Source organism: Chlorocebus sabaeus, chromosome 8, assembly GCF_047675955.1.
Source record: "Chlorocebus sabaeus isolate Y175 chromosome 8, mChlSab1.0.hap1, whole genome shotgun sequence".
In the NCBI taxonomy this organism is placed as follows: domain Eukaryota; kingdom Metazoa; phylum Chordata; class Mammalia; order Primates; family Cercopithecidae; genus Chlorocebus; species Chlorocebus sabaeus.
In genome coordinates this window covers 112119988-112192076 of record NC_132911.1, presented here as the reverse complement: position 1 = coordinate 112192076, position 72089 = coordinate 112119988, and the positions used below count along the sequence as shown (strand labels likewise).

The following is a 72089-nucleotide window of genomic DNA, read 5'->3' as shown; positions in this document are numbered from 1 at the left end:
GCATGTCACCACACCTAGCCATTATTTAGCTTTCCTGATCTGAAGACTAATGTTTTTCAACAATTTAGGGGATTCTTTCTGAATTCTACTCCCTATTCCCTATTGGTTCTATAGTTTCCTTTTAGAACTCTAACTAAAAGTATTTTAGACCTTCTCCCACCATTCTCCACAACTATTAACTTCTGTATCATAGTCTTCATTTGTTTCTCTGGACTGTGTTTTACATTTTCTTCAGAAATTACTTCACCAGTTCTGTCTTCTGCCCCATCTAGTCTTCTGGTTAATCTTCCCATAGAGTTTTGAATTTTAATTATTAAATTAACAGTTTCTATAAGTTCTATTTATAATAGTTATTTTTAAAATTACCTGTGTTTTCAAGGTTCTCTTTTATTTCTTTAATCACATTAAATATGGTTGTATATTCTGTCTGATAATCCCAATGTTTATGGTTTTGGGGTCTACTGCTTTCTTACTTATGACATCTTTGGGTGTTCTTTGATTTTTGATTGCAAATGTTCATCTTCCTTGGAATTATATCTGTAGATAGAATGTGGTTGAGGCCTAGATGGAAACTAAATTCCTTGTTTCTGCCAGTTGCCGGGGTGCACAATTAGCCAGGAACATTCTAGGCTAAATTCTCAAGTGTTTTTCAGACCCATTGAGGGCCAACTTCTGCTTATATATTTTCAAGGAAGTTTTTACTTTTTTCTGCCACTTATCTAGCATTACTGTTACATTTTCAAGGAAGTTTTTACTTTCTTCCACCACTTATCTAGCATTGCTGTTATTTTTTTATTTATTTAGAGACAGGCTGTCTGTCACCCAGGCTGGAGTGCAGTGGCACAATTACAGCAGCCTTGACCTCCCTGGCTCAAGCCATCCTCTCGCCTCAGCAGTCCTCCCTCCAAGTAGCTGGGACTACAGGTGCATACCACCATGCCCAGCTAATTTTTGCATTTTTTGTAGAGGTAAGGTTACACCATATTGCCCAGGCTGGTCTAACACTCCTGAGTTTAATTGATCAGCTCACCTTGGCCTCCCAAAGTGCTGGAATTACAGACATGAGCCACTGCACCCAGCCTTATCTAGCATTATTGCTAATGCAGGTAAATTTCCCTGTTGTTTCCTTCTTTGTTTCACCCTTATACATCCTCAGCTTTGCGTGGGGGTATCCTGTTAGGCTTCCTACCATGGATGGACCCTGAGTTTTCATTAGTATTCTCCACGTCCCAAGAAGCTGTCAAAATGCAAACCCAGTATTTCAGGATTCAGCAGAAATTCTCAGAACAAAAAGTACATATGACATTAACTTTTATGGTTCCTGCTTTCTTTTTAGACATGGCTCCTTTTTTTTTTTCCAACTCATCAATGCCATTTAAAAATATGTAAATATTTTATTTTATGTAGCATATTTAAAATCCATTTTAAATGGTAACTTTGAGTACCTAATCTCCAAAAATATACATCCTGATGTCCATCTATCTTTAGTTGTCAACTCAATTTTCTTTCTTCCCATATTGTACAATACCTTCTTGTTTTAACTCTGTTCTACTGCTCATGGGTCTCTGATGTAGAGTCTCCAGTTCTCTACTGTGCTTCTTTTCTACAGTGAAAGGAAAAACTTATTTCATTAAATACATATAGCTAAACTAGACCTACATGGCTAATCTGACTTTTCATGTGTACAGCAGTGTTGTTTTAGGTTTCTGGAAAAAGAATTCAGTAAAAATACAGTAAAAAACCTCTAAGAAACCAAGCATTGCTATATCTAGTGTGGAACAAAAGAACTTTCAGGAACCTTTGAAGTATACAATGAGACAGTGTTTATTCAGATGCTCGATGTTGTTAGAAGGCTGGTTTGGGATTAAAAAAAAAAACATTGCACATAAATAATTTCAAAAACTGGGGTTCTGTATATAGTTATCCTAAAATAGCTTCTTTATTTGAAAGCAGTTGCATCAGTTTAATAATAACTGATGTTCATCAGTAAATACACCTATATATGTCCAAAGGGATGTGTCAATTTCTGACGACTGTTATTTCACTAAAGGAACTAAGTTCAGTCAACAAACATATTTTTAATTCTTATAATTAAGGCAAGGTTACAGATTAGGAGGGATACACATCTGGAAGGGAAATAAAAATTGAAAAGAGGAAAAGTAAGGAGACACCTGCCACTTGAGAAGGGAAATAGGATGTGGTTCTTCACACCAAAAGCAGCAGTAATTCACCTACAGTGTGGTAATAACTCTATCAACATGGGTATGGAGAAGCTTTATTTTTCACACAGAGTAAGATGGGATGATTTTCCCAGATATGGAGTAAAGAATTACTTTAAAAATCCAGCTAGCTAATAGATAGGTCTCCTCACTCATACTGTGAGATAAATAAAATAGTAGTGTGGAATTAGGGAATAACTTTTTTTTTATGTTCAATCTACAGAAACATGAGCTAACAGCTCTGATCAACTGCCTGAGAAGTAAAAGAATACACTTTTGTTGAGTAGCTCAGGCTTTACAAAGGAAAACTTACTACTACTTATATACTGCATTCAAAGTAAAATTAGATTTGATACAAGCTAGTAAATTCACGGGTGCTAAAGAAATGAAGTAGCAACGCAATTGAAGCAAGAACTCAGCCTCTACTGAAAATATTGGAGAGATTGATGGATTTACTACACTCAAATTTCTCTACTTTCTGAACACAATAAGATACTGTTATTTTGCTCATCTTAGAGCTACACAAACACAGACTTGTGCACCCTAGTACCACTAAGCTTTATCTTCTGCAAAAACTTTGGATTAGGCCGTAACTTTCTTCCCCCTGAATAAATTTTTCTCCCTGAGTTAATATTAAAAAGAAAATGTAGAGCTAGCTAGATGCTTCAATAATGAAGAAAATTGTTTTGGTGTTATCCAAAGAGGAAAAAAGCCAGGAGATTTGGAAACCTCAGGTCATTTTAGACCACACCCAGTCTGCTGCACATAGGCTGTGTGACTCCTTTTTGGTAACTTCCCAATCAGCTACATGCACTACGCAGGTTCAGCACTTCAGTCTTAAATATGTGCGGCCTGAGTTGGCTTCCACCAGCTGACTATCTTATTTCATGCAATCCAAATCATCCCTAACGTTAAACATCCTTCTAACTAAATCATACTCAGTACTAAACTGCCAGGCAAGCAAATGGCAGAAGAACAGGATTTTTAGCTTCACAGATGCAAGAACTAGTTACTGACTCATTTCAAAGAAAAAACTGACTGGATTTGTAACAAGGCTCCACTTGATTAAAGGGAAGCTGAATAATGCTAAGAATTCAGTAAACACCATAGCTAATCGGAGATGTACTTAGTGATTTAGGAAGAGGAAATGATCAGTAACACTGAAAACACTTGGTAAGCTAAGGAGGTCATCTTTCACCATAGGTACAAATCAGATTCTACTTCATATTTCAGGTTCAAAGAATTTTGGAACCCTAAAGAATTTTAGGAGGAAAAGAATTTTGGAATTCCTTTTCTACTAATATCTTTGTTCACTGGGAATTAACATTATTAAAATTATAATGCTTTGTGGTATAGAATATTTTCTATAAGCACTACCATTTCTGTTACAGAACAATATATTTTATTTTGCCATATGGGAAAGTGAGGTTGTGCATAATTTCAGTGTTTTACTTTACTTCATTTACTCTGCCGTTCTAACTTACAAAAGTTTTCTGCCCTGTTGCTTATGAAAAACATGAGGCTCTTGGTTTACATAAAAGTGGAAGGCAAGTATTTTGGAACATGTAATATGTAACTCGGGTCCTAAAAGACATTTATCTGTTCCAGATTCCCTTAGATGTAATTTGTTCCTTTAGTCTACCTGTATTTTAATGCGAAAAGAATCAGTCTGGATTAAAGTATTAAGAGAAGGCACATGCAAACGGGGCACTAGCTCCTACTCCCACTCTATAAAAATACAGATCTTATGTTATCCTTTGTTCTTTAGAAATGACGGTCTCATAATATTTTATATAGTAATATATTGACTCATTTTATTCATTTTCAAAAGCAAGGCTCTGATTGAACAAAGTGTTTCTAATTTTTTTCCTTACCCTGCATATAATCAGCTTTGTATTTTCCAAATTATATTTCGTTTCAGAGCTTTGTTGCAATGCTAATAATCTTATTCATTTCCTTGTTACCAGGATTCAATAATTTACTTTGAGCCATATTAAGTATTGCATCTAAAAGCTAAAATGAAATGAAACTGTTTATTAAGCTTGTAATAGAATGTCATCATTTACAGATGTGACACTGGTATTGCACATCGGTGTTGTTGCCTACCTTTTATTCAGTCTAATCTATTTGATAGTATTCTAAATGAAGTTAAATGTGAATATTCACAGATAGAATTTCTATCAATTACCTTTCTATCGACTCTGAGTAAGCGGCAGTGCCAAAGTAGAAGACATCAATCATTTTCAGCATATATTTTCATGTTATTAAATGGATTTTTCAAAATGTTTTATAGTTTTCTGAAAGAGCATTTCCATATGCCACAAAAACTAAATGTTAGAACGTTTTCACATAGGATAACATTTACATATCTGAAATGAGCTTCTTTATTAGAATCTCTAAATTTAAAACTGTGTTTACTAATACAAAATGGAAATGTTCAATGGGATATGTACCTCTTCTAAGTTCTCTAAGTAAAATATAAATAAATATTTTTCTTATTTTAGACACCAACTGGAACTTAATATAATGGCTAGACCCTTACAATAATTGTATTTTTTAACCACATTTAAGGAAAATATTTTACCATGTCTATTATTACTATAGATAATTAATCAACATTTACTCTTGAGCTATTTTTTAAATTGTCTCCAAATTTTATTTTGTGATTTCAGTTTGGAGGATGGATGGCATTCCATATAGAACTAATTGACTAATACAAAAGTTCTTAACTCCACGTAGCACCAATTTGAAAAACAAATACATTTTCACTTTTTTTTTTTTTAATCAAGTGCAGTGGCTCAACACCTGTAATCCCAGCACTTTAGGAGTCCGACGTAGATGGCCCACTTGAGCTCAGGAGTTGAGACCAAGACTAGTCCGGGCAACATGGCAAAACTGCGCGCGCGCACACACACACACACACACACACACACACACACACACACACACACACACGCCAGGCATGGTGGCGCTGTGCTACTCAGGAGGCCAAGGTGTGAGGACTGCTTGAGCCTGGGAGGACGAGGCTGCAGCGAACTATGACTGTGCCCCTGCACTCCAGCCTGTGTGACAGAAAGAGACATGATCATAGCTCACTGCAGCCTCAACCTCCAAAGTCAAGTGATCCTCCTATCTGAGCCGCCACACCTGGCTCATTTTTTATTTCTATTTTTTGTAGAGACGGAGGTCTCACTGTGTTGCACAGGCTGTTATCAAACTCCTAGACTCAAGTTCTCCCACCTTGGCCTTGCAAAGTGCTGGGATTACAGGCATAAGCCACCACACCTGGCCCAGAATTTATTTTTTAAAGTAGCTTTTGAAGCTCAATTTCAAAAACTTGTAGCAGATCCATGTGCTATCTCATGTTTATTTCCTAGCCAGCTTTGTGTCATCGAGGCAGTCACATGAGAGAAAAAAACAGAATTTTTACTAGACTCCATGCTCTTATCTAACACATCTAGTTCATCATCAAGTCTTAGTCCTAATATTTCTTAAATCTGCTCCTTTTCTCTTCTCTCTTTATCCTCACCATAGTTTCATTTTTTTCTCACTTGGACAAGTCTGCCTACCTACTTTCTCTACTGGCTCAAGTCTGTTTTAGGTATATCAACTACAATGCTAGTAAGATAATGGGTTCAATGTAGATAGCACTTTAGCAGACTTCCCTCATCTATGGAATAAAGTCCTAGCTCTATAGTGTAATATACAAAGCTGTTGGTAACCTGGCTATGTTCTGTTTCTCTATTTCAATTCTTACCACAGGCTAATTTTTATTTTAAAAAATATTTATTGAACTGCATTTGCCAGATATTTTCTTCTATGGATTATGCATTCATAAACTTTGCCCATTTTTATTGATCTTTTGAAATTCATAAATGTACACTGAATTACACTAAAAGACTTTTTCTTCACTGAAAAAAATGCCAGAATAAGCACATTTTATACAATAAATTCTTTAGATTAATAAGATGTCATCAATTTAAGATAGACCAAAATTTCTGTGACTCCACTTAGTCTAAAATTGTGTTTTTCAATGGCATTACTGACCCACGTGGCTATAATAGGAAGAGCCAGAGTAAGGGAGAGGTAGAAGGAATAATATTCTTCTTGGACTCCAGAGGCCAATCCAAATGGTTTATTTTCCATCCAACTTTATTTTTCATCATTTAACATCCATGTTGTCTTTAGTTACTAACATCTTCAAATCATCTGTCCTTCTGTGGATCACTCCCAGAGTTCCAGCATCCTTTGAATCTTCAATACCCATCAAGACCTTAAACTGGTCATTTCAAGTCTTTTTTGATCTGTAATCATCAATAGTCATGTACTACCAAGACCACAGTCTGGTGCCTGCTATAGGAAAAACTCTGTGCTTAGCAATACAAGGAAAAGTAATACACAACATTCACCCCATAATGCACCAGTACAGTGAGAAAGAGGTAAACACATCTACTTACCTTCAAAGAATGTGGCTTTACCTCTCCTGTAGGCTAGACTCTGCCCTTCAAGGCCTTTGCCAGTTCCAGTGATCTTCTCTGAAATATCTTTTTGCTTGTTCTCCCTGTCACATCTAATGCAGAGTTCTCAATTATTATATTTATTTAGTTAGTTCTCATTCCTTTACCATGTTTTTTACTTCTGCTTCCAACTTTTTTTTTTTTTTTTGAGACAGAATCTTGCTCTGTCACCCAGACTGGAGTGCAGTGGCGTGATCTTGGCTCGCTGCAACCTCCACCTCCTGGGTTCAAGAGATTCTCCTGCCTCAGCCTACCGAGTAGCTGGGATTACAGGTGCCAGGCACCATGTCTGGCTAATTTTTGTAGTTTTAGCAGAGATGAGGTTTCACCATGTTGGTCAGGCTGGTCTTGAACTCCTGACCTTAGGTGATCCAACAGCCTCGGCCTCCCAAAATCCTGGGATAAGAAGCCTGATACTTTAGCCCCTTAACCTGCTCTTCTCTCTCTACATTCCCTCTTTTCCTTAAGAATTACATGGAAACCGATGCCTTCATCAGCTTCTATTTAGACATTTTCCAAATAGTAATCCTTAAGGGCTCACAAAGTTCTCCTAGAGGATCACGATGTTAAAGTTAATAATAGTATCTGTTTCAGTACTTACTTTTTAATGTAAATAAAAATTATTTTTAAAATACTCATCTCAAATGGAGCATTTGGAGAGCCTGGGAGTGGAAGCACAGTGAAAATAACAGTAATCATCAGAAATCAAAGGAAGGTGCTCCAGGTGCAGTCACTGCCAGACTCAACAGAGCACTGCTGGTCACGACGATGGCATTCATCATTACTTCGTTAAATCATCTATTTCTGGTCCCTTAAGATATAATTTATATCCATAAGCAGTCAATGACTGAGGAAAGATAATATGAGAAAATGTTGAAATATATGATAATGAGGGGTAGAAATAGGATAAATGTGCAAATTTGCCTCAAAATGATCTTCCTTGGACCCATTAGCTTAATCTGTCTGATTATAATTCTTTAAAAGTGTATCAATATTTCCTGTACTCCCCCCGGAAAACAATATTAATAAGATAAACTATAGTGACAATAATACCCAATATGATCTAATTTTAACTGAGAGTAAAAGCTACTAATATCTACTCTGTGTTATTAGTGAAGATATACTAATAAGTAGCAACCTTCTCTCATATGTCATCATATGAGAGTAAAGTATAATAAGTATAAAAACTTTTTTTCCTAAATCACTTTATTACATGCCATATAAAAATTGGAAAATAATTTTTATTTGGCAGGGTCATACATTATTGAGAAAGAGATCATTCATCCAAAAAGGTTGGAAAATAATGATAAATAACAGTGGTCCCCAAAGTATATTCCTCAGAACATCAGTTGCATGAAGTTCTTATTTTAAGAATAATGCCTTTATTATTTTAGGAAAAACTGATGCACATTCAGGTTAGAAAGTACACTAAAAAGTGCCAAGAAAAAAACTCCAACAATCTACAAATATCCCATCACCTAAATATAGCCATTGCCAACTTTTATTAAGCATCTTTACAAATACATAGTTTGTAAAAGAAAACCTCAGATGAGCAGATATAATTTAAGAAAAATTGAATAATCATGATTATTGTAAAACTAAAATTTAAAAATAAATGGAAAATAATATGGAATTCAGATAAAGTTTCACCTCCACAGGAGATATGGTTGCTAAATAAAGCATCTCTCTAAGGCTAAGAAAAAAATGTTAAGAGTCTTTGATGTCACTTTTGAAACCATGTATTTTAACTTTAATCAGTGTCTTTGTAATGAAAGATTAAATTATCACATTCTACCTTGTACCTACCCTCTACCCCACCCTAATTTTTGTTATATTTTTCTCTTTAGCTCATCAAAGGTTAAATTTATGTTTTGCTCATTTATATTTTATAACAATAGTTCCCAATTGCTTCAGCGCTTTATTTATTTATTTATTTATTTATTTATTTATTTATTTATTTATTTATTTTGAGACGGAGTCTTGCTCTGTCGCCCAGGCTGGAGTGCAGTGGCCGGATCTCAGCTCACTGCAAGCTCCGCCTCCCGGGTTTACGCCATTCTCCAGCCTCAGCCTGCCGAGTAGCTGGGACTACAGGCGCCCGCCACCTCGCCCGGCTAGTTTTTTGTACTTTTTTTAGTAGAGACGGGGTTTCACCGTGTTAGCCAGGATGGTCTCGATCTCCTGACCTCGTGATCCGCCCATCTCGGCCTCCCAAAGTGCTGGGATTACAGGCTTGAGCCACCGCACCCGGCCTATATATTTATTTTTTACATAGGAGTAATAAAAATACTAGATCACAGGTATTTCGATTAAATGGGAATTATATAGAAATCTCTTATAAATTGTAAGTGCTAGATAAAAATTTGTTCTAATATAGTAATACCTCCCACCCTTCTTTCTCTCTACTTGCTTTTTAAAATTCTCCATTCTAATAAGAAAAATCTACTCGTGTGCCTCTAAAAATTATTGTTTTCTCATCTTTAAGACTGATGCATAAGTTGCTCCCTCCACTGAGAATGCCAACACTCTATCTAAAACTATCTGACTTTTGGTCGGGTGCAGTGGCTCATGCCTGTAATCCTAGCACTCTGTGAGGCTGAGAAGGGAAGACTGTTTGAGCTCAGGAGTTCGAGACCAGCCAGGGCAACATGGTGAAACTCCCGTCTCTACTAAAATACAAAAAATTAGCCTGGCGTGGTGGCGCGTGCCTGTAGTCCCAGCTACTTGGGAGGCTGAGACAGGAGAATTGCTTGGACCCAGGAGGCGGAGGTTGCAGTGAAGGGAGATCGGGCCACTGCACTCTAGCCTGGGTGACAGGGCGAGACCCTGTCTCAATAAATAAATAAATACTATCCAACTTTCAATATCAAGACCAAGCCCCTTCTCTTCCCTTGTCTTTACAGAATCCTCCAATCTTTAGTGGCATCTTCACCTGAGGATAAATATCACAAACATATTAATTCACTAGGCAATTAAAAGTCACTATTCCAGGCTGGGTGACATGGCAAAATCCCGTTTCTACAAAAAATACAAAAATTAGCTGGGCATGGTGGCACACACCTGTAGTTCCAGCTACTCAGGAGGCTGAGATGGGAGGATCGTGTGAGCCCAGGAGGCAGAGGTTGCAGTAAGTTGAGACTGCGCCACTTCACTCCAGCCTGGCTGGACCCCATCTCAAAAAAAAAAAAAAAGAGTAAGACCCTATCTCAAAAAAAAAAAAAAAAAAAAAAAAAAAAAAAAAAAAAAAAAAAAATCACTTTTATACTGATTTACTTACTGGAAAGCTATAGGCTGATTATACTGAAATAATTTTCATTCTTATGCCTTGTCTACAAACTAAATTACAAGGTCCTTGAAGGCAAGCTCTAAGTATTAGATTTTTGTCTCCATGCAGCCTTCTGTTTTATACATACCAGGACCACTGGTATATTCATTTTAGAAGCTTCCAGAAGCCAGGGAATATAATTGTGTACCATAGTTAGAGCATATACAGTGCTCTACATTAAGTTAGTAGATATTTAACTAAACTTTGCTTCTGAGACTGCCATTGTTCAAAGGATAAAAAGAAATACACAAATTACAATGAACATAATCTGCAAATCTACAAATTACGGAGAATATAATTTAATATGTGAGCATTTGGGAGTTCATTCCTCATATTTAGAACCAATACTAAGAAGGTGCTTCTATGTCCTTAATATTAAAAAGGCACTTCTTAGGATGACTGAAGATAATCTTTATGAACATCATCAAGCATTATAGGTCAATATAGTAGATGCAGATTAATTTACAAGACAGGCTTGAGCTAAATGTGTAGTAAAACGAAATCTAAAACATATACTGAAAAAATTTTTAAGAAGAAATACCAGATACTTATGAGTTTACTTTTTATTCTGTTTCTCTCATAAAAGTTGAAGGGAAACAATTTTTAAATTAGTTCATTTAGATTTTCACTTGTTCTAATAAAACTTACATGATGGCATAGATGATGATAGTTTTTCTTTAAAAAGAAAACAAAAATCATCATTCTACATAGTTTAATTTCTCATATTAAAATTCCACTTGAAAAAATGCCATGTAAACTGACAAAGCATAATACTCTTTTTAATTTTTGGGTTTTAATATTATTATAAAATTTTATTATACTGCAAATGTAGTCAGTTATATGTAGAGTAAGTATGGCACACAACTGCAGTTGCATTTGGTGTTCTTGGAATATAATGATGCAAGTAACAAGAAGCTACTGCTTCGTTACCAAGAAGTCAAGTTTAATTTGCTTTCTTTTCCCCTCTCTCTTCAACTGGCCAAAATACAAGTTCCACTGCAAATGCAACAACCAGAAAACACAGATGCCATCATAAATATATACTGCTGCCAAGTAGGAAACCCTACATTGACAAATAACAGAACTCCCCATAGTAACTGGAAGACATTCTAGGCAGCATATTCAGTCGAGACTATACTACAAATAAAATTTATGCATCCCTTATAACTGAAAAAAACATTTTTTGTTTTTTGTTTAACACCGACATTTACTATTACCCAATGGGTAATTTTTCTGTCTGGTTCATATTCTTAATGGATTGAGAAATTTCCTACGTCTTTCATTCTGAACTGCTGCAATAGATAACTGCTATCACAAAGTTCCTGCTGAGCCTTAAATAAAATTGGCCACATTCAATTTAAAAAATACACCACAAACAACTTTCCAACTTTACTAACCAAATTCATAGTTTGATAACCTAATTTGAGTGTTAAAGTTTAGCAATTGAATGACACTCCTCACCATTAGCTGGCTTGGAGACAAAATATGAAATCAACAAATATTCATAAGCATTCACTGTGGGCTCAATATATGTTAGATGTTGTAGGGGAAAGGAAATTGAAGACAAGTTCCCTTCGTGTACAGGAATTTTTCCTCTAGCTTTTAGAAATTATTAACTCAGGACACTAATAAATCAAAGCAGTACTTCCTTAGAGAATCTGATCTCTTGTGGCCCATCTTGCAGGAAATAACATTTGCCTGTAACTGTTCTAAAGTCTGAACATCTAAAAGTACAAATTTCAAGCATTACATATCAACAGATATAAAAACCAGAAGAGAACAGAATCTTTTAAAGCAGGAACAAGATAAAGGCTGTTTACCTCTGCAAATAGCTTTGGTTTTAAATCCAAACAAAGTTTCACAATTTTTTAAATATCTTTCTCCATCATAATCACTATAACATCTCAATACTTTTTGACACTGCCTAGTTGAAGAAGCCTATAGGCTTCAACATCTTATGCATTATCTTCTCAATAAAGATATTTAGGTCTATGGATAAATTATAAAACCAGTTCTTTCTAGATTTTTTCCTAAGAAATACGCATGTATCATGTCCACTTGAAAACCATAAGAAGCCGAATAAAAAGTTATTTTCATCCACAATTTATTAGCATTTGAAAAACATTACTGGTATGTTCAGATCTCCACTATTAAAGCTTACTCAATGGCTATGTCATCTGCAATTAAACTTTTTAAAAATCCATCAAAAACAACAAGGTTAATATACACCGTGATTGTATTTATATATATACATATATATACACACATACAATGCACTATTTATATCTTTCAAGTATTTATAATATTTTAATTGGTACAGATAACATATTAAAATTAGTCCCAATATCATTGAATCAGACTTTACAAATTATAATTCCTGAGCATGATTTATTGTCTATCTTATGTGGGCATACAGGTGAATTGTTTAATCCGGAAGTATTAAACAAAAATATTCTATCCCCTATATAGCAATCTCGAGAAAGTTACATGTAAAAACCAAGAATACATTTATGATAAGATTCCACGATTATTATAATATTTGGCTTGATTTTGATTAAAATATGCCTACTTCTAGTTTAAAATAACCAAAAAAAATAAAAAAAATAAAAAATAAAAAAACAACCAGCCTGCAGTTTCTATAATTAAAAAAATTTAAAACTCTAGGTGGCGTACTTCTACAAGCTTGTAGGAGGAAAATTATCCAATTGAAAAATCAAACTTTTTCATTATTTCTAATCAATGACTGTTAAAACTATGAATTGAAAACTTGTCCACTGACATTTGAAGTTTGTTAATAGAAAAAATTAAGCACAAATTCATGGCTGGGCATAGTGGCTCACACCTGTAATACCAGCACTTTGGGAGGCTGAGGCAAGCAGATTACCTGAGGTCAGGAGTTTGAGACCAGCCTGGCTAACATGGTGAAACTCCATCTCTACTAAAAATTTAAAAATTAGCCAGGTGTGGTAGTGCACGTCTGTAAGCCCAGCTACTACTTGGGAGGCTGAGATGGGAGAATCACTTGAACCTGGGAAGCGGAGTTTGCAGTGAGCCGAGATCACACCACTGCACTCCAGCTTGGGCGACAGGGCAAGACTCAAAAAAAAAAAAAAAAAAAAAGGCCAAAAAGAAAATATTAGGTACAGATTCAAAGTCATTAAACAAAATTAGGCCATAATTTAAGCCACAAAATACCTAATTATTAGTCTTTTTAGACTAGTAAATATTTCCTTCTGGGGAAATCTTTATTATTTAGAGAATAATAAAGTAAAACAATGAAATATTTAGCAGTATACAGCCCCAAGTTAAAAGAAACAATATTGTCTTAAACTATTTTTACATCTTTAATGTTTGTATTTTCAGAAATTCCTTCTCTAATATTTGAAAGACTGCATTTGTGTAGGCATTGAAGTCCTTTCCAAATACATGTATTTCATTGCCCTTAATATTTGAGAACAATTTTGCTTACATGAAAAGACAGCAACATTAAATCTGCCAGGTGACCATCAGATTACTCTCCCCAGAGCCGGCTGATACCACAGGGCCTGTTTCTAAGTACAGCTGTGACTCTTGGGTATTACTTAGGTAACCATTTGTTTTGTACCATGTCTATGTCCCAACTGCTGTAACTTCTCTTAAATCATCATATCAGTGGTGCTCTCTGAAGTTCGTTTTAGTAAGACATTCTTATACAGTCTTTCTGAATGCTTTTATTTGGAACTACCCAACTTTTATTCCTCTCATAAGAACTACAGACATTATTTATCTGTGCAGTTTGGTTTCGGTCAGAGTAGGTGGGTCATTAGAAAATTACCAACCAATGGGGCTGTGTTGTCTCCTATGTTCTCTGGCATACTACGTATGACAGGTCGATCAGTATAGTGAAACTAAATCCAAAATCAGCTGTCATTTGAGTCCAACTCTTGAAATCACTGGCTATTGTTACCACTCTGGAGACCTCCAATTTCATTTCAAACAGATATGATGCTGATTGTACACATTTTTACCTAGGGTTTTCAAAAGATGATACACATACGTTTTCACATAATTCTTACCCGTTTTCATGTAATATTTAAGTTGCCTTACTGAATTCACAATTAAAAGAAATTCTTAGTATTATCTCTCTCAAATTAGTTAGGCATGAGCTCAGATTTCTTCAGTTATGAATCCATTCTGTCTGTTTGGAAATACTCACCATTACTTGGTCTACCGCAGGTATATGTTTCCCCAGTAGTGACTTATTTGCAAGATTAATGTCTCCAAGTTTATTGTTGGTGGCAGCAGTTTGTTGAGCTGGAAACATTTTTCAGGGTTCTCATGATTTGAATATCAATTGTATTACTTATAATGTTTACACATTCTTATATGGAGTAGGAGAGATGTAATGACACTACTGGAATTCACCTATTTATTTGTGGCTGCAAGTGGTTTATAGCAATATGCTTCTAATTTAACTTTTATTGGCATCCAAATCTAATTATTAATCGGTTTTTTAATTAAAAAACAATTTGTATAAAAGTCTTTATATTAAGACACATGCACACACATGTTTATTGCAGCACTATTCACAATAGCAAGACTTGGAACCAATCCAAATGTCCATCAGTGATAGACTGGATTAAGAAAATGTGGCACATATACACCATGGAATACTATGCAGCCATAAAAAAAAGATGAGTTCATGCCCTTTATAGGGGCATGGATGAAGCTGGGAATCATCATTTTGAGCAAACTACTGCAAGGACAGAAAACCAAACACCGCATGTTCTCATTCATAGGTGGGAATTAAACAATGAGAACACTTGGACACAGGGCAGGGAACATCACACACCCAGGACTGTCATGGGGTGGTGGGCTGGGGGAGGGGAAGGGATAGCATTAAGAGAAATACCTAATGTAAATGACAAGTTAATGGGTGCAGCACACCAACATGCACATGTATACATATGTAACAAACTTGCACGTTGTGCACATGTACCCTAGGACTTAAAGTATAATAAAAAAATAAGCAAATAAAAGTCTTTATATTATTCTTGTCTTCTACTATGCTCACTATAATACAAAGTTCATACTTTCTGTTTCCACTGTGGTTATTACAATTGGGTTCTAAAATACATACAAATATGCATATATGCACAGAGAGATGCATATATGAACATATGTGTGTAGATAAATCAGTGATTTCTTTTTCTAAAGACCACAGGCCTGGCAGGGTGCAGTGCCTCACACCTGTAATCCCAGCACTTTGGGAGGCCAAGGCAGGTGGATCACGTGAGGTCAGGTGTTCAAGACCAGCCTGACCAACATGGTGAAACCCCATCGCTACTAAAAATACAAAAATTAGCTGGGTGTGGTGGCGGGTGCCTGTAGTCCCAGCTACTTAGGAGGCTGAGGCAGGAGAATCGCTTGAACCGGGGAGGCAGAGGTTGCAGTGAGCTGAGATCACACCATTTGCACTCCAGCCTGGGTGACAAAGCTAGATTCAGTCTCCCCCCCAAAAAAATAAAAATAAAAATAAACACTGGCCCATCTTCACTCCCTTCTCTCAAGAATTGTAAGTTTTTTTAAAAAAGCTGTTGAAAGCAGTCAATACCAATCAAGTGAATTCAGCTTGGCTTCTGAGAAAGAAAATAATAGTATAATTCTCTGTACTAATTTTAAAGTTATTAAGAGAAAGGTATTCCATTTAATATACAAAACAAACATGTGTAACTCAGTTCTTTACTATAGCATCTAGGGAAAATATGGCTGCCTCCCCCCACGCAAAAAAAAATAGAATAGGAGATGGGGAAAAACATATAAATAAGAAGAGGGGACAACTTTAAAAATGCCACACACAGTCATAATGTAAGAAGCAAAGTAACATGCAGATCTCCATGAAATCATTTGCTTCTTTCAATCATTGTTTTCAAAATACAGTCTATTTGACACCAATGGTTCTCAAATTTTAGCAGACCTCAGAAACATATGACAGGCTTGTTAAAACACAAAGAGGACCCCACTCAAGTTTCTCATTCAGTAGATACGGGGTGGGATTCAACAGTTTTCATGTCTAACAAGCTTCCAAGTGACCAGACTTTGAGAACCACTAACTAGACCTTTCTATAGTCCATCAACCTCTCTCGGCATTCACATAATCTTTAGAGTCGGGAAAAATTGGGGGCTAAGAATGCCTCCAGTTTGCATTTCTCAAACTAAACAAATTTCTAAGAATTATTTTTTCCTATTCTTTATGTGTTTTATATATATGATCAACTTAGTTGTATTACTGTGTTGTTCATGATATGCAGATTAGATTTTGTTTTGTTTTGTTTTGAGACAGAGTCTTGCTCTGCCACCCAGGCTGGAGTGCAGTGGCGCGATTTCGGCTCACAGAAACCTCCGTCTCCCGGGTTCAAGCAATTCTCCAGCCTCAGCCTCCTGAGTAGCTGGGATTACAGGCATGGGCCACCTTGTATTTTTAGTAGAGACAGGGTTTCACCATGTTGGCCAGGCTGGTCTCAAACTCATGACCTCAGGCAATCCACCCACCTCGGCCTCCAAAAGTGCTGAGATTACAAGCTTGAGCCACCACACCCAGGCTGCAGATTAGATTTCTGAAGTGACTTCCTGATTGCAGTTTCTTTTACTAGAGAACTAAGTGTAGACGTAGAATTAAGCTACTTCTGCAAGTAAGGTTTGTTAAAACTATACCTAAATGTGCATAGTATTTTTAATTCATTCAAATACATACCATATGCAAGCACTATGGTAGAAACTAACAAGGTAAACATGGCCAAAAACATACAAGGTCTCTGCCCTCATGCAATTTAAGAATCTACTGAGGGAGACAGACAATCACCTGAAAATATAATTAAAGTGATAAATGCTCCAAATGAAAGGTGCATGATGGTTGTAATATAAAAGTGTATGATAAACTGATTTCCAGGGTAGCTAAACCTGTGTAATAAGTAATTCAGTAACTCTTACAGCTGTCTGCCTTAGTTTCTCTCTTTTTTTTTTTTTTTTTTTGAGACAGTCTCATTCTGTCGCCCAGGCTGGAGTGCAGTGGCGTGATCTCAGCTCACTGCAACCTCTACCTCCCAGGTAGCTAAACCTGTGGTGGAAATTTTACATTCTTTAGAATCAGAATTATTCAACAAAGAATCCTTCTGGGATTTTTATAGGAATTGTATTAAACCCATAAATCAACTTGGGGGCAACTTAGTTAATATATTGTCTTCCAATTCATATAAATGGTTATGTTTCAGACTCTTTAAGTCTAGACATTTACAATCTATTATCTCTCTGGATCTATTATCTCTCTGAAGCATGTTATCTGGAGGATTCATCTGCATAAAACCTTGGTCTCTACAACCCACTATCCCAGACATCCCTTTCTACTGATAATAACCGACTGCCAATCAGAAAATATTTGGATTTGTCTATGACCTGGAAGTCCCCGCTTTCAGTTGTCCCACACTCCTAAATCAGTGTACATCTTACCTGTATAGACTGATGCCTTACATCTCTTTAAAATGTATAAAGCCAAGTTGTAACCCAATCACCTTGGGCACATGTTTTCAGGATCTCCTGTGGGCTGTGTCACAGCCCATTAGTCACTCACATTTGGCTCAAAATAAATCTCTTCAAATATTTTAGAGTTTGACTCTTCATCAACAAGGTCCTGTAGGTGTTTTGTTGGATTTATACTTAGTATTACATTTCAAAACTGTAAATGGTGTTAGCATACAGAAACACAGTTTTTGTGTGGTCGATCTTGTATTCTGTGATCTTATTAAATTCACTAGTTCTTTTAAGTTCTTGGAGATTTCTGAGGAATTTGTATGTAGAAAATAATGTTAAATGCAAATATAAAGTTTAATTTTTTCATTTCCAATCTCTGTGCCTTTTATCCCCTTTTCGTACGTTATTGCACTGGATGTCAAGTACTACATTGAATAGGAGTGGTGAGTGTGCATATCCTTATCTTGTTCCTAATCTTAAGAGGAATGCATTTAGTCTTTCATCACATTATTTTGTAGATGCTGAATGTTTGTGGAAGAAGGAAGTATAACAACTTCATGCACTTTAAGTGTAGCTGAATTCAAAGTGTGGGAAAGTGGAAGGACATCGTTTACAATTAAAGAAATCTGAATTCTCCCCTTGATTCTGATACTATACAGATCCTTGAAAGCCAATAAATGGAAAACAACAAGAGTTTTAATGGTGGGGGCAGAGGGGGAGGGAGCAAAATGGCATTATATTATATTCTAAATATTTTGAATAGTTCTCATATTGACTGTAAATGAATATCTTAAATAATTTAAACACAATTTAAATTAAAATATAATTTACCTTTTTATTCAATTAAAAATTGTTTTATAAATCAGAACATCTGAATTATAATCCCTGATCTGCTAACAAGTTATGACCCTTGCATATAACTGGCTCTCATTTTTGTCACTCTAAAATTGGAACATCACAAGATAGCCAGATGCAGCAGAGGGTACCAGAAAAAATGCTGACTTGGAAACCCCTGATATCCTGGGTCTGGTCCATGCTCTGTAACACAAGAGGTTAATTTATCTGAACCTCAGATCTCCTAATCTTAACATGAAGTACAACAAAATCATCTCCAAAGTCCTGTCTAAAATCCTATGGTTCTATGAAATGAATTAAAATGAAGTTACTTTGATGGTAAGTGGGCTACAGTATATAAGACAAAAAGATTACTTGAAATATTTATCAATAAAAAGTTGAAGTATATGCTTGCAGCATATTAAAATACTGGTCTTCCCTTTATATTTTTCTCTACATCCTCTTGTGCCCCCAAATCAGTATTATTTTTATGGTTAAAGCTGTGTAAACATGTCCCTTTTTCACCTCTGTTGGCTCAGAATGCTAGGTGGTGAGCTGCAATAAGACATTACTTCTTTTGTTATATGCAATTATCTGCTTGCTTTAAATGATTCAATTCTGAAACAGTATTCCTGACATGTCTAAAATAAGAATTTTACACGTTAAAAAAAGTTGAAGAGTGGATAAGCAGATATATCAGTCAGAAACATACATGGCTGAAGTAACAGGAAATCAAACAGTGTCTTAAACAATTAGGAGTTTATTATTTCTCATGTAATAACTGGGGAGTCTGGCAATTGTTCATCTTGGTTTGGGTGTTCAACAATTCATCAGGGACCCAGCGGAGTTTGGCAATTGCTCATCTTGGTTTGGGTGTTCAACAATGCCTTATCAGGGACCCAGGATCCCCTTAATCCTCCTTCAGTTCCATCTCTGAAATGTAACTTTCATTCTCTTATTTGCTGTTTCATAGTTATTTAAGATGGCAGGTGCACCTTTAGGCATGTTGTTGGCCAGAAAGAGGAGAAGGAGGCAAAGACTATTTTCACACAAAGCTCTGATTTTTTAATTTGAAAGGAAAGCCCTTCTCAGTAGGGTTCTGTTCATTTCATTCAATTTCTCAATTGCACTGGCCACATATCAAGTACTCAATATCACATATGGTTAGTAGCTACCACAACAGACAGAACAGATGGTTGATTTCCTTCACTGCAAAAAGTGCTGCCTTGTACTAAACAGACTATACGGAATAAAACTACCACTTCTGTTTCAGATCAATGAAGGTGCAGCCTCTGGAGTTGGGGTAAGGTCCTAATGTCTTTGAGGAAAAGGGATCCTTGCCACTATCGGATCAAATTAGGGTACTGTTAAACAAAGAAGAAATAAAGGTAATAGCTGTAGGCAACTGCCTACTCTAATGGGATTATCAGTACATTTAAGTTGAAATTTATAAATTACTACGGAATGACAATGTGCTTAACAAATATAAAATCTTGGCAAGAGGTTATTAAAATTTTGAAAAAATAAAGTGATACTGGCCAGGCTCAGTGGCTCATGCCTGTAATCCCAGCACTTTGGGAAGCTGAGGCGGGTAGATCGCTTGAGGCCACGAGTTCGAGACCAGCCTGGCCAACATGGTGAAACCCCCTCTCTACTAAAAATACAAAACTTAGCCAGGCATGGTGGCACATGCCTGTAGTCCCAGCTACTCAGAGACTGAGGCACAAGAATCGCTTGAACCTGGGAGGTGGAGGTTGCAGTGAGCCAAGATCACATCACTGCATTCCAGCCTGGGCGACAGAACGAGACTGTCTCAAAAAAAAAAAAAAAAAAAAAAGTGAAACTAAGGCAGACAGCTATAAGAGGCACTGAATTACTTATTACACAAATATAATTGCTAGAGTAAACACTAATCCAGTGACTGATGCGGAGGAGGTTTGAAGGGGAAAAGGCAGTGAGACAACGTGCAGGCACTATTTTCTTTACAGAAAATGTAAATTTCAAATGGTTCATCGTGTTGAAAATGCAGTTACTAATTTCATGTGTACAAAGAGTAGATCTTTGTTGTAACAAAGATTAGCAGAAAATTACCTTCATATGAAAAGAGTTCTTTCATGGAAGATATTAATTAGCTGCCTATGACTCATGGCAGAATAAAACAAAATGACTGTAATATGAAAAATTAGACTAGATATGGAGAATAATTTATTAGCAGAACTATTCAAAAGGTTAAACAAGCAGCTGATATTGACAATACCTTTCTTTCTAAACACTTCTAGATTGTCAATTCCTCCACAATCCCCACTTGCCCAAAGCGGTAATGGCAAGTCTGCAGATGCCTCTGTATATTTTTAGTAAAAATAAATTTAAATATATTTATTATAAATACCATAAATATTTGCTATGAACGGTTGCTATTTTAAAACCTGATTTGTGTCTAAATGAAATTTAACTTTCAAAATCTCTTCTATTTTACTGAAACATGTCAAATACTGTTGAAGGTAGCCTAATGGTTGTTTATTAAGAAAAGAGAAAAATAAAAAATTCTAACTAAGGTAATGATAGAACAGGAAAATTTTAATATTTTCATTTCTAAGGATAGTTTTAATTTTCTTATTTTTTCAAAATTAAAAATAACTCAGCCACTAAAACCCCTTAATCCCTACTCTATATGATTCTTGAATATTCTTTCATGTAATTTACTATTAAAGGATTCAATAAATATAACTTGCATAAAAGTTCACTTTAAGTGTCGTAACATATTTACCTTAAGGCATTTTATACGTAAAAATCTCAATTATGTCCTATATCAAAACAAAAATTTTACAAAGAAATATCGCTGAACTTTGGAGAATGACATGTTTTAAGCAAGATTCATCAGAAGGATATTACAGCAGATAAAACAATTCAAATAGTCCACTGGAATGCACAGCAAAATTAAATTTGACAATATAAACAAAGTCAAAATATTCTGCTTCTGTCAGCTACATATGCTGTGTCTTTGCTATCACCAGTAAGGAGTTAACTAGAAACTGAGTTCTTAAACAATATATCCACTGTGAGTATAACAAAATGAAGTTAGAATCTTCATACGCAAGTTTAATAAATCATCATGGTTTATTTAACAAGGTTATTCTACATTAGAGTTTTATATATATATATATATATATATGTGATATGAAGAGACTGATGTACAATCAATAAGTCTTAAATCTCTCTTCCATGGATTTCCCCCATCTTCCCACTTAGCAGTAAAAGGCATTTTTAGGTTTATATAAACACATTCTTTACAACTGCCTTCTTAACAGAAAATTACTGTAGTATATAAACAGCACTGGGCATTTAGTAAATAAGTTACAGGCCAATAAGTTCAATTGTGCAGTTGTGAAATCTAATGTCAAAGAGTTTTTGAAACCTTAAGACTGGGTGATCTGCAATGTTTCCAACATGTCTTCGACAGCCTTAAGAGAATATTTGGTTTCCTTCTTACTTCGACCTGCAAACTAATTAAAAAAAAAAAAAAAAGCTCAATTAGGCTCAATTTCAATGGCAGGTTCAAAATGACAATCTTACCTTCACATTGCTAATGAAATTTTATAACTTCATTATAAACATTGACTATTTTATAACTAGTAGGAAATCAAATATATTCTTTGTTATTTTCAGTAAGAATAAAATTTGGGTATTAAGGACATTTTCCTTTAAGGTCTTACCTTCAGTAGAAGTGTACAGAGATTTCACTGCACACTTGGCCAGTTTAAATGTTTTAAATGTTTACGTAGTATAATAACCTATAAAATCATAGATTTGAAACTATCCTACTCAGATCAAAAAAATATGAAATAAAAAGTATAATTTTAAAACGCAATTTAGCTTACATTTATGTGGGAATTGAACCATTTCTACTCATCTGATGTCTAAACAGATTTTTACAATTTCAAACAAAGGTACAATAAAAATACAAGTTATTTCACTAAACATTTTAAAGTTGCAAGTACTCTCTAAAATTAAAGTAGCTCATAATTTAAGTTTCCAGATTAATTAGTTAACTAAATGATACGGTTCTGCAAACAGCTGTCAAGTAAAAACCTACGCTACACATTAAAACAATGTAAAAATGTTTTAAAGTATGCATTTCTACTTTATTAATTGTAATTTACTTATAAAACTAATTGGGATTGGATTTTACTATGAAAACAAAATATAATACATCAATACATACACAAAATATACCCTATATTTGTGTATTTAAAAGGAAATTCATGGCATATTAAATTCAATATCGTACATATAATCGCTGGAGGGAAACACTGTTGAATACCACATGCTGATTTTAAAATGAATTTGTTAACTGCACTGACAATTCCCATCATTTATTAGTCTGATTTAAAACAAAAGCTTTACTTGATAAGCAAGTGTTCCTTGTTGGAGATGGGAGAAAGTTTGTTTTATATATATATACTTTACCCATTTTCCCCCTGGTTAAATATGATTAAAATACTTGGTATTAGCAACATCTAGTGTTTTCAAGTTAACATCAAACCACTCAATACATTTTCAAGTGACTGATCATTTCTTCAAATAACAATGCTGTCTTAAGCACTTGGTACTTGATTTACGATGTGTTCCTTGTCTTTTGTAATTACCTTAATTTGGAAAACTTCTCATGACCTGTTCAGAAAGATTAAGTGATCAAGCACAGGTAATATCATAGAAGAAACAGGCTTCAGGAACTGGTAACCTGTCTCTGACCCCTCTGGCTGCAGCTTAACATTATGATTCCCTCACACTTCCTATACTCTAAACCATTAGATTAGTTTCTGTAGTTGAATCCTGATTTGAAAAAGTAAATAAAGGATGTTTCTAGTGGAAACGCCAGAGGAAAAAAAAAACTTCTCATAAAAATCAATATCACCTTGCCTTTCAAAAGGCATCACGAATTTAAGGAATTCATATGTTAAATACGGTAACAGCAATATCACATTTAAAACTTTGTCCTTTTATAATTTCCCCTGAGGACTAAAGGCTGTGGGGCATGCTTACTACTTTTGCTACCCAGTCAATAAATTACACAATACACAAGGATTTACCAGAAATAGAAAGCTTTTCCTTTTACCACCATTTATGAAACATAAATAGGAATGGTCCTAATCAGATACTTAAAGGTCTGATTCTGAGAAAATTAGGGGTACAGAATAGGACATCACATAGTAACATTACCACATAACATTTATTCTAATTGCTTTTAAATAGCAAAGTAAAAATAAAAAAAAATCTGTAGAGCTAAAACCATAACATGTATTTTTAAATACAGTATTTTTCTTGGTTTATACTTAAACATAAAAATAATAGTGTGATCTTTTAAAATTAGCTAATTTTAAAGAGTCACCTAAAATGGTGTCAACATTACTCACAACCAGTGCAATCTGGAAAAAACCAAATGAATTTACTTGTGTCAGAACAAATAAAAGAAAGTTGGAAATATAAATCTATCACTTCAAATTTAATGTGACATGCAATTATTCTGTCTATTCCAGAATTGTATGGCAATTTAACTGATTAAGTCAGAATCATTTTTTCTCTCAAATCATGATTTAATTTTCTGTTTCCCAAAAGGACAGTAACAGAATCACCGCTGCAATCATAAATAACATATAAATCACTAGCACAGATTTAACTGTGCACCAAAGAAGCATTTATCTGGAAAATCATTGTAAGTTCACATTAAAGTTTTCCATGTGCATTAATCAAATGTGTCTGCTTCTACTGAACATGTTAAACCAATTACCTAATTGAAGAGCAAGTAGTAGCCATATTGTTTCATCATTAAGTGGAAACAAACAAAGAAAAGCAGTTCTTGAAACCTAATATTCCCTAATTTATAAATATCTAGAAAAATCACATATTAAATATTATATACTCTATACTGGTTTACATGCTTAGATACGACTAAGAAATTCTCACTGAGATCCCAAAGATTTACCTAGTTATCAAGAATGTCATTCTCTGAAAGTTATACTCTTCTACATGATTCACAAATTCTGTATTTTTGTTTTCATACAGGTAGATTTTGCTTAAGTAAATCTTTCAAAATTCTCTGTAAGATCTACAAGAAAACTCACCAGAAAAAACAAAAACACAACCAAATAATAAAAACTTGCTTATCAGATTCAGAGGTCAGTGATTCATGCATTGTAATAACTGAGATACCTTGCTTGGTATCTTTATATCATTTGTGGAAAACACATGGGTAGACAAAGTAGTAGGAAAAATGAAATGGATTGTAAATGAATGAATCTCAAAAACATACTGAGTGAAAGAAGCCAGACACAGAAGAGCACATAGCCTATAAACTCATTTATACAAAGTTATAGTACAGGCAAAACTAATGTTTGGTGATAAAAATCAAATCAGTGCTTGTTTATCTCCCAGTGGGGGATGAGGTTGACTGCAAATTGGCAGAAGGAAGCTTTCTTGGGTGATGAAAATGCTATTTTGAGTGGGGGGGCTGGTAAGGGGGTATACATATTTGTTAAAACTCAGACTGTATACTTAAAATATAGGCATTTGATTACATGTAAATTATACCTCAACACACCTCAAGGGGGTCTTGTCACACTGAAGAGACAGGGAGAAGGAAAAACATAATAACTTATATTTTAACTTCTTTAATTCTCAGAATATTTTATTATGGCCATCTTGCAGAAGAAAAGATAAGCCAAGAGATGTTAGGTAATTTACTCAAGTTTGCATAGCTAATAATTAAATCAGAGTCAAAATTTGAACCCAGACAACATGTGTCCAGCATCTGTAATCTTCTCTTTAACTACACTGAACTAGCTTCCATGGACAGGACTCATGATAGAATACAAGATGGACAGAAACACTAGATATCCATATGGGGAGCAACTGACCCCTATTTCATATCATACATAAAAATCAATTCCAGGCCAGATGCAGTGACTCATGCCTATAATCCTGGCACTCCACTGGGAGACTGAGACAGGAGGATTACTTGAGGCCAGGAGTTTGAGACCAGCCTGTGCAATACAGCTGGACTTCATCTCCACAAAAAATTTAAAAATTAGCTAAGCACAGTGGCATGCGCCTACAGTCCCAGCGAGTTGGAAGGCTGAGGCAGGAGGATAACTCAACCTGGGTGGTTGAGGGCAAAGTGAGCCATGATCATGCCACTGCACTCCAGCCGGGGTGACAGAACCAGATTCTGTCTCAAAAAAATAAAAATTAAAAATTAAAAATAAATCAATTCCAAATGGGTTGTGGATTAAATATGAAAAGTAAAATAGAAATTCCGAAGACACACAGAATTCCTTATGACCATGAGTAGCAAAAGATTTCTTAAACAGAACACAAAAATCACAAACAAATGACTGAGGCATTTGAACACATTTCATTTCAGAACTTCTATTCCTCAAGATCGTATAAGCAAAAAAGTAAAAAGTTATATATATTTGCTTATATATAACTAAAAAAGGGCTCAAAGCAAAAAACTAAAGAAATAAGTCATACGAATACTAATGAGAAAAATATTTCATGAAAGAGGATATCCAAATGGAACTGATCATCAGGGACATGCAAAATAAAACCATGAAGTACCACTCTGCACATGTACCAGAATGGCTATAATTACAAAGACTGACAGAACCAAGTGTTGGTGAAGATGTGGGACTATTAGAACTCTTACCGCTGGTGGGAGCAAACTAACTTGGAAAACTGCCTTTAACTACTAAAGTTAAATATACATATATTCTATGACCCAGTATTTTCACTCAAAGATATACAGAACTGCACATACAGTAAGAACTGCACATACATGTCCACCAAAAGATCTGTACAGCAATATTCAGTATAGTTTATTCAAAATAGCCCAAACAGAAAATATTCCAAATGCATAGCAATAACTGACTAGACAAAGTATAACATTCATACAATGAACTACAGTAGAAGAAAATGAATGAACTACAGACATAAACAAGGATAAATCCCATAAACTGAATAATGATAGAAATATGCAAGACAAAAAAGAATACATACTGGCTGATTCCATAAACTACAGGGTTATAAGTGAGTACTCTTAAGGAAAACAAGAGGAGAAATTAAGAGGACTTACCAAGAGGGCTTTGGGATGCTGCAGTGTTTATATTTATTAGCCTGGATATATTTACCTTATATTAGTCACTGAAAGGCACATTTATTACTTGCATCCTTTTTTTCTGTTATAATTCTTATTTCTATATTGTAATTTAGTAAAAATTGATTTTAAAATAGTTGTGTCAAAAAAGCACTCTGAAGAGTTGTTTCTCATAAATGTCTTAAAAACGATTATGTAGTATGCATAGCATTACTTTTATATTATACAAATCTTACCTTTAAATCACACACTCCCACATACTCCCAAGCCTACTCTGTGTGGAACTCCATTACAGATCTGAGCTATCCCAAACTACATTTGAAGAAGCACAGTCTCGCTAATATTTATAAATACTCTGACTTACAATATGCCAACAAAACTAATATGCTCTATAACAGACAATAAAAATACACAAAGGTGACTTTCGATGATGTGATTATGGAGGCATTACATTTTTTAAATCTCCTCAAATTTTCTCCAACCAGAAGGGCAAAAACGAACAACAAAAAGCCAGCATCAAAACCAACATAATAGAACTCAAGCCCACAGACGACATTTCCAAAAAAACTAGGTAACAGTCAATTTTCTAAACCCTAGAATGTGACTATGACATCAAGAGCAGCATGACCTACAAAAGATTAACAACTGTGTGGTAGGAGAAATAGAAATAGAGGACAACCTACTACTCTACAAGAAACCAGAAACCCAACAAATCATGAATTCTTAATCCACGAAACAAGAAAATCTGAGATGATGCATCTGCCAAGGGCCTAGAAGTCTTCATAAGCTCCAAAACAAAGATAAGTGTAAAAAACTATTCACAAATGTGAGATTAGACAAGTCTAACCATCTACTATCTTAAAATCTCTAAAATATCTAGCAAACATCCTCTTCCAGAAGGACAAAACTTCACACCCTGAAGAAAAACAATTAAAAACTGAAACCAAACCTAACAGGGCAGAAACACCAGGGCAAGAAGGAGAGATGGTTCAGATAAGGAGAGGTGAGAAAAGGAGTGATGCCCAGAGGCAGCAATCCCAGAAGGAAACAAAACAAAAAGGAAGAAACACAAACTGTAACAACAATATGTAACATTTAAAGCTGACAGCAACACTTCAGATTTCAAGATCTTGAGGGCTCTAGAAATAGAACAGTGGGCTGAAGCCAGAAAATCTTTCTGGGTCACACTAAGACAGACTCTCCATTCACACTCAGTTCTAAGACAGACTCTCCATTCACACTCAGTTCTAAGACAGACTCTCCATTCACACTCAGTTCTAAGACAGACTCTCCATTCACACTCAGTTCTAAGACAGACTGTTCATTCACACTCAGTTCTAAGAAAGACTGTCCATTCACACTCAGTTCTAAGAAAGACTGTCCATTCACACTCAGTTCTAAGAAAGACTGTCCATTCACACTCAGTTCTAAGACAGACTGTCCATTCACACTCAATTCTAAGAAAGACTGTCCATTCACACTCAGTTCTAAGAAAGACTGGCTACACAAAGAGGTCATATTTGAGTTCTCTTTAGCAACAAAAGGAGGTAGCCATAGAATAGTCAAGCTGGGAAAGCTACCCTAATCTATCTCCAACTTCCTGCCATTCCATAGACATCTCCTCCTAATAGTCCAGGAACACTACCTCATTTAAACATGGAGGACAAGAAAAATATGAATCAACTTCATAAAAAATTATGGAGAAAACATAAAATACAGAAAATGACAAAATAATTTGAAGGAAAATGAATAATAAAGGACATAGAAAAATGAAGTCTAATATACTTGTAACTGAAACCCTGAAAAAGAAAACGAAGCAGAGAAAAAAATACTTGTAATTCTATAAGCAACTTTTCTCAACTAAAAGGGCTAAATTGATGTACTAAATGGGTGTACTGTGTATTTAGGAAAACTGACCCAAGAAGAATCAATAAAACAAATCGTAGTAAGACTACTGGATTTTAAAGATAAAGAAAAAATTCCTTTGGGTAACCAGACAAAAAGTCACTTATGATAAAAAGCAAGTCAAGATGGCATCATACTTCTTGACGGCAACATTTTATTCTGAAACAGAATGAAACAGTGGGGCATGGTGATGCCTGCACCTGTAGTCCCAGCTACTTAGGAGGCTGAGGTAAAAGGATCGCATGAAGCCAGGAGTTCACTGCCAGCCTGGGCAATGTAGCAAGATCTCGTCTATATTAAACACACACAAAAAAACCAACTGAACAATATGCTTAAGATACTTAGGTAAAGGATCAACGGGTATATAAAAAGCCAAACTGTCCTTTAAATATAAAGGCTATAGACAATAAGGCTAAAGATATAAGAAGATGTGTTTTCCCATGAGTAAATTTCTCATGAAAAATAATTTCCCAAAAATTTGCTAAGGATGAGCTTTAGAAAACGAAGATACAAATGGAGAAGTTTCAGTAAAAGATCTGAAGTATAAGCAGACTGCACAAACTTTGTTACGCAGTTTGATTAGTTTACTTTAAGGCTTTTCTTCCTTCTTTTCTATTTCTTGAGATACTTATGATTAAAAATATACTCACATACCCAATCTGCTTCTGAAATGCGACATATTTATTTATCCTGAGTTTTTAGAATTAGTTTGCGTTTGCCAAATGCAGAACCACTGAGATTTCCAGATTGCAAGGTTAATTATGAAATAATACTACTAACAGATTACTCTTGAGGGGATAAAAAGGTAGTCTTAAAACCACAAATTAATTCTACACAAAATACATTTCATAAAGCCCCAAAGGCATATAAGTCCAATGCCAGACATCTGACTTTGTAGTTTGTAGAAACAAAACTAAGAAATACATTAACTGACCTACATAGCAAAATGATCAATAAATACTAACCTGATAAGCTCTGTTTATTTGACTAGCTGCCCAACTAGCATATTTCATGTTGTCCTTTTTCGTTTTTGCACTTGCTTTTGGATTAGAAGCAATATGACTTGCCGACTAAAAACAAACAAACAATTACATCAAAAGCAAAATTCCTTTTTTGCTAGTCAAGATAATCAAAAACATAAGGGACACGGTTGCAATGGGATGATAATAAAGAATTTTTAAAAACTGTACCAAAATAATTTTTAATATAAACATAAAATTGAATATTAGTGCTTAAAAATGAAAATATATTTTAAAATATAGTATAAATCCAAAATAGTGGAAAGGGAAAATATATTTTAAATAATACCTAAAATTATTTAATTATGTATCTGTAACAGCTCTTAAAGGTAAAACTCCGTATCGTTTAAATAAAGAAGCTATAGAAGAACACTTTATAAACCAAAAGCACTTTACCACTGTAGGATATTACTGGTATTATTTCTTGTTATTGAATTACATAAGCTTGCCTATGTCAGAATCACATAATTATTGAATATTTATAGAAAAAGGAAACTCAAAAATAATTTAGCCTGACATCCTACATTAATAGATAAAAGAAATTTAAGTCCAATAGGAGAGATTTAACTTGACCAAAGCAAAATAATGGGTCTTTGAAATAAAGAAGATCTTTATCTCTAATCCATTTCTCTTTTCACTATACCATGAGTTTTCAAACTGTGTTTTAGAGAACCAATTAGTCCCTGCAATTTGATCCACCCTCTCCTTTTTAAAAATGTATTTAAATGAGCAGTTCTTAATCTGGGATCTGTGAAAGAATCCACAAAACCCCAAAATCATATGCTAATTATTAAATGTATATATTACTGTGAAGAGTAAGATATAACTTTAATCCTATTCTTAAATATATTTTACTCTTAAAAGAATCTGACCATGTGATTCAAAAACAGGTTAAGCCTTTGTTTTATGCCAGCCTGTGCTACAGGCTCTTTCACCTATGTCTCCGTCTCTGCCAGTGAAGAATCTATATCCCCAAATCTGACTTTTATACCTCTATGACTTTAATGTTACCTTCTTCTTATGAATTTTAGTAGATGCAGTGGTTACGAGAAAAACTATGGAGTTAACTTCCAGGGCTGGAAACCCAACTCAATCATTTAGGAGCTCTGTGCCCATCTTTGGGCAAATTAATAAAATCCGTGTCTCAGTTTCACCACCTGAGAATAGTATTGAGAGCACCTACTCAAATACTTGATGTGAGGATTTATTGATTTAAAATAAAAAATACAGGTCAGAACAAGGCCCAGCACATAAAGTGCTATGTATAAACTATTATTAATAATATGTTGTATATTATATAGTTTTTAAAATTAGTATTTATTTGATAAAGAGATACTTCTACTATAGTATATTTTCAAGCCATTGCAATTAGCTTTGCTAGAATCCAGGAAAATTTTCTTGAAATACATTTGAACCATTTTCTAATCATATTTTGCCATTCCTTTTTAAAAATTATTTCATTTTTATTTCTTCCTATCTCCATTTCTTCAATCAGTTCTTTTTCATTGAGCTGCAACTAGAAGACACTTATCAAGAAGTCTGTCAAAAGAACAGGATAAATAAAAAATTCAAAGAACTAACTGACATATTAAAGTTTATTTTTCCTAGCCTTTCTTATTTTAGAGAGGTGCTCACTTTATATACATGTCTTAAAGGTCAGCAAATTATTCCTCCATTTCCCATACTCTTATTAATTGACTTTTCTAAACTCTGCATTTGGCATACCTAAACAAGAGATCATTACATACTTCCCACAATTTCCAAACTGTTTTTCTACACCATAAAAAATGTTTTAATTTGATATATTAGGGATTTTATTTCTAATGTATTTTATTGGCATAGTTTAAAAATACGTCATACAACTATAATTTAGGGAAGAAATACAATAATGTTGGGCATAAACCCAAGAATATCAAAACAAGAAATCATGTTTTTTTTCCTGTTACTACTTAATTTTATAAGGGCAGATTTCAATTCTGATACGATAAAAGATGGTTTACAAAAAAGAAAGTCAAACAGGCTGTAGTAACATTCAAAAATAAAACTGGCTTACAAGCTATTGCTCAGAATTAATTACAGAAAAAAATTATATGCTTATCAATAAAATACAAAAAACAGGAGAGGAGTGTTTGGAGGGGATAGTTGAATGGATTTTAAGTGACAGATTTTTAAAAATAACATTAAACATGCACCTCAACTCACCATATAAAGCCCAAACAAAGCTCTCATATTTCTGTTGTTCAGTTTCAATGCCTGTGCAAAATACTTTCTTGAAAGTTCGAGGTTTTCAAGTCCACCTTGGGTATATTTAACCTGTTAAAAATTGGAAAGTGCTGAAAACCGTTTATTTTACTACTTTGAAATATAGCATGGTTTCATCATACCACAGGCATTAAGTAATCGAAACAGATATTCTCTCTAAAAATAAATACAAGATGTTAAAAGAATTCACCTAAAGGTTTTTAAAGCTAATCTAAAATTTCAAACATAACCTTCCCCCAGAAAGCTATTCTGTTCTACGAACATTGAGATGACTGAGTAGTTTTTAAAACAAAAATGCTGCCACAATAAAAAAGCCAGAATAATTTCTATTTCAGCTGCCTCACAAATGCTTCACTTCACATTGTATTTTCTATTACTGGCATTATAAATGTGGACTTAAATATTGAATTGTCCTTTCATAATCTGTACGGACATTCTTTAATAATGAATCCCTTCTAGCCTTATAGCATTCAATTGTACTGCTATTCTTAACAGTATGCAAATTAAATAAATACTTCCTATGTCCCAACTGGCTTTAATACAAATTTCCCAGAATATGGATTTAACAATCATAATCACTATAAATGTCTCAGAAGCCATTAAGTGGTGGCAAATGTGATATAATTAGGAAAGAAAATAGTACACAAATATAAAAATACAAGGAATTTCACTGTTTTAAGTATGTCTTAATTGAAGTCAGTATTACCACTGCAATGTTAAAAATTTTAAACTTTTATTCCCACAATGTAATGTTCATCAGATGTTTTAAACATATACTTGCTTAACATGAAGGAAATATTCTTAGTTCCATAATAATACCGAATAGTAACCAAAATAAAATTACATGCCATTGTTCTGAAAACACTTACTTCAGCAAACTGCTGACAGTATAAGTGGTTGTGTGGATTAGTCATCATTAGTTCCTCTAAACAAAAGGCTGCTTTTGCATAGCTAAAAACACATCAAGAGGAGAAATTAATTTTAAAAGTCACAAATTTTTATTTTAGTTAAACCTTGAAATAATTTAAAAACTTTAGTGATGTTAAACAATTTATTCACAAAATAATTTACATAGCTTTATTAATAAAGTATTTGTCATCTGAAATTCATAAACATCAATGACATTAAATTTTACCATGAAATTAATAAACACAGGCTTAAATCTTAAAGCAGCCTGTAAACAATCAACAGATACTGCATTTTAAAAATTGGGTCACTCCTACTACATCTCATCATTACTAATAAGAAAGGCTTCAAGACCTTGGATCAAGTTGTATATAGAACAACTTCTGGAAGTTGACTGATCATTTAAAAAAAAATTCAAACAGCTAATGTGTAAGGAGAAAATAAATACTTTATTAAATATTCTCTACTCACTAAAAATTCTTCACAGGCATATATTTACCAACATATTCTATTACAAAGATTTCTCTCATTACTTAAGTTTACTGTCAAATACCAAATTATAATAAAGTTATAAATTTCTAAGCCCATGAAAAATAGATCAAGTTGGTTTTGATATACACTGTGCTACTATTTAATCTTGTGGTAGAATAAACAAAAATCTTGCTGAAAACCTAAGGAAAGACAACTGCCAGAAAGAGCTCTGGAAAAACATTTTAAAGCATGTGACTATAATTCACTAAATATATTTTAAATGTTTAATGCCATGTGACTATCCTCACTATCTATAGGAAATCCTAATGAACACAGGTGTTACAAGATTTCTTCCCAGTGAGGAAGTGATGACACTACCCAACAAAAAGAGGTTACCTAAAGTTATTTTTGGCATTTGTTACCAACATACAAAAGTATCTACCTTGACACTAACGCCTGATATACTTTTAAAAATTATTTTCCTGTTTCACACAAGTATAAGCTAAATTTTACTAATTGCTTATTAGGTGTCATGCATTTTCTATGCGTGTTACATGTATTAACTCATTTAATCCTACCAAAATCCTAGGAAGAAGGAAATTATTATCACCATGCTAGAGCTGAGAATACTGAGGCACAGAGCTGGAAACTGAATCTCAGGCTGTGCCACTCCAGACAGCCTGTACTCTTTAACCACTACATATGCTGTTTATATGCATTACACATAACATTGAAAAACTGAAGATGTCAATGGTAACATGAAAATGTGTACAGTAGTCACACCCAAAGGGACTGAGGAGAAAAATACACCCTGCAGATTACCTAATAATTACAGCGTTTTAGATTTATGAAGGACCATATATATATACTCTCATCTAAGATCATGCAGCTATTTAGCCCTTTCCATTTTTAAATTCAAAACCTAGCACTGGTTCTTGACACATGATAGGTATTTAGTAAGACTAAACAAATGACTAAATAAATGTCTAAAACAAATGTATTATGACTACCTACCTAATATCTATTTATCACTCTAAAAGAAAAGGGAAAATTTGTCTCTACCTTAAAACACTTTATCAAAAGACAGTTCTCTTCTAAACGTGTTCCTTTAATTATAAAGTATGATACCAAAAATTCATGTTGAGACTAAGAATAAAAGTTCTTAGAGATTTAAATGGGTTGAGCACAACTGTGACACTGGTGCATAAAGCAAGATAAAATGGGTAGGTAGTAGTAGCTCTTAGGGTAAAATGAATACCAAGATATTTTATCAAAAATCAATTAGCATCACATATGAGAAAAGGATTCCTTCCCCCAATTTTGCAATGTATGGTATCAAACTAATTTTGTGGATAAAATATAGAATTAAATAAAATTAGAGCTAGAAAGAGCTCAAGATATGGTCTAGTCCAGCTTTTCTAGGCCATTGTTAGGCCACACAAAAAGTGACTATTTCCTCAATCTTGTCAGGGATAATAGATATAGCCAGTACTATTCTAGGTGCATAGAGAAGTTAATTCATTATATACAGTGACTCAACAAGACTAAGAATAGAGAAGTGAAAATAATTTGAATCTACTTAAAACAGAACAATAATTGTTATTACAATGTTAGAGTCAGTACTAGAACTAAATAGTTTCTTCTCTTCCTTACAAAAGTATATAAAACTAAAGGTTACGGTATTTGGTACTGTGTGTTACTTTACCAACATCACGATTTTTCCTTATAGAATTGTGGTAATTCCCTTTGATATAGAATTTTAAAAGGCTGGACCTATGAAAAGGAACTATAATCACAATCATAATAAATGTATTATACTAAACTGTTCCTTGCTGTATAGTATCTAGTTTCAATTACAAATCGAGTAAAAAAATTTTGTCTTTCATAATGTGAATGTATTTTTGCTCACAAAGGTTGAGTATGTATCCCTTAACCAAAATGCTTGGGACCAGAAATGTTTCAGATTTCAGAATTTTTCAGATTTTAAAATATCTGCATTATCTTACTGGTTGAACATCCCTAACCCAAAAATCCCAAATCCAAAATGCTCCAGTGAGCATTTCCTCTGAGCATCATGTTGGCACTCAAAAAGTTTCAGATTTTGGAGTATTGTGGATTTCAGACTTTCAGGTTATGGATACTTAACCTATGATACATATTGGTAGTGCTGACACACACAAAAATTAACTGTAGTTTTAAAACTTTAGAACAAGAGTCTCAATATGGTCAATGGGTGTAACATATACCCCTGGAATAACTAAAAACAAACTATAATTTATAAATCAGAAACGAACTTATAAAAGTAACTTAAAAATATAAAACGGTTATGTGGTATAATTTTATATCCCTTTTTCTCTCTATAAAAACATTAAATAGGGCTATATGAAAATTATACTACAGATATTTATTTGGAGTTAAAAATTCCAGAGCTGGGCATAGTGACACACCCGTAGTGACAGTTACACAAGAGGCTGAGATGGGAAGAGCACTTGAGCCCAGGAGCTGAAGTCTAGTCTGGGAAACGCTGTAAGACTCTGTCTCTTAAAGAAAAAAAAAATAGTTCTAGATCTAGGCTACCAAAGCTGCCTGTGACCTATTATACTTAAAAAAGCTTATAACTGTTCATACACAGAAAAGAATATCCAACGTTAAATATATCTAACATTTTCAAAACTGCTACATTTTTGCCACTGTGTCCACGAGACTGGTGCTAAAACTGATATCCTACGATAATTTAACATCCCACCAAAAAACTCCTCCTATAATGACTTGCTCAAACATGTCAAATGAATCATGTGAACTGACTGCAATTTTCAGTTTCAAAAAATCTGTAGATATGTATTTCCACTCACCTAAACATAAATATTCCTTCTACGTGTTCAATTAGAAAAAATAAATGGTCATTTTGTAACTACCTTCAAGACCAAAAAGACTTTCGTGATACTAGATAAAAGGGTAGGCTGACCATAGTTACCATTTCGTCTAAAAAAATTTTTTCAGGTGCTCCTACATCTTTGTATTTCTTGATTTTTTGAGATTTCTCAGTTCATTTCTCTTAAGTGTACATTCACCTCTATTTTAATAAACTCTTTAGATTCAAAACAAAGCAAAACTGAACATGGTGCCACATGGGGAAACAAATAAATAAATTTAATGGTAGGTTAAAAAGAAGGTATAACCTAAATTTGATGATGAAATAAATATTAGAAATACATGCAAAAAAATAAAATTGCAAATGAAGTAGGGGAAAAAAGGTGATATATTTTTTAAGCTATTAAAGGATAGCAGACATGATAATGTTAAAAACTGATGAATCTGATTTTCTAAAAATGTAAAGTTCCTATAATTTTAAGAAGTCAGTATTTAAAAAGCATATAACAAGGATATACTTTTGACATATGGTTACTCTCCTTTACAAAAAGAGCTCTTAAAAATGAACTAAAAAGGTAGAACCAATTTCACCTATCAAACTTGTAAAGATTAAAAAAGAATCACAATATACAATATTGTTAAGGGACTCTAGTAAATGCTGGTGTGCTGGTAAACTGATGTTAACATTCTAGGGAACAATCAGGAACTATTATCAAAACCACAGAAAACGTACATATTATTTAATCAAGCAATTTTAGTTCAAAGAATTTAACCCACAGAAACAAAATAAAAATGATCACTACAGCATTATATAAAAAAATATAAAAATACCTTTATATCTCCCTAGGAAACTGGTTAAAAATACTAGGGTAAACTGGTAAGATGAAATAATATAAAACCATTCAAAACACACTGCAGATTGTTATAGTGACAAGAAATTTTTGACAAAATATAAGGGAAAGTATAAACTACGAAAGATAGTTTTATTTTGGGCTTTTGTTTTAAAAGGTAAGGAAGGACAAAATTCAAACTATAGTTAACTTAGGATGCTGGAATTACATGTAATTTTTGTCTTGGTCTTTATGCTTTATTGTGTTTCTCAAATTTTCTGCATTAGGTATTCCTTTAACTTGAAAAAAAAATCCTTGTTAATTTGAAATGTTTAAAAATGCTTTCAGTCAGAAAAGTTTTAAAAAGTACAAAAAAATGTTAAATGACTGTCAACTGTTTTCGAAACAAAATAAAATTAATGCTAAATATTTTTACTATATTCTAAAGATTCAATTTCATGTATTTAAATATAAGTATTATACACTGTCTCACATGCATAAGAAATCGTAAGTATGTTTACATATGTGTACAAACAAGCACATCATCTATACTGAATGTGATTCAGGAAATAATTTCCCAATCAAAACCAGAGTATCTGTTTCAGAGTATAGCAGAGAACTTCAAAAATGTTCCCAGAATATAGTACACATTCATTAAATCACAGCTATTACTTTTATTTTAGCTCCCACTTTTCTTAGACTTATGCAGACAGACTTCAATCCTCTCTATCACATTATATATATAGACCACAGACAACAGACAAATGTCTTCATTCTATTTCTCATCAGTTGTTTGTAGTATGAGAACAAGGTTAAATATTCATGCACAAGAAAACGTGCATAAGAATCTGATTCTATTCTGTCAAAAAAGAAGGAAAAGAAGCAATGTCATATACTTCAGATTCAGAAGAACTAAGAAAAAAAATAAAAAACATGCCTCTAGATGGAGGTTAGCATTAATGCTGTAATATTAGCAAACTTGCACTAAGACTCTGGACTAATCCTCTCACACTGGGATTTCCTCCTGTCACTACAGCAATAAAAAAGCTAACAAAAACATTAAACATCCAATAAGCAAGATCCTACAGCATTCAACATTCTTGATTTTTCTCAGTTTTTTACCCAGGCAACAGAATTCTTCTACTTTGGAAGAGGTGATTCTCTCAGTACTAAGGCTAATACATGCATACAATTGACAGAATTTTTAAACAGCAGGGAGTATAATACTCTTTGTATTATAAGAACAATCTGAACTCTAAAAATTCACATTTTTGATTCACCAAAAATAAATTTAGCTTAGCAAATGCAGGCCTTTTTACTTCCAAAGAATGTCATCTATATTTGAAAGAAAAACTTATTTCCTAAACATAAACAATATGGCAAAACACAAATGACCTAGTTAAAGCTATTCACATATTATGACCAGCAAATTATTGATTTATTTTCATTTAATTGTTGATTTGTTCTGTTTTTCATTTCAAACGACATGATTCACACCTTCTCACCAATCCTCTGGAAACCACAGTGCTTTCTGAACTTACGGTGATGAAAACTGCACTCAACAAAATGTTAAGTGTGTTTAATAACTTACTCATGTTCATTGATGTAAAGTTCTGCAAGTTCATGCCAGGCTTCTTGGTCTCCAACAAATCTGGCGAGAAGAAAAGAAAAAAAAAAGTAAGTGTGTAGATATTCTGCAAATGAACAGCATGAAGACAAACAGGAAAATCAAATGCAAATTCCATTTTAATTAAAAAAGATTTATCAGAATAACAAAACACGATCCTCTTGTAAAATACTCACTGTTCCAGATACTCATTCAGTTCCCGAATGGCCTCCACATTTTTCCCCTGGGCTTTTCGAATGGCAATCTTACGCTTTCTTGCAGCCTGTGGGTTGACATTAATAAGGGATTAGGCCCTCATGATTCCTTGGGGTTTTGTAAAGAAGGTAATTTGACTGTGCAAATTATTATCTCAATGCCAGAGAAATTCCATTGTAGAACTACTGCTTAGTGGGAGTTTATAAACATACCCCATGACATCCCACTGGGGAATTCAAACATTCCTCTAACAATCACATATGCTTTACTTTTGATGCACACAATGTATGCACCGTTTCATCCAAATAAATAACCATCCAGATTCTGATAATTACTAGCCAGCAGGGAATCCTAATCTTTATCCAACTTAAAGTCCTTTACTCTGTCTCATTCATAAGATCTGTATCCTAAGAGGGTGGAGGAATGGTGGAGATTAGGGGGAAAAAAATCTCACCATGACATGGCCTTTGAATATCATTATATAAATATGGCTTCTGACAACTTTTTCACAATTTTAAGAGAAAATCTACCCATGAGTCTTTCACAAGAATAATACAGTCCCGAAATAAATATTGTATAATAAATAAAACAATTAAAAGTTGTATTCTAAAGTTTTTAAAATGATAAACATAAAAATCAATGCCATTTATTGTGCATTCATCAAATATGTACCAGACTTCTACTATTTGCTAATATTGTGCTACACAATGAAAATATAAAGATAAAAAAGAAATGATAATTCCTTGCAGAAGCTCATTCTCATGACAAAAACATATCATATAAAAAATTTAATGCAGTAAGAGCAATGACAGAGATATCTAGGGTGTTATGAAAATAAGGAAGATATCCTGACACATGCTGTGGCAGAGTGGACAAAGTGGAAAGACAGAAAGCAAAGACGGTCCCACACGTGATACCCGTACTGAAACAAAGAGTAAGTAGACATTAAAAATCAAAATAGGAAGTTATTTATGGAAACTCATGTGCATAGTGGGAAGAAAACACGAGCAAAGGCCTTGGAGAAGGCAGTACTGTATGTAATCCAAGACTACAAGTTTGAGGCTGAGGTAAACAGTCAGGGACCGGAGCACACTGTATAAATTATTAAATTTACATCCCCTCTATGTTTGCTTCAAATACAGAAGGATAAACAATGAAACATACTATAACTGAGGCCAAGCTAAACTTATTAATTATGAATAAAATTTCTTATTGTTTTATATAATATTCCACAAGATGCAGACAGAAGTAAAATGGATATGGCCTCTTTAGAGTATCAAGAGCTACTCATTATGGGGTGGCGAGTGAGTGATTTGGCTCTGAAGAAATGAAAGTGAAAGTTTAGAGAAATCAAGAGACTAATAAACAAGGGTCAGAGTAATGTTTATAGTAATTGTGGTAATATTTGGGTAATTAAAAATGATGTCTTAAGAATATATATCCTTAAGCATATCCTGAGAGTAAAAAAATAAAATTAAATTAAAAAAGAATCTATATCCTTAATCAGGTCATGCCAAAGGCCTTAGTGCAATGCCTGTCACACAGTAGGCACAGGCAAATATTTTTAGTTTTTTAATTTATTAATTAATTAAATTATTTATTTAATATTTCAATATATTTTAATTTTTAGAATTTTACTAAGTAAAACAAAAATGTACCACAATAAATGAAAAGTTTTAAAAGTCTCAAGAACTCAGAAGTAAAAGTAAAGCTCTGAAAGTAACTCAAACCCTAAAACCATTAAGAATTTTAGACTTAAAATGGGAACATTGTCCCTAGTCCTCCCAATAGATGAGGGATAAATTAACATGTAATCAAGAAACTTTCTTTTGGCCATATCTGATTTCACCAAAATTTGAAACATTAATTTAATCTTTCATTTTTCATGACACTACTTCTTCCACAGACAATATGCAGAGCAAAAAGTCTGTTTTGAAATCAAAAAGACAAGAAACTGAATCCCAACTCTTATCACTTACTAGCTTTTTTAACCTCTGCAAACTTCAGTAATACCATCTACCTTCAAGCACCAATATAAAGCAATTAACACAGCATATAATAATATTAAACAAATGTTATCTTCCTTTTTTAACATTTGGTTCCAGGCTTAATGTTTATGTGTTAAATCTTGCCACAAAATTCTAACCAAGCAATATTTAAAGGACTGGAACAGACTTGCTTTATTTGATATTTATATCTTGTCCCAATCCTTACAGGATTTGTAACAGGAGAGATGAGATACTGTATGCAGTGAAAACTAGTTGAAAACAATTGGATTCACCTGGGAGCAGTGGTGCATGCCTGTCATCTCAGCACTTTGGGAGGCTGAGGTGGGAAGATCACTTGAGCCCAGGAGTGAGAGACCAGTCTGGGCAACATAGTGAGACCCTGTCTCTACAAAAATAAAAATAAATAAACATTTTTTTAAAAAGAAAATATTGCATACAAATGCCACAAATCAAACAAAAAAAATCAAAGTATAAATATGATAGCAACTAACACATCTATAGTAATAAGTGGCATGAACACTGTCCTGGACACTTCGGCACAATGAGTTTCATGAAGGTGGACTGAAAACACCTAACTTTGACTCACTGTTTTAGTTATTTGACCACAGAATCATTCCTCTACTGTTGAACACATACAAACACAATGTTTTCAGGTCAGCAGCTTTCTGCAGAATACCGTTTGTAGAGCAATATTTTAGACTGTTTCAAAGATCATTAATCTTTAAAAATAACTTTTAAAAGAGAATACTTTGGAAAATGATGGAAAATAGATGTGTATCCAACTGAAATGTGTCAAGAGGGAAAACTAAGGTATCTGAAATTTCTGATTCTCATCCTAGATTCTTCTATAAGACTTCCTAAAAGAGGCTGTGCACAGTGGGTCACGCCTGTAATCCCAGCACTTTGCAAGGCTGAGGCAGGTGGATCACTTGAGGTCAGGAGTTCGAGACCAGCCTGGCCAACACGATGAAACCTGGTCTCTATTAAAAATACAAAAATTAGCCAGGTGTTGTGGCGCACATCTATAATTCCAGCTACTCGGGTGGCTGATGCAAGAGAATCACGGAACCTGGGAGGTAGAGGCTGCAGTGAGCAGAGATCGCACTGCTGTACTCCTGCCTGGGCGAGAGAGCAATACTCTGTCTCAAAAAAAAAAGACTTCTTAAAAGAAAGAAGCAGATTTCTTACAAAGTAAATAATTCATTATTATTTTGAATTATGTCCATTTGTGGTGGCTAGCACGACTTTGTAAGAATTACGCAAAAAAGAAATTTAGTATTAATTTTGTAATAACCAATTCCATCTGACAAAAACTTCAGGAAGATAGACGACTTTAAATACTAGGCTTGGCCAGACACGGTAACTCATGTCTGTAATCCCAGCACTTTGGGAGGCTGAGGCAGGAGGATCAATTGAGGTCAGAGGTTCGAGACTAGCATGGCCAACATGGTGAAACTCCATCTCTACTAAAAATAAAAAACTTAACCGGGAATGGTGGTGGGTGCCTGTAATCCCAGCTCCTCGGGAGGCTGAGGCAGGAGAATCGCTTGAACCTGGGAAGCAGAGGTTGCAGTGAGCCGAGACTGTGCCACTGCACTCCAACCTGGGCGACAGAGTGAGACTCCGTCTCGAAAACAAAAATGAAAGAAAATAAAAATAAAAATAAAAATAAATAAATACTATGCTTTATTAATTAGAGAAGCATGTCCCCAAATCCCTAGTGTATGTGTACGAGCAATACATTTCTCAATCATGTAAAATTTAAGATATAGCGTTTTATCTCCTACTATTCTAAAATTTTAAACAAACATTTAAGTGGTAACCATTCAGCTATGCAAAGCCAGTCTTCCTAATTAAAATATACATGGTAGCTTAAAAAAAAACCCTACTAAACTATCATTACCATATGAGCAAAGATATATCATTAAGTCACAAACTTTTTACTAAATAACAGCCTTTTACAGGTTAGTTCTTCTAAAGAAAATCATACTATCCTGACATAAGAACCAATCTTTATCATAATTGTATTAAATTAAGCAGGTAATTTAATCCTGGCCAAAAAGACACAACAGGACCAGATTTACTCCTCCTACCTTAAGATACGGGACATTAGGCAATGAAGGGCAGTGACTCCTGAGAGGTGGGGAAACAAACCAGGTGAGTCCCATTTTTATTACCCTGGCTCACTGCTTTGACAGTTTCAAGGGTGCTGTGCAGGAAGGGGAAAACCAGGTTGAGCCAAGTTCAGAAGTTCCGGAGAAAGAGCTGAAAGTCCACGATGATCAAAGAGTCTGGACTTCATAGGACAGAGTGCCAAAGAGAGAAAAATATAGAATAAGGACTCTGGGGCTCTGCAGTGGTCCCCTTGAGTACTTAGTTTTGTACTGATCAGTGCATGCGGGTGAGGAAACTACCCAAGGCCAGGAAAACAAACACCAGAAAGGGTTAAGGCGAACAGTGCACAGCACTGATACAGGGCTGGAAACAGTCTCTTCTACCAGTCAGCCTGGAAAATGTCATGATTCATGGGCACTGAATAGAGTATCCAGAAGGATCTTGCTTCAGTAATGGGGTATAATTAGCCCTGGTCTAAACACTGTTCTGGATCAGGTCTAGCAAACACTCAAAGGTTCAAACTATTTGTAAGTAACTTAACTGCAGCCCAGAAGAAAGCTCAAGAATATAGGAATACAAACATGGAAAGAGAGGCAAACATGGCTGTTGAGTCCCATTTAGAGCACACTTTAAGCATAGCTCTGTTCACTATCTTGATTGTGGTGATGGTATCACAGGTGTACACAAACATGAAAACTTACTAAATTGTACACTTTAAATATGTGCTATTTATTCTATGTCAATCACATGTGAAAGCAGTTAAAAACTAGTGCTAAGAAGACTACATGTTAATAGTCCTGAATATTTAACAACTTTGATTTTGCATTTCTTTCTTTTTTCTTTTTTTGAGACAAAGCTTCGCTTTTGTCCCCCAGGCTGGAATGCAATGGTGCTATCTCGGCTCACTGCAACCTCTGCCTTCCGGTTCAAGCGATTCTCCTGCCTCCGCCCCCCAAGTAGCTGGGATTACAGGCACCTGCCACCAAGCCTGGATAATTTTTGTATTTTTTTAGTTAAGATGGGGTTCCACCATGTTGGCCAGGCTGCTCGAGAACTCTGACCTCAGGTGATACACCCGCCTTGGCCTCCCAAGGTGCTGGGGTTATAGGCATGAGCCACCACGCCAGGCCAATTTTGCATTTCTTTCTTTTAATTTCTCTCCTGCCAAAGTTCTCATTTTTTCTAAATATTTGGTTTGCATCTATCTTTACAAAAGTGAATTAAAGTCTTAAAAATGAAAACTTCTGCATAAGTGATTCTACTATTTGGAGTTAAAATCTATTATAAAGTACAAAACTTCAAAAAGTACTCAGTATGATATAGGATAAATTATTTTTTAAAAGCCACTTAAGGCTGGGCGTGGGGCTTATGCCTGTACGACTGTAATCCCAGCACTTTGGGAGGCCAAGGCGGGCAGATCACCTGAGGTCAGGAGTTTGAGACCAGTCTGGCCAACATGGTGAAACCCCATCTCTACTAAAAACACAAAAATTAGCTGGGTGTGGTGGTGTGCACCTGTAATCCCAGCTACTTGGGAGGCTGAGGCAGGAGAATCACCTGAACCTGGGAGGTAGAGGTTGCAGTGAGCCAAGATTGCACCACTGCACTCTAGCCTGGGCGACAGAGCGAGATTCAGTCTCAAAAAAAAAAAAAAAAAAAAAAAAAAAAGCCATTTCAAGTCTTAAAGTTTTGTCACATAATTCAAAGCTTATGTAAAATTTTAAGCAACAATATACAATGTATCATACATAAAAAAAGCAATTATAATAACAAAAACACTGGTTCAAAAAACTAAGATAAAAATAGAAACACACATCTTAGTTTCTGTGCATTCATACAGAGCAGTAATGGGCATTGAAGGAAGTATATACTGCAGTTTGGTAGCTATCTGCAGAATAAATGAATACATCACAAATTTTACAGCTGGAAAGAAATGAGGAGCAGGCAGTGATAATTATATCTCTTCATTTTATGTAGACAAAAACCAAAGCGCAGTCTTACACTGCAAATCCTGGGGCTCCTGAATCTGTTCATGTCTCTTTTTTGCCATAGTCTCTTGCTCTCTGGACACTTACTACTCAGTTGTACAACTCCTTATTCATATAATGTCTAACTGTGAATAGAGTCAAGCAGCATATCTCCCAAAAGCCACACAAAACCCTAGGTTTTGAGTGATTATCAAGCAACCAGAATGAGGCTCAACAAGGCTTCTTGTGGCTGTTAAGTCTCATTTAGAGCACAGAAAAAACGATTTTAACAAAAACCAATTTTGGCCAGGTACAGTGGTTCATGCCTGTAATCCCAACACTCTGAGAAGGCCAAGGCGGGAAGATCACCTGAACCCAGGAGTTTCAGAACAGCCTAGACAACACAGCAAAATGTTGTCTCTACGAAAAATTTTAAAAGATTACTTGGGTATGGCGGTATACGCCTGTAGTACTAGCTAATCAGGAAGCTGAAGTGGGAAGACTGCTTGAGCCCAGGAGTCAGAGGTTACAGTTAGCTATAATCGCCTCACTGCAATCCAGCCTGGGCAACAGAGCGAGATCCTGTCTCAAGAAAAGAATAATAATTCGATCATAGCTTCCTTAGCATAATATTCTATACAATAAAAATTACGCTTAGATTTTTAAAAATAAAAACAAGTTATTCATCTTCACACACTCTTCAATAGTGGCAAGTACAGTCTTGTTAAATGACTAAATTTAAATAATAAAATTTCTGTAGTAGTAACAGCTGGTTGTCATGTGTTAACTACCTACTCTCAATTCCATTTATTACCATTGCTTCTTTCCTCATGATAAAGAGCCTTAATTTCTGAAATCAAAGTAGCTATCCAGAGTTTCTTACTAACTGTACAATCTTGGGCAAGTCACTTAACTTCTCTATGATCTTGTGTGCCTATAGAATAAAGACAATATCTGAAAGGATTATGATAATGAGATAATATATGTAAAGTGTTTAGCTCAGTGATGGCCCATAGTAAATATTTGATAAACATTACCTTTCTTCATTATCACGTCATCATCATTTTCTTCAATTCTATCACTCCTCCTTTCACAATTTTCCTCATATGTATACTTTGCTTTGTAGAAAGCTGCAGCTTTTTCTCAGTTGTAAAGTAGAAAAGAAATCTGGATGATCATATAAGCTGTTCTTTTAACTGAACATACTTTACTTAAATGTTTTCAAAAATTCACAAAATCAGAGCTCGCTAAACAAATTATATCATCCCTTAATCAATGCTAATAATTACATTTTTTGATCTCACAAAGTTTAGAAGATTTTTAGCCAACACCAATTCACATAATTTGTCTGCAGCCCTAATCGATGTTCTGAATAAACAATCTTGAGGTTTTAAGAAACGCAACAATAGTTCTGAAGAACCCATGTATGATAGTGAAAAACATGCTACTAAAAGAATACCATGAATCACAAGCAATGTACTCCATTATCCAAAAGTAAATCAACTGGCCAACATGGATCCTATTCTATTTTCTTCAAAGAGCACTGAATACATAAGGTTCAATCCCTGGCTTCAGAGAATTCACATTCTTTTAACTGAAATATGTGTTAAATAAATAAATAAATAAATATGTGTTAAATAAATAAAGCTGAGAAGAAACAACTGAAAAGTACAGTATTGTTTAAACTGTGGAGTGAGCATAAAGGTTATTGTGATGTTTACTAAAACAATCAAAGGGGATGTGGCTACAGGACAGCTAGACCCTGAATAAAGACTAGAATTGGAAGAGTCATGCTCCTGTAAGATTTTTCCAATTAAAGATATATATATACATACTAATGCCAAACCATAAATGGAAACCTATATAATTTGTTCCAAACTTTTAAAGACCATGAATAAAGCTTCATCCAATTGGCTACATGCCTTCTATAATGTTACACAGAATAGGGCTAGTTAGCAATTTTTTTTGAAAGACATACTTTTCTATTTTATTTTAAATAGGCTACCTGAGGGAAGAGATATTACCTAGAAAAGGATTAAAGGATTAAGGCAAAATAAAATCTAGAACCTCCCTCTTGCCTCACTCCAGACTCAGTGACCCAGAAGGAACTGGACAGTTGACCAGCAAAAGGAAAGCAGAATCCAGGTTCCCTGCCTCCAAGGTTTATACCTAGAAGCCTGAAAAATGTGGCATTTTAAAACCATCTTCCAGAGCACAATACCCTCTCACGGTAACTGGTCTTACACATTTACTGTTTATGGAACAAATGTCTGACCGTGTACTCGGGTGTATTCAGCAGCATTGTTGCCTGCAGTTCCCTGTGTTCACCAGAGATACTGAGCTCAAAGAAGAGGTTTTACTCTACTCATCACTGCAAACTGCACATTGATCCACAGTCACAAAGAGGCCTGTGTTCTGTTCCCTGTAAATGGAAACATGTTCTGAGCCTGTCTGCCTCCCGCGGCTGCACCTGGTCCTCCATACCAACCCCTGGGGGTGTCCACAACCACTTGAGACAGAAGAAGGTGGAATTTCAGACAGGAGCTTGATTGGATCTTCAATGACAGACTTGGACTAGTTATGGCCCAGACACCGGCCCCGCCCAGAATCGCCAGGAGAAAGCTTTGCTGGCCCTGGAGGTAACGCAGGGCCTGCCTCCCTCCACTGAGTCCAATAGGCACAAGCAGGCTGGCGTATGGCCAGAGTGTGTCAAAGCCCTCTGATGCCTTTCCTTTACCTTTTTTAAAGAATCCCAAATAACTCATTGAAATGACTCAAAGGCGAAAAAGTTTTACCAAAATGAACCTTTTTCAGTTAACTACTCATCAAATGGATGTATTCGGACCCTCTCAAGTTTCTTTCCCTAGTTACAGTGGGGAACTGGCTGAGTGTCAACTGTGGGATTCACTACACCATCTTACCCTCAAGACACGAGAAGACGAAAAAGATGAACATGCAACCTGCAGAGCTGGGCTTAATTCCCACGTCACAGTCTGGTTCCTGCTACAGGAGGCTACCCTTCTCAGACAAGAGATTTAATAGGGAATTGAAGGAATAGTTAGGGGGCCAGGGAGATGTGACTGACACTGGTTTTCAAGGTGAATGAGGGGTTGGTGGAGGGTTTGGTGCTATAGCTAGTCAGGACATTTGCAAATTCAAATACATTCCTGTGTGAGGCATATTACCATTTATCAGTTTTTGTGAATATGTGTATTTTAAGCAATAAGATTTAGCTGGTCAGACTTTTCTAGGCAGTCTCAGTGGTGCATTTCCTGTGTTGTGACTGTTCTGAAGACAGAGTGGCTCTAACAACTGTGAGAAGCCTGAATAAAAATCAACCCCCTCCCCCACCTCCCCTCACCAAAAAAAAAAAAAAAAAAAAAAAAAAAAAAAAAAAAAAAAAAAAAAAACTTTACCCTTGGCACAGAGAAAATTACATCTAATTCATAAATAAAACTACAAATATTTGATATATCACAACAGGCAGAGTTCACAATTCAGGACAAAATCTGATCTTTCTGAAGTATGAAATCAACTAAAAAACAATAATTACTCTGCTTTCTGAAAGGCATTCCTTCAACAAGTATTCACTGGAAGCCTACCAAATGCTGGGCACTCTCCCACTCAGTGGATATAATGTTTTCCCCTTAAGGAAGATTCAAAGTATGAAAAGTCAATCATTTTCAAAACGCAAGCCGAAAAAAAAAAAAGTACAAAACTGGTACTGGAGTAATATAAATAACAAAAGTTGTCAGTAGCCCAGTCCCCTCCAATTCCACCTGTCTTAGTTTTAGATTCCCATAATCTCTAGCCTCAGAACAGCCTCCAAATTACTTATCTCTTCTCATCTCCTTCAAAATATATCCTATTTCGATGACACATTATCTCTAAAACTAACTGATGGTATTTACCTAATCAAAATTTGACTTCATACTCCATTCTCTAAGAATAAAAATTAAAAATTACCAAGTTGTTAACAAATATAGACCTTCTTTTTGTACTTCTAGCTACTCTGTACAATGAATCAACTCAGAGGTATAAAATACTGTCTTCCTCAGAAGTAAATCAGTGGAGGAGAAGAAGGTTAACTAGGCAGAGTACCAGAACCTTGCCCTCTCTTTATCAGAAGAGAAATGAAATTTGAAAAAAGTGTAAAAGGAGACAGCTCAGAAAGAAAAATACAAATGGTGGTTTAAGAATATTAAAAGACGTTCTCACTCCTGCAATCCCAGCACTTTGGGAGGCCGAGGCGGGTGGATCACGAGGTCCGGAGATCGAGATCATCCCGGCTAACACGGTGAAGCCCTGTCTCTACTAAAAAAATACAAAAAAATTAGCCTGGCGTGGTGGCAGGCACCTGTAGTCCCAGCTACTTGGGAGGCTGAGGCAGGAGAATGACGTGAACCCAGGAGGTGGAGCTTGCAGTGAGCCAAGATCGCGCCACTGCACTCCAGCCCAGGAGACAGAGCAAGACTCCATCCAAAAAAAAAAAAGAATATTAAAAGATGTTCAGCAGTACTCATAATGCAAATTAAAACAAAGTAACATTTTTAACCATTTAGGCAACTATTAAAAGGAAAAAGCTGAAAATACACCACGTGGCAGTATACGGGGAAAGTGGCACTCTCATATGCCACAGAAAGTGGGTACAGATGAATAAAAAGCCTTTTCAGAAGGAAATTTGGTAACATCAATCAAAATTTAAAATCCATGGAACTCCTGACCCAGACATTTCACCTCTAAAGATTCATCCCACCAATGACATCCATGGAAAAACGGTTTCTGAGAGGAAATACCAGAATCATCCTAAGGGTTCACCAAGGGGACTTAGTTAAAGAAACTTTTTCATTAAGACAAGGGAACATATATCCATGCAATGCAATCCTACTCAACAGGATAATGTAAAGGATGTGAATGACATGCCATGATCTTTAAACTATACTGTTACATAGACTATACCACATTTGCAATTCTAGCCATTCTACCCGTCTAAGGAATACACACACACACACACACACACAAGCACACCTATTTGTCTGTGCATGAAAAAATGTATCTGAAAGATCACATAAAAAAATCATTAACAGTGCTTGCCTGGCTGGGCATGGTGACTCACGCTTGTAATCTTTGGGAGGCTAAAGCGGACAGATCACTAGGTCAAGAGATCAAGACCATCCTGGCCAACATGGTGAAATCCCGTCTCTACTAAAAATACAAAACCTAGCTGGGCGTGGTGGCACGCACCTGTAGTCACAAGTACTCGGGAGGTTGCATTAAGCCGCAGCCTGGAGACAGAGCAAGACTCACTCTCAAAAACAAAACAAAACAAACAAACAAACAAAAATAGGACTTCCCTAAGAGAAGGAGTACCTGAGCTCAGGGATAGAGGAAACCTGAACTCAGGGATAGAGGAACAGACTTATTTTTTTTTTACCATATCATTTTATATTGTCCACAATTTTTAACATGCGTATGACTTTCTCAATAGAGTATTTCAGAGCTTTCAAAAAGATGGGGAGAGGTATGCCATTCCACCATTCTCTCAAATAAAAAATTCTGGAACTTCCATTCTAATTACCTTATTCTTTTTTTCCTAAGTAGGCCTTGTACTTTAATAATGCTAAGGCTTATTCATGCATTCACTTGGGATACAATGTCTTTCTACCATTTAAGTCACACTCATTCCTTCAAGGCCTTCCAGACTCAAAATTCATGCAAGTCACCAAAGAGAATAAATCAGTTTCAAAGTCTACAGCATGTTCATCATATCATGCTACCTCACCAGAAGCATAGAAAAGGCTTATTCATCCTTGTGTTTGTACCCACTACCATGCACACTGCAAGCATAACAAATGTTCTCTGAAAGAATAATGAATGCATGTGAATAGGAAGTACAGCTGCTTAAAGCTTCAATGAACAACTTCATTTCTATACTGGATATCCAGAAACACAGAGGCATAAGACAAATAAAAGGTCATGTGATCACTTTTTGACAACGCAGAGAACAGTAAAGGAGAATAAAACTGGACTTTCCCGCCTTTGAGATAATAAGTTGCTTTGGAAAAAGAAACAGTGATGTCTTCTACACAGTAACTTTAACCGTTGCATTATTAGTGAGCCTACTTATAGACTTTATTAGTTCTAGGTCTTTTATAGCTATGTTTTCTCCTTCAATGTCTAGCACAGTGCTTCCTAAGGACACAGGAACAAAAACAGCATCTCTACTCTTAGTAAGGGCAACTCTTTGATGGTTCATGAGAAGTATTCAATACATGTTTACAGAAGGAAAGAAGGGACTGAGAAAAGACTAGATCATGTTTGATAAAAAAAATAATAATACATTTAGCAAAGCTGAATTAAGTCGCCTCACTCTCAAATGTTTACCTACCGGTAGGGGATTTAGTTACTACAGGGAGTATCCCTTATACAAAATGCTTGAAACTAGAAGTGTTCCACAACTCAGATATTTTCAAATTTTGGAATATTTCTGTATACATGCGATATCACAGTGATAAGGATCCAACTCTAAACACAAAATTGGTTTACATTTCCTATACACCTTATACACATAGCCTGAAGGTAACAATTTTATACAATATTTTAAATAATTTTGTGCAGAACACAAAGTTTTCATTGTGTTTTGACTGTGACTTATCACATGTGATCGGGGTGAAATTTTCCACCTGCGACATTATTTCATTCTTCAAAAAGTGCTGAATTTTGAAGCATTTTGGATTACAAATTTTCAGCGTAAGGATGTTCAATTTGTACCACTTCACACATATTCTATGAGAGGAAACATTTGGATTTCTCTTTCAGCCAGTTTTAAAAGTCACAAAAAGCAATAAAATATGGCAGGTACTACAAAGACAGAGCAATAATTATATATTATCTTATATTCTGAAGAAGTGAAATAACTTATTAAAAATTTCCAATGTAAACTGAGACAGAATTAAAATACTGTATTCCTAATTCCAAAATTAAATTATATTGATTTTTAACCTGGGATGAGAAAAATAAAATTCAGAAGCTGTTTTCAAAAACTTGATTTCAGTTTTTTCAATCTATGGCTAAGTGAAAAATGAGTATCTTTGAAACCACAATGAAATCTTATAAGTGAAGAATAAGTACATGAGAAAATCTTCAGAAAAAAAAATGGGTGCTTTTTCTAAGAAACTGTTGAACTAAGATGGTAAGCTATTAGAATTGTAAGATTAGGAAATTATTCAAAAACTTTCCAATTTTAACTTTTTATTCTCAGTATCTATATAAGCTTATAGAAACTATTTCTTATTTTTATTTTTTATTAGATAGGTTTGCAGCTGTCAAAAGTTTTCCTTGAACTTTCTATATTCTGAGAATCTTCACAAAATAATGAAAGTTCTCAGCAACAAAACAAACACATCAAACAACAAAACAAACACATCACACACATACACATTCACACACACACACACACACACACACACACACACACAGACACACACACTCACATGGTTTGGCTGTGTCCCCAACCAAATCTCATCTTGAATTGGAAATCCCACAATTCCCATGGATCATGGGAAGAACCCAGCGAGGTAACTGAATTATGGGGGCATCTCTTTCCTGCACTGTTCTCATGATAGTGAATGAGTCTCACAACATCTGATAGTTTTTAAATGGGAGTTTCCCTGCACAAGCTCTCTTTGCCTGCTGTCATCCATGTAAGATGTGACTTGCTCCTCCTTGCCTTCTGCCATGACTGTGAGGCCTCCCCAGCCATGTGGAAATATTGCCCAGTCTTCTAGGGTATATCTTTATCAGTAGAATGAAAACAGACTAACACAGTAAACTGGTACCAGTATAGTGGGGCGTTACTGAAGATACCCAAAAATGTGGAAGTAACTTTGGAACTGGGTACTGGCAGAAGCTGAAACAGTTCGGAGGGCTCATAAGATGGGAAAATGTGGGAAAGTTTGTAACTCCCTAGAGACTTGTTGAATGGCTTTGCCCAAAATGCTGATGACACAAACAATGAAATTCAGGCTGAGGTGGTCTCAGATGGAGATGAGGAACTTGTTGGAAACTGGAGCAAAAGTGACTCTTGTTATGATTCAGCAAAAAGACTGGTGGCATTTTGCCCCTGCCCTAGAGATGTGTAGAACTCTGAACTTGAGAAGGATGATTTAGGGTATCTGGTGGAAGAAATTTCTAAGAAGCAAAGCATTCAAGAGGTAACTTGGGTGCTGTTAAAGGCATTCAGTTTTAAAAGGGAAACAGGACATAGAAGTTCAGAAAATTTGCAGCCTGACAAGGCAATAGAAAAGAAAATCCCATTTTCTGAGAATTCAAGCCAGCTGCAGAAATTTGCATAAGTAACAAGCAGCTGAATGTTAATTCCACAGACAATAGGGAAAATGTCTCCAGGGCATGTCAGAGGTCTTCATGGCAGCCCCTCCCATCACAGGCCTGGAGTCCTAGAAGGAAAAGGTAGTTTCATGAGCCAGGTCCAAGGTTCTGTGCTGTGTGCAACCTAGGGACTTGGTGCCTTGCATCCCAGCCACTGCAGCTGTGGCTGAAAGGGGCCAACATAGAGCTCAAGCCATGTCTTCAGACGGTGCAAGCCTCAGGTCTTGGCAGCTTCCATGTGGTGTTGAGCCTGTGAGTGCACAGAAGTCAAGACTGAGGTTTAGGAATCCCTGTCTAGATTTCAGAGGGTATATGGAAATGCCTGGATGTCCAGACAGAAGTTTGCTGCAGGGGCGGGGCTCCCATGGAGAACCTCTGCTAAGGCAGTGTGGAAGGGAAATGTGGGGCAGGAGCTCCCACACAGAGTCCCTACTGGGGCACCGCCACCAGAATGGTAGACCCATCAACAGCTTGCACTGTGCACCTGGAAAATCTACACTCAACGCTAGCCCGTGAAAGCCACCAGAGGATGTACCCTGCAAAGCCACAGGGGTGGAGCTGCCCAAGACCATAGGAACCCACCTCTTGCATCAGTATTACCTGGATGTGAGACATGGAGTCAAAGGAGATCATTCTGGAACTTTAAGATTTGACTGCCCCACTGGATTTTGGACTTGCACGAGGCCTGTAGCCCCTTTGTTCTGGCTAATTTCCCCCATTTGGAATGGCTGTATTTATCCAATGCCTGTACCCCCATTATATCTAGGAAATAACTTGCTTTTGATTTTACAGGCTCATAGGTGGAAGGGACTTACCTTATCTCAGATGAGATGTTGGACTGTGGACTTCTGAATTAATGCTGAAATGAGTTAAGACTTTGGGGGACAGTTGGGAAGGCATGATTGGTTTTGAAATGTGACATGAGATTTGGGAGGGGTCAGGGGCAGAATGATATGGTTTGACTGTGTCCCCACCCAAATCTCATCTTGAATTGTAACTTCCACAATTCGCACATGTCATGGGAGGAACCCAGTGGGAGGTGACGGAATTACGGGCGTGGGTGCTTCCTGCACCGCTCTTGTGATAGTGAGTGAGTCTCTGATAGTGAGAGCTGATGGTTTTAAAAATGGGAGTTTCCCTACACAAGCTCTCTTTGCCTGCTGTCATCTACAGAAGATGTAACTTGTTTCTCCTCACCTTTTGCTATGTTTGTGAGGCCTCCCCAGCCATGAGAAACTGTAAGTCCAATAAACCTTACACACACAAACACACACACAGACATACAAATCCCTACACAAACCCCCACACACCCACTGAAAACCCTAAGAAATTTCCACAGAAAATCTCCCTGGGGTGGCAAAAGATTAAAAGTAAGCAACTATCATTTAAGAAACACACCAACTACTATAATACATAAGTATTATTACAGACTATCAAAGGAAATAAGCAGAGATAGGGGATATATGATCAATGCCTGAGATAAATGTGCTCTAGAAACTACAGACATCGAGTTACTGTTGTTCAATTACTAAGCATTTTACATTTTAAAATCTACAGTCAGACATTATATAAGTTTTTTTAATGTCTATTTTTAAAGAAATACTTGCCAAATAAGAGAAAAACTTCATGTATCTTTATTGTGTTAATATAACAATTTCTCCTCCTATAAAAGAAAAAAAACTCAACCTGGTTTTTGTTTAAAAATTTTAAAAATACTTATTTTCTTTTAGCAGGCATATGTGTGCATGGAAATAATGACATAAAACATTAAAATGACTGACATATTATCTAAAGTCTCTCTGTAACTTTTTAGTTAAAAGGTTAAGTCTGAGGAAAGCTATTATGGCAATAAACCATAATGTTCTCAACATTAAAAACAGAATTCATTAGCGTATTTTTCAAACAAATACTACTATATAGGTATCTTTAGAACAAATAATCTATCCAATAAACTAATATACTTGTTCAAAAGTACACTAAATTAAAAGGGTATGTTTCTTCTTATTCATGTATAAGACAGAAAAAAGCAAAAACAAAATAAAATGTCTTCATTAATTCCATATACTAATTACTGAAATGGCTTCATTTTTCATTAAGACAACTAAAAAGTAACTGCACAAATTAAACAATTTAGTATTTCATAAACTTCAAAATATTTTATGCAAACACATAGTCTACTCTTTCCAAATCATAACTAGCCCCTTTTCTAATAAGATATCTTCTAGAAGTCTTTTTTTTTTTTTTTTTTTTGAGGTGAAGTCTTGCTCTGTCGCCCAGGCTAGAGTGTAGTGGCGCAATCTCAGCTCACTGCAACCTCCGCCTCCCAGGTTCAAGGAATTCTCCTGCCTCAGTCTTCTGAGTAGGTGGGATTACAGGCACGTGCCACCACGCCTGGCTAATTTTTGTATTTTTAGTAGAGATGGGGTTTCACCATGTTGGTCAGGCTGAGAAGTCAAATTTTATTGGAGAGTCTTAAATCTATTTAAAATAAAATGTGGCCTATCACGTACTATTTAAAATTAAAAATAAAAATATCTTTCAATTAAAAATTAAAAATATAAAACCTAGTTCCTTATGTATCTTTCCATTATTTCCTCAATTAATTAATTTTACCTTTTGAATTAAACTTTAAATTTTTTTCAAGACAATCTGCCAACTTACAGTGTTAGTTGGATCTTCTTGTAAAATCCTATCATATAGCTGTACAGCATCATCATATCTATTTAAAAAGAAAAAGAAACATCTATAATTATTACCTTAAAAATATAGTGATAAATAGTAAATACAGAAAAAAATTAAACCGGCTTTAATCTTTTAATTTAAATGCATTTATAATTGCTTTAAACGCATTTATAATCGTTACCAAAGTCTTCCATCTTCATATAACAGTAAACGTTTACTACAGTTTTATTTTGTTAAGTAAAGCAGATCATGTATATAGTACTTACAGAAAATTTCCCTTAAAAAAATACTGACTCAATTTGTCCAAAGTACAAAAGTAACAACTAGCCACACATAGCCAAACTATGAAGAGACATAACAAGCACCAGGAGACCAGATGTAGATATGGTAGAAGTATTGGCATAAACAGACCAGGAATTTAAACAATGATACGTATTTTCACGACTCTAATGCAAAAAGTAAACAAGATGCAAAAACAGACGGGTAATGTAAACAGAGATGGAAACTGTAAAAAAGAATCAAAAGATAATACTGGAAATCAAAAACAATGCAAGCGAAATGATGAATGCCTTTGATGGTCTTGGGCTTATCAGTAGATTGGGCATAACCCAAAAGAGTCAGGAGGTTGAAGAATTATCAATACAAACTTTCAAAACTGAAATAAAAAGAGAAAAACAATAGAACACAATATCCAAGAAGTGTGTACGATTACAAAAGATGTAACATATATGTAATGGAATACTAGAAGGAAAAAAGAGAGAAATATAGAAAACATTTGAAAATTTTCCCAAACTTACGATAGACACAAAACTACAGATCCAGTAAGCTCTAAGATCATCAAGCACAATACCAAAAAATCTATACCTACACATATTCAAATTACAGAAAATCAAAAACAAAGAGAAAATCTTAAAAGATGCCAGAAGAAAAAAACACATTACTTATACAGGTACAAGGATAAGCACTACATCAGACTTCTCTTCAGAAACCATGCAAACAAGAAAAGAGTAAAGGGAAATATTTAAAGTGTTCTGAGAGAAAACCAACTTAGAATTCTGTATCCTGAGAAACTGCCCATTAAATGTGACGGAGAAACATACTCCAGAAAAACAAAAACTTAAAGCAATTTGCTGTCAGCAGACCTGCCTTTCAAGAAATGTTAAAAGCAGCTCTTCAGAGAAAAGGAAAATAATATTGGTTAGAACCTTTGGAAGTTTCTAATATATAAAAAAAGAAAGATCATTAGAAAATGAATAAATAAAGGTAAAATAAAATTTTTTTCTTATTCTTAATTGATCAGATAAGTTTTCTCAAAATAGTAACAGCAACAATGTATTTTGTGATTATGATTTATGAATAAGTGAAATGAACGAAAGCAGTGCTACAAATGACAAAAGAGAAGAATTAAAAATACTCTGTTGTAAGAGATTTGCCCTAACTGTGAATCAGTATAGTGTTACTTAAAAGTGGACTTGGATAGTTCTAAATACACATTGCAATCACTCAGACAGCTATTTAAAAAATTTAAAAAGAAGTATAACTGATATACTGAGAGAAAGAAAATATGAAATTCTATAAATGCTCAATTAAATCAGAGAAGGCAGAAAATGACAAAAGAAAAAATAAGATCAATAGAAAATAGTTATGAATATGGCAGATAATGAAACAACTATATTAATAATCACTTTAAATGTAAATGGTCTAAGTATACCAATGAAAAGACAGAGACTATCAAAGTGGATTTAAAAACATGACCCAACTAAATGCTGTCTACACAAAACCCTCAAAATACAAAGATACAACAGAATAAAAATAAAGGGAAGGAGAAAGATGTGCTGTTAACACTAACCAAAAGAAAGCTCAGGACCTATATTAATTTCACACAAAGCAGACTTCAGAACAAGGAAAATTAGTAGGGATACAAGAGGGGCATTACATAATATAAAGGGCTCATTCTCAAGAAAAATGCAACAACCCTTAATGTTATGTGACAAACAAGAGTACATCAAAATATGTGAGGCAAAAACTAATAGAACTGCAAGGAGAAATAGATGAATCCACTATTAAAGTTGGAGACTTCCATACTCCTTTGTTAGTAATAGACATAACAGGCAGAATATAAGGACACAGTTGAACTGTACAGCACAATCATCCAGAAGTACTGAAAATACAATTTTAAAAGACAGCAAAAAGAAAAATAGTCTGAAAGCACTCTTACGAACTAAAAATAATCATAATTTAACTGTTCCCATAGTCTAGAAAACACTACCGAATATTGTTGAGATATTAGAAAACAATTATTGGACAGGACGAAAGAATCACTAACGATTAAAAATACATGATAAACTAAACTTCATCGGAATTAAAAACTTCTCTACTTCACAAGGCACCATTTAGAAAATAAAATATTCAAGCAGGAGAACAGGGAGAAATATTCACAGCACATATATCTGACAAAGTTTTTATCCAGTATATATAAAGACCTCCTACAAATCAGCAGTAAAAAAGATGAAACAACCCAATTTTTTAAATGGGTAAAGACTAAAGAAGATACTTCAAAAAGAAGTTATTTGAATATCTAAGCAGACATGACAAGGTTTTCAACGTCATTAGTCATCAAAAAATGTAAATTAAAGCCATGAGACAGTATTTCACACACTCTAGAATGCTTGAAATAAAAAAAAAAAATTAACACCACCATGATTAATAAGTTCCATGCCTGCCAGTTTTAATAGGAGCACACTGTTGACAAGATTTGGTTACCTTTCCATGGCTTCAAATCTCATGCCTGTTAATCGCTTGACTCTGTGACTGCCAGGGAACTGTCTTCTTAGCTCTTGAAGACAAAACTGAAAAAAACAAGAGTTGAGTAGTAATTACATTATTTATACTAAATGGGCTATAATGAATGGCCTATATAGTCTTCAATGTGTTTTCTTGAATAATTTCATTAGTGTCATCTAATAACGAAGTGAAATTAATCAGTAACAATGGATTGAAATAAGAACTACGGCATTATAGTGAAGGCAACAAGCAGTTTAGAAACTGATCATGCTCTTAACCAGGAAATAAGCAGATTATGAGAATCGCTAATAACTCTTCAAGTACTAATATCATATTATTCCTCCTTAAAAACTACTTCTACGCGTCAGGCTCCTACTTAAATGATAACAGCGCTTGGCGTTTTCTTCCTAATTGCAGCATAAGCATTCTACTGGTAAGAACTAAGTTTTTTAGTAGTCATTTCAAGTTCCTAGCAAATAACATTAAGTGTTTAATTTTGCCCTGTTGAAATTTTATATTAATCCATCAACCTTCCTTTTTTTTTTGTTTTGAGATGGAGTCTCACTCTGTCACCCAGGCTAGAGTACAATGGCACGATCCTGGCTTACTACAAACTCCACCTCCCGGATTCAAGTGAATCTCCTGCCTCGGCCTCCCAAGGAGCTCGGACTACAGGGGCCTGCCACCATGTCCAGCTCATTTTTGTATTTTTAGTAGAGATGGGGTTTCAACATGTTGGCCAGTCTGGTCACGAACTCCCGGCCTCAGGTGATCCACCTGCGGTGGCCACGTGCGGTAGTCTCCCAAAGTGCGAGGATTACAGGCGTGAGCCACTGCACCCAGTCAATCAATCATCCTTTCAATCAACATATCCTGATTTGGGGGTCAGAAAATGCAGACATTAAACGGACGGAATACCAAGTTTTTTGAACAAGTATCCATAACTGACTCATCAACTTGACTAAATAATCAAATATTTGCGGAGTAACTACATTCTCTGCAACATATGAAGGATTATAAGTTTTGGAAGTCCTAGAAATGTTAAAGATTATACAAATGGTCCACTGAAGCATATTAATGCATGTGTGACCAAAATAATGCTATTAACTACTGATGAAACTATTAACTGGTAATAAAATAAGTTTTAATATGAATTGGAAATACAGCTTCAAAGTTTGTGGCTGAAATTTGCCACAGTAAGAAAAATATTCAAGTTAGTCAAAAGTGAAGATATGTTCATTTATTTTTTTGATATCAAGCAAAATCATATTACTTGGTCAGTCAAGCAAGCTAACTGTATAAATAATCTTAACCATTAAAAAGTTACTGTTTAACTGGATATACTGCTTTATTAATCAACAGTGTTTTCTAATTTGACTTCCTACTTTATTAAGTGATATTTGGCTATTTCAAAAAAAAAATAAAAACTTCTCTCAAGATATAAAACTGCCACCTCTATGAATATTCAAAAGACTATGTCTCATAGGTTCTGAAGGTAATCCAACAAAGGTTTTGTGGAATGTTTTCACCACTAACAGCTCCACTAGATTTACATGTATGGCCAACCCAACCTTGAAAAGGATAATACTAATTCAGATGTGAATTTTTTTCAGGTATTTCAATTTTTTGTTTTTGTATATTTTCTTTCAGTTTAAATACAGAGGCAGCATGAAGTGGTACTTAAGAATTCAAGATGATAGGAACAACAGAACAGACGCCTCTGCTTTCTGATTTACAAAATAAATATAATAATAACATCAAACACAAATCAAATCAATAAATAATTATGAAGGCTCAATAAAAGCATGATGTAAAGCATTTAGCTTCGTTCCTAGCACAAGTCCAAAAACACAGCTATCATTACAGTGTTATTTTAAAAACTATAGTATTAGGTTTGTTTGTTTTGAGACGGAGTCTTGCTCTGTTGCCCAGGCTGGAGTGCAGTGGCACAATCTCAGCTCACTGTAATCTCTGCCTTCCAGGTTCAAGCAATTCTCCTGCCTCAGCCCCCAGAGTAGCTGGGACTAGAGGCATGTTCCACCAAACCTAGCTAATTTTTTGTATTTTTAGTAGAGATGGGGTTTCACCACATTGGTCAGGCTGGTCTTGAACTCCTGACCTCAGGTGGTCCACCTGCCTCGGCCTCCCAAAGTGCTGGGATTACAGGTGTGAGCCACCTCACCTGGCCAAACATTATTAGTATTTTAAGTTATGTTCTATACATCAGGATTTTCTATGTTTATAATATTGTGTAACAGTATTGAACATTACATTCTATGAAAGTCATTCAATAACACAAAAGATAAAATTGTTTTAAACTTTCTTACTTTAAACTCTATAAAATAGGATAAGTTACCTACTAAGCAGACAAATTTCAGTAACTAAATCTTTTCAGTAAAACTAGGATACTAAACAGCTACTTCTCAGGACTAATAAAAAGATTTAAGATACTTTGTCCTAAAATATCCAGTTAGTTCCACTTACTGTTCAGAGTAGCACTCAAAACCAGCTATAGAAAGCATTCCATATAAGCCATACATTAAGTCTTAACTATGGTATACAATTCATGAAGCAAATTAAATATATACTTCATTTAAATACCTACCAATGCCAAGTCATCCCGACCATAGTCTAGTGCTGCAATCATCACCTGTTCATATATGATCCAAACTAGAAACATACAGAGGGGGGAAAAGAACTAAATTTAATATTAAAAAATAAAACAAATGGAAATTAATGAATTCTAGTTTCTGATATTTCTAGAAAATATTACTTATAACTGAAAATTGATTTATTGTATTATCTCTGAAACTAAGGAAAGAACACATTCTTACATGTTTCAGCAGTGTAAAATATATTAATATAAGGTTAAAATCTCCAATGATTTAATACTTTTACTGTTCTACAAGAGTCCTTAGACAATACATTTCGGTCAGACATTTGCAGCCCTTTGAGCTTTAAAACAAAATGCCTATTTGATAGCTTACTACTACCAAGCAATTATAAATCCATCTCAAAATAAACTATCATTAAAAGTCTTGGGACGAAAAGTCACAAAGAAGATTAACATGACAAGTAGAAAAATCATAAATGAAAGAACAGTTAAAAAAAAAAAAAAGGCCCATAAATGAGACATGTACTGAGCCTGAAGGTAATAAAAGAACTTACTATCATCTCCTAGCTTAGAAGCATATTCATTAATTAATTCTTCTCCAACTTCTACAATTTGCTCACTATTTCGTGAGTTTTCTTCTCTCCATTTTCTCATTTTATCTCGCATTTCTGAAAAAAGTAACATGACATTTAAGTGTATATGTACCCAGACACATGCATACACATCAGATAGATGTCAAAAACCTGACAAGACAAAATCAACTTTTTAGGTAAGGAAAATAAACTCACAATCATGTAGAAGTCTGTGGTAGCTCAAATTTGATAAAGTAGAAAATTAACTGAACAAAGGCAACAGATCCTTTAGAAGGCTGACACAGCATTACAACTGGTATTACGACTATCTTCAGAAGTGATGAATGGGCCAGGCATGGTGGCTTATGTCAGTAATGCCAGGACTTTCGGAGCCCAAGGCAGAAGAATCACTTGATCCAGGAGTTCAAGACCAGTCTGGACAACATGGCGAAACCTTGTCTCTACTAAATATACAAAAATTAGCCGGCTGTGGTGACACGCACCTGTAATCCCAGCTACTCAGGAGGCTGAGGCAGAATAGCTTGAACCCAGGAGGTGGAGGTTGCATGGGCCAAGATCGTGCCACTGCACTCCAGCTTGAGTGACAAAGCAAGACTTTGTTTCAAAAACAAAAGAAAACATAAAAAACAACAAAAAAGAGGCATGATGGCACCTGCCTGTGGTCCCAGCTACTCAGGAGACTGATGTGAGAGGATCACTTGAGCCTGGAGGTTGAGGCTGCAGTGAGCTGTGATTGCACCACTGCACTCCATTCTGAGCAACAGAGCAAGACCCCTGTCTCTTAAAAGTTGAAAAACGACAACAGGCAAATAACAAAGTAAGTTATCCTACACAGAAAGAACTACTGGTAGTTCAGAATTAAATAAACACACTAGGATCGGGAAATGAGTGTACAAGAAGGTGAGTGACTTTCTTGGAAGATGTTTATTTTATACTAAAGAACTTTTAAGTTTGTTTTTAAAGGTATAGAACAACTAAAAAATACTGAGCAAAAGAAAAGCAACACAATCATAGCTGTCTAACAGGGAAAATCATTCTGACGCAAAAAAAAAAAAAAAACTAGAATTTTATATTTTATGTGTCAATTTTAAAAATAAATAAATTTGAAACAAAAGCAAAAACAAAAAGCCCCAGAAGATAAACTGGAAAGGAGTAAACAGTTCAAAGAAAAGAGGTTGTATTAGTCCGTTTTCACATTGCTGATAAAGACATACCTGAGACTGGGCAATTTACAAAAGAAAGAGGTTTAACTGGACTTGCAGTTCCACGTGGCTGGGGAGGTCTCACAATGATGGCAGAAGGCAAGAAGGAAAAAGTCATATCCTAAGTGGATGGCAGCAGGCAAAGAAAGAGAGCTTGTGTAGAGAAACTCCCATTTCTAAAACCATCAGATCTTGTGAGACTCATTCACTATAATGAGAACAGCATGGGAAAGACCTGTCCCCACGATTCAATCATCTCACAGTGCGTCTCCTCCACAACACATGGGAATTATGGGTGCTACAAGATGAGATTTGGGTGGGGACACAGAAACAAACCATATCACGGGTCATGGAGGACACAGAGTCTACTGGAAAGAACATGGACTTGATACACTTGGTTTGAATCTAAACTCCATCTTTTACATGACCTTACATAACTTACTGAATCTGTACTTAGTTTCCAATAACAATGAATAGATAGTATTACCTTTAGCTCAGGGATGAGCAGTTAAGATTACATAAAATATATATATATATAAAGTTGCTTGGTTAGTACAACAGTTTGGATATTTTTGTTTTTAAGTTGATTTTGATTACCCTTAGATAAGGGTATATACACTTACCAGTTCTTCATAGGCATCACTACTGTCTTTCACCCAGCTACATGTATTTTCCTCACCTGCTTGGCCTTTGAGTTTAGGAAACCAAACACTAGAAAATTCATGTAAAGCATTTTATAAAATGTGAAGTCCTAGAAAAATTCTAGTCATCTTTATTTCAAAAAAAAAAAAAAAAAATCTGATAACTGTTTCAGTCTCTCACAAGAAATAAAGGCTCTTCCCTCACTCTTTCCTCAAAAGTGGCTTAAAATTTTCATTTTACCCTTTCACCCTCCTGCAAAAGGCCCGCTCCTCAAAGTCAAGGTCATTTTATTACATACTATGTAAGTAAGCTGCTCACTGCTTGCTTGTACATTTTAACTACTGTGCAACCCTGTGGGATGAGCTAAACGTCAAAGGTTAAGAGAGTGGCTATGATTGTTCTGTTTATTCCTTCCATGACAACTTGCATGAGGTGCCACTGCAGTGAGGTGACCTCTGAAAGATGGAAAAATATGTCTGCTACTTAATTCTGCTGATTTCTTTAGTCCAAAACTACTTCCGCCAATCCTGTATCTTTTCCACTTCATTTTGTTATATATTCAGAAATACCACTTACAGATTCATTTACATAAACCACTATATTCTTTTAAAAGGTTGATAACTACAGGATAATAAATTCTAAATTATTCATAGTCCCATAGAAGTATCTAGTCAGATTGGCTGCAGGCTGTTGGGAACAGCTATTCTAAAAGAAAAGGCAATCGGATTTGAAAAAGGAAAGCGTTATTTTAATGCACACAGAGCTCCAGGAGAAGTATTTTTCAAACTGTGTATTACAATTCATTAATAAGGTATAAAATCAATTTAGTGGATTTCTTCCAGAATATATTGGTAGGTGAGAGGGTGCGGGGGAGAATGAAACAAAATGAACAAAATGCAATACTCATAAGAATAGTTTGTAAATGAAACTTTGGTTTCAGTTTATACATACACTCAAAGATTCATGTATATGTATACTTAATTGAGTACGAGTTAATTTGTAAAAGGTATTTCTCATTGTGGAAAAACACTCTTGGAGGAAAGAGAACACTTTTTTAAAGTATAACTTCTAAAAACAACAGTCTGATACACAGTCACAAACATTAAAATATGATAGCTGAACACAAAACAAGAAACACTGTTTGTGTATGAAAATATAACTTTTACAAAACAAGCAACATTTTACCTATAAACACCTTAAGCTACATACCTTACTTAGCTGACCCTGCCACACTCTTGAGTGCTGCTATAATAAATACATTTGTTGCACTATTAGTCATATACTATTTTTAGAAATGCCTTAAGTACATTTATCTAAAAAGTTATTCATAAAAATAAAACTGTCTTGAAGAAAACACGTTTTCACCTTTGATAGTTCATTACCTCAAAATCACAGCATCCAAAAATCAAGTCATCTTCAATTCCCAAAAATATGGCTTCCCTTCCCAATGTTCACATTTCTGTTAATTCTACCTTCTGTTAATACTACCTGACATTCCACTTTTAAATGCTGTTTCTGACTCCTACTTTGGTTATCTAAGTCCTGTGGACTCTTTTGAAGTATTTCTAAGATTTACATCTTCTAGTCTATTTCTACTGCTATTATCCATGCCCAGGCTTTCATCACCCCATGCTAAAACTGCTAGGATAGCTTCCAAACTGATCTCTCCACCCAAATTCAATCTGTAAATTACTAGCAGATATTTCTAAAGATTTACTTCATTACAATTTAAATTCTTAAGATACCCAATGATTTCTACCTTCTTTGAGGCAGTATGGTGTATGACTGGAACTTTAATTCATTATTCAACTAATACTTACTTCTTGGAGTAAATATTGTTCTTCTTCATTCAACTAATATTTACTAAATGCCTACTACGTGTCAGGCCTGATCTGGGCATTGAGGATAAAGAAAGAAAAAGATACCCTATATACTCATAATGCTTAGAGTCTAATAGGTAAAAAGATGAAAATCCACATAACTTCAGATAGTGAAATTACACAAATAAAACTAAAAGACCATATGATAAAGTTAGGAGACTGGGAGAAAGGAGGAGCTTTTGGAAAGGGTGGTCAGAGAAGGTTCTCTAAGAAGGTTATTTTCAAGCTAAGAGAGGAATGAGAAGGAGCCAACCATAAACAGCAAATCTAAATTCTGGAGAAAGAAACTAATTTGGCATATTCTAAGAATAACAGAATGACAGCCTAGGTGGAAGAACTTAATTAGTTAATAACTCAGTGGGGGAGAAGTGTATAAGAGCAGCTCAAATCACAGGACTCCCTTTTACTAGCTGTGGGATATAAGACAAGTCATTTCACCTCTCGCTTGCTTCCTCATCTATAAACTGGAAATAAAGCCTATTTCATAAGATACGTGTGAGGATTAAAAGAGATAATGTACACAAAATGTTTCATATACTATTTTCATTATTATTACCATTACTACATACACTAGTGGATCAAACTTCAAAAACAAGCTTCATGTCCTAGCATTCACCCACTGAACAAACAAGCATTTACTGAGAGCTTGTTTTCTGATTCTCACCACTATGGCTGGTCAACGGAAGGACTGAGAAGATCTCTGTGTGTAAAGAATGTAAACAAGCAATTAAAATATGATGGAGAGATTAATGAGGTTCAGTAAAAATTCTCTTAATCATCTTCCGGTTAGAATCAACTCAAAGAATTGCTTTCTGCAAAACTTAATAATCGTGGCCACTAAGATTTTAGAAGCTCTTAGCTAATAAGTCATATCAGCTAGCTCTTGGTTAACTGTTTCCAACAGTTATTACATTTTAAAAATTTAGCTACCTGTATCCAAACCAGTTCATGCCAGTTAAATTTAATGTAATTATATAGTATAATGAAATATTATAAGCCAAAGAAAACTTAACTGCGAAAAGAGACTGGTTTCTAAAAAACAAAGTTGGATGCTTTGAAAAGACTCCATAAAAATAAATAGCTCTGAAAATCTGCTGTCATATTAAATATGAAGACTTAATTTAAAATATTATGAGAAAGATAACAAAAATCTAAAAGATTTGTGCACTGAAGCTTCTGTATTAGGGACTTTATGTTCCTGCTCCACATTAAAGAAAGCAAAACCAAACATGGTTTATTAAACATGACAAGGAATTTCAATCAGCAGATCTCTACCAAAGAAAAGGCCCTGTTCTATATCAACATGCAAAAGTTTAATGAAAGGAGCCATTGATTTTTTCTTTTTGAATTTAGGACCTTGCCTCCCATCTATATACAAAAAAGAATTCTGAACTCCTTAGTCTAGCATTCAAGACACCAACCTACCTTTCTAGTTTTTACCTACCTTTCTAGTTTACCTAGAAAGACATTTTACTGGAAACATCTAGTGACGTTTGCAAAGCATATACTTCATTCCCATACATATCTGTACTTTTCCAGGGTTTGAAGTCTCATAGATCTATATCTTAAAAGGTGAGCAGAAGTTGTTTTATGAATGAGGGGAGGTACACAGTGCTATCTACATTTCTAGGGAAAATGCAGAAAAGAATTAAGTGGTGACAGCAGTGATGTTGGAGGCAGAAGGCAAAAGGAAGATGATGAGTTCAGTTTTGAGTTTTATTAATTGTGAAACATCCATTACATGTGCTCTGTAGAACACTGGAAATATGGATCTTCAGTTTACAAGTGAAATTTCAGGGCATGTCCCTTGAAATCTGGGGCCTTGCCTGTCTTACTTAGCACTATACCCTCAAGAACTACAACAGTGTCTGGTGCAAAGTACTCAAATATATGTTTAATGTGTTATTTACTATATAGGCTTATTGATAGCTAAAATTGGATGTGGATAAGATTGCCCAGAGATATCATTTAATCTATTTTAGGTATCTTCAAAGCTAATGAGAACTTTGAACCATCTTTTCCCAGAACTATGTATGTTTACACATGCACTAAATTTTGCATGATTTCATCAGACCATATGACACTCATGCTTGCATCAATTTAAAGTCTATTGATCTCAAACTTAAAAACCACCAATAACAGATTAAGACGATGACTAAGAAACACTGAAACACCAAAAAATGAGCAAATGGATGTACAGAACTCAACAAAGGAAAGGCCCAAAAAGAAAGGAGAAAACAAGAAGAATGTCATTAAGAAAGCAAAGAAAGAGTTTTCCACAGAGGAGTGACCTACAATAGCAAAAGTAGTAGAAGTATACAAAATACATGTTATTATTAGGTCTCCCAGAGATCTTAGTGGAGTGGTAGGGCATGGAAATCAAATTGAGGATGAAGGTCTCAATAAAAAGAGAGGAAGTAGGGGCAGTGAACATAAACAACTAAATTGCTCTCAAACATTTCTCATACATTTTTTGTTTTCAACAAATACTCATTTAATGCTTATTATGTGCCTGGCATTGTTCTAGGCATCCTATCCATGTCCTGCCCAAATATCATATTCTCAAGAAACTTGAATATACTCTCCTTACAAGTCTAAATTCTCTTTCCCACCTCCAAATGTCTAATAACTTCCCTACGTAATAAGTATTAATCACTTTCAATTGGCTGAAGAAACAAACCAAATAGTCTATTAGTAGAGTCTAACACAGATGTGGAAGTGTTAAACTTACTACATAGGTCTTTTATAAACAAATGATAAATTTTCCTATCACAAGAATTACAGCACTCTGAACTAACCAATTCACGACACTGTTCAGTGGAACTCCTAAGGACACACCTCTGACACACACGCCCCCAAAAAATCTGAAAACACTATCCCTGATAATCTTCCCATCACCCTTCATCCTAAAAATTTGTTATCATAAGTCTCTGAAATAAAAATCTAGAATACTCTTTTCTTAAAAGTCCCTTACGTTAGAATTTTAATTCTGGAAAGGTCTAAACCTTCACTTTACTAGTGAGCACACTGTATCCTATTACTTAAGCAAGTTGCCTAATTTCATCTAAGATACTGAAACCTTTATCTAAGATACTAAAGAAATTATTTCAACGCTAGAAAAATGGTTTATAATATTTTCTGACAATGTGTTAGTGTTTATTATTAATCCCACTAACAATTCATTTAGTCAACAAATAATTACTGAGCTCCGTCCCCATGTGTCAGGCTCTAGGGAAGTGACAGTGAAGAAACAGGCCTGGTCCCTTTCATCTTAGAAGAGACAAAATTTTAAAACAAAACACAATTGAGTAAGTGCTTCAATAGTATGAGAACAGAATATATAACCGAAGGATTACAGGTGTGTTTTGTTGCTTGATTTTGTTGTTTGGGTTTTTTCTTTTTTTCAATTTTGGTGGGAGATGAGGAAAGGGAAGTGGGCAGTAGAGTGTTCAACTAAGGCTTTTTTGTACTAGGTGAGCTTTGTGGGGAATTGATAAATGATAAAGTTTAATGGGGGCAAGAGTGAGGCAAGGAGGGAAGAACACTCCCAGTGGAAGGACTAGCATGTGCCAGCTTTAAGAAGCAGCATAGCAATTTTGGGTATTCAACAAAGGCCAGCATAGGCAGCTCACAAAGAGAGAAGGAGAATGGCTCAAAATAAAGGTGGAGACATGGACAATGGCCAGATCACAGAGGAGGGACATAATCATATTAGTACTAGCTAATAATAACACCTCCTTTTATATAGTACTTAACAGTTTACGAAACACTTAAAAATGTTTCTTTTATTCCTACAAATTTGTGTAGTAATTATTTATTCCAAATCAATTACATCAATCCTCTTTAGAATGACCACAGGGTAAGGTCCAAGTTACTCAGTTAAATCACCTTGTCTGTTGGTAGCATAGTTACTTGCCCCTCAGGATTTTATATATGCTACTACCACCTAGGAAAGCTATAATGAACATACCTTCATAATAGCAATTTCTAAAAATTATATAATATTTAAAACAGTTTTTTAAAAGCATTAAAAATAACAGCCATTTATCTACCATCCAGCTTATGGAAGATACTCTGACACAAGCCTTTCAAAACTGTGTGTTTATAGGTTTGTTTTCTCCATTAGATTGTGAATTCCTTGGAAGTATGGACTGTGTGTTGATAGATCCAAGATTTTGCACTAAGAAATCAACACTGTTGTTTAATATAATGGAATCCCTCAATTCAGGTATAAATACTGAGATTCACAACGTGCTAGAGGCCGCAAAGCCAACAAATCATTTAATTCAGTTCAAGTACAAAGGAATTTTGCTTTATTGGTAACGGATTTACAACTTTATAAACCTGATACATTTATTCACGATAAAACAGAAAATATAACTTTCACGTTTTCAGGTCATTATTAAAACATCCCAAGAAGGCATTCGTTGAACAAACTAGCTACTGAAGTCTCCTGTATTATGCTAAAAGCTGGAAATATGAATTCCAATTACACAAATTCCACGCCTTAATGAAACTCAAGTTTCTTAAGCACACAGAATTGATCCAAGGTTTGGCTGTTCCCAGATTCAAAGAATATATCCCACTCTAGATCAACTAAGGATAGGGAAAAGTGACCATCACACGTAAGCACGTACGTAGACCAGAGTTAATCAGTTATTTTTCCCTTCAGAAAAAAATCTACTAGTAGGGAGTAAGAAGGAGGTTGTGTTGTGTGTGTAAACGTGTTCTGAGATGGAGAGGGACAGAGACTAGACTAAAAGGAAAAGAAACTGGAAACCCAGGTTTAAGGAGAAAACTAAATGTAGATTGGCATATGAGAATCACATTTGTTCACGCATCTTCTACACAGCTTTTCTGCAAACAGCTGTAATCCTTACATAGCACTTAGTAAAGGGCCTTAGAGGCCCTGTGTTTCTTGGCTCCAAAGAAGCTTCAGTAACCACCTATTCCGCCTCTTCCGCACCGCCCAGCAACCACGGTTAGAGTGTGACAACCCTAGCCCCAAGTCCCTCCCGCCCGCCTCATAAATAAAAGCGGCCCTGGGCTGCTGGACTGGCGCGGAGGAGGGCAGGTCAACCGATGAGCAGACACCGTGGGAAACGCCGCGGAGTACGCGCCCGGGCCAAGGAAGGGGTCAGCCTCAGCCTCCACCTCAGCTTGGCCCGTCCACTGAGGGCTCTGGTACCAAAAAGAGACCGGTGAATCCAGCTCTCCGAAGGCAGCGGGTACTCCCGAACGGCTTCCCAGCGCTTTTAGTCTTTCCGCACCCGTCCCCACCCGAAGTTACCTTCCCAAGTGACATCGTAAAGCTCTGAGACCTTCGCCATCTTCCCAGAACCTAGAAGCAGCGGGGTGAGAGGGCGGGGAGACGCAGTCACGTGACGCTCCACCGGGCGGTGGAGAGTTACGTAGCTTTTTCTCATTGGCCAAGAGAGCAGAGGGGGCGGTATCCGCCACACACGTGCACGCGGCTCTGCGGAGGGGCTTTCGGGGAAGGGGGCGGAACAAGATGGGCGGAGCGAACTGGACGGTGGGCGGAGCGAGGTGGGCGGTCCGCGGTGGTCCCGGAATCTGAGGATACTCTGGCTGCCGGCAGGGCGATGGTGCTGGCTCGGCTTGAGGGGTAGGGGTATGTGTGTGAGTGTTTTGTTGTGTGTGTATGTGCGTGTGTGTTTTGTTTTTGTTTGTTTGTGTTTTTTGCCGTGGATTTTTAACAAATGCTGGGTTTTTAGTGTCCGCCAATCCTGGCTTTTCAGTTTTTTTCTACGTAGGCGTGTTCATTCTCTTCACACTCCTTTAAGTACCCTTATTCTCTTCATGGCCGGCCGCAGTGTAGCCTTCTGCACGAATTCTTTATTTGTCGCCAACTTTCCTCCTTCCCTAATGGGATTTGCTTTCCGTTCACTTTTTAATCGACTAAACGGATAAACTCCAAAGTTTTGAGGGAGTAAGTGGGATTCTTCCTTTGCGCTTTGAAGTTCCCTTGAATGCCCTCGTGCTAGCTTGTACCCTTGTTTAACGCTCCTCGTGCCTGTAATTGCTTCATCCATGTCTGCATGCCACACTAGGTTTGAAACTGTCGCGAGTAGGTAAGAATGAGACCTTCACAGTTCCTGAACTTCGCTCCTCATTACTCCTGGGTGTATGGGGCAGCCTCCTTTCCCACCAGACGAATTGCTTTTAGGAAACTTTGAACGTCATCTCCTAGACTTAAGGAGAAGTGTTTGGACAGGAGGCAAAAAATTTGAGGATGATAAGCATATATTTAGTATTTGAAGCAAGGGGGACATGAGATTGTAGAGGAGGAATATGTAAGCTGAGGAAAAACTAAAATTCACTGCAATGCAGCCATGAGTTATGGGTCAGTGAAGAAGGGGCATTTGATCTGAGAAGTAGAAATAATCGTATCCCACAAGTCAAAAGAGTGGAGGGGTTTTTTTCTCAGCTTTATTGAGGTATAATGGACAGAAATTGTGCATATTTAAGGTATACAAAGTAATGATTAGATGTATATGTACATTGTGAAATGATTACCACAAACAAGCTAATTAACACATCCGTCACCGTACAT

General features: G+C 35.3%; 1 protein-coding gene across 2 annotated transcripts; it reads right to left on the bottom strand.

Moving 5' to 3' along the window:
* Positions 1–21495: 21495 nt before the first annotated feature.
* On the bottom strand, positions 21496–70901 carry EMC2 (ER membrane protein complex subunit 2). Of its 2 annotated transcripts, XM_008001355.3 has the most exons (11): positions 70806–70901; positions 61753–61866; positions 61190–61254; positions 58564–58649; positions 55780–55837; positions 38621–38706; positions 38409–38468; positions 32609–32690; positions 31680–31790; positions 29424–29528; positions 21496–21904 (listed from the first exon to the last, which is right to left on the bottom strand). In XM_008001355.3, the coding sequence occupies exons 1-11, from the start codon at positions 70843–70845 to the stop codon at positions 21818–21820; spliced, it is 894 nt and encodes a 297-aa protein (XP_007999546.2). In that variant the 5' UTR covers positions 70846–70901; the 3' UTR covers positions 21496–21817. The 2 variants fall into 2 exon arrangements, with proteins under 2 accessions (XP_007999546.2, XP_037856136.1); XM_038000208.2 differs by lacking the exons at positions 21496–21904; positions 29424–29528; positions 31680–31790; positions 32609–32690 and adding an exon at positions 37502–37676.
* Positions 70902–72089: the final 1188 nt, after the last annotated feature.

Bases quoted from the DNA above. Each gene is read 5' to 3' on its own strand.
- EMC2 (XM_008001355.3), bottom strand. From the start codon at position 70,845: ATGGCGAAGGTCTCAGAGCTTTACGATGTCACTTGGGAAG. The intron at 55,838-58,563 runs GTAACCAAATCT...CTTTTTAAATAG, and splicing joins AGATTTGAAGCCATGGAAAG to ATATGATGATGCTGTACAGC. The intron at 31,791-32,608 runs GTAAGTGTTTTC...AATTTTTAACAG, and splicing joins ACTGTCAGCAGTTTGCTGAA to GTTAAATATACCCAAGGTGG.